Genomic DNA, 72089 nt, shown 5'->3' on the forward strand with positions numbered 1-72089 from the left:
TCTTAGAGGGTGGTCTACATCATTAATTTTTGTTTCACTGTATGAGAGATTCATATCGTCATGGAAAGAATATACGTTTTGCCAAGTAGCTGCATTGCGTCGTAGAGGTGAGCCACACTGTCGTGATCCACTCCGAAACTTTTATCCCGAGCTAAGGAAAGAACTTGCGCACTGCAAAGTACACAGGATTCCCTGCTGGCGCGAGCCACTGGCAGAAGAGACGCCAGATTTCCGGGCTGCATAAAGAACCGCGGCTTCTTACAGTTATTTGCAGACGGGAAGCCGGGACGGAGAGGGTGGAGTTGGCAGAGGCTGCGCCCGTTCCCTCTGGCGATCACCGGGCTACCTCAGGGGAATCCCCCACCGACGCACAGTAGCTCAGTGGTGTGGCAGCACTGGCCCGCCACGTCCCAGGGGGTTTCCCCGAGGGCGCTTCCCGTTCCGACCGCTTGGCGGCGCATCAAACATTCAGCGAGCCCGGGGATTACAGCGCCGCACTGTGTCTCTGCGCTCTTTGAACGTCTCCGACGGGCGGCCAAGAGGTTGTAGCCACTGTGCGCTGTCTGTGCTGACGTCACCGGATACTTGACAGCACTGTGCGTCGCGTGGGCGATAGGGCGGATGCCTTAAGAACTATGGGCGCCTATTTGCCTTCGCCGATGTGAAACACATCTTTTCTACTGAACAAGTACTCATAGCTCTTAACGTTAGCATCTTAGAGTCCATGTTTACTGGACTTCTTTTTTCCGTCCATGTTTTGGTGCATACCACGTCTCAAAATATGGAAAGCAAAGAGGTTGCAGGAGAAGACTTGTTTCACGATATTGAAGATGAAGTAGTTCTGATAGCTGTTACGGTATTTCTTTTAGAGCCCACATCTACTACATCTTTATTTCTTGTTTCGATCGATACTGTGGGGTTCTGGCTACTCATCTAGTATAGGGTGCATAAACGATGCTGCTGTCTCGAAACGCTATACAATAATTCAAGCACATCACGTTAATAGTTTTTATTACAATAAAGATGATTACAATACGTAACTTCGTATTTATAAGAGTGGGTCCCAAGCGGTGGGCGACATGCAAGAAAGTAATCTTATTCTCTATAGACAATGCCCATGTAAGCAATTGATGTAGATCACTAATAACTGCCATCGTAGTGTCGTTCCGCAGCTGTGGTGGTCAGCAAGTCCCAGTCTGGTTCTGTGCCAATACTATGCGGTCGAGGCTCGCAGGAGCGGTGCTTATATTCACTTCTTATAGAGGCCGCTTCTGTAGTGGTGCTGTCCTAGTCACCGGACTGTTGGGTGATGTCGTCTCATCGACTTCTCTGCTCTTGCTTTCTTCGTCTTCGTGTTGGCGCTTGTGGTTACGCCGGAACATATACTGCCATCTCTGAAAGGTTGTCAGTAGCGTTCTGGTGCGCGGTATTACTGGAATGTTTCATTCAGTTTACATTTTTTTATTTACTTTTGAATACACCGTGGGAGCAGACAGTTATCAATGTTATTACTAATAGTTACTATTAAAATCAGTCTCCATCACAAGTTTATTTATACTGGTAACTGGTTTCGACCACGTCTGTGGTCATCTTCAGACCTACAAGTCAAATACAAAGCCCTCTGATCAGACTTTGTATTTGAATTGTAGGTCTGAGGATGACTACAGGCGTGGTCGAAACCGGTTACCAGAATAAACAAATTTGTGGTCAAGACTGATTTTAATAGTAACTATTACATTTGTTTATATTCCTTTTAGACTTTGTTATAGATTACAGAGTTACGTAATTGCCTTCTCAGGCCAAATCATCGGCTGTGTAGCACACCGAGCACCTTAAATAGCCGCCGCATGGAAGATTTACGCTGGAAGCAAACTTTGGAAGTTGTGCATCCATTTGTTTCCTCGGCGCAGTGACTGCTACATTAAACTTCGGGTGTGCAGGCGCATAAATTCCGCTTCTGCTACAACATCTCGGCAGTGTATTGTTCAGCCATCTTCAGAGTAAGCCGCAAGGCTGTTACTCCAGCCCTCGCTCCGCCCTTTTAAACTGGCGGACCGCACAACTGTGCACGTGGCCACAGGTAGCCAGAGACGTCGATCGGCACCAAACCAGTACACTATGCGTATCTGTGGCTGCGCGGTCGATGTATCACTGCTACCTACACAGTGGCGACGCCTATGTAAGTTTACTACCGAAAGCGCCGGATTCCATGAGGTATCCAAGCTAAAGCCGATATCTCTGTTAATATGGTGGCCAGTTTATTCATGGATGGCTTTGTGAGGAAGACGCTTGCATATGCTACCTTAAAGCACACAGTATACTGGAGATACACTGACGACACATTTGCAGTGTGGCCCCTTTTAAACCAGCTGAATTTCATCCATGAACAAATCCAGTTTTCAAAGGAAAATGAAAAGGAGCGAATCCTTCCATTTTTGGATGTTTTGGTTCAGCGCAAAGATGACACTCTGTGACAAACGATGTATGTGAAACCGACGCATAGAGCTTTATATTTAGGAGCAAATAGCTGCCACCATCCTTTCCAGACGAAGAGTGTCCTCATACCTGCTGACGAGAGCTGTCTGAGTGGTGAACTTCTACACTCAAAGAGAGAGTTTTTGAAGCCAACAGAAATTCTCCACAGCACTTGTGTAAGGCGCTATGAACGAAACGAAAGGTGGTCGTAAGGAATGCGGTAGAAAACACAGAAAGGTTCAGATCTGTGGCTTTACTGCTGTAGATGGGAAGCCTACCGTCAGCAAGGACAAAGTAAACATGACGTTTCGAGGTCCACGGAACGCAGCAGCACTCTTGGGTTCCGTTAAAGATAATTTGACGCTCTGGATGGCTGGGGTTTCCAAGATCCACTGGAAATGTGTTCTTTCATACAACGGACAGACAATTCGTACACTCCATCAAACATATATATATATACATATGCATGTATTACACATTACGACCCTCTTCAACTGTCGGCGGTCTCTGTCAGTCAACAGACGAGGTCGGCCTCTACGCTTTTGTGCTGTCCGTGTCCTTCACGTTTCCACTTCACTGCCCTATCGGACACAGTGGACGTGGGGATATTTAGGAGTGTGGAAATCTCCCATACAGATGTTTGACACAAGTGACTCCCAATCACCTGACCACGTGCGAAGTCCGTGAGTTACGCGGAGCGCTCCATTCTGCTCTCTCACGATATCTAATGACTACTGAGGTCGCTGATATGGAGTATCTGGCAGTAGGTGGCAGCACAATGCACCTAATATGAAAACCGTATGTTTCTGGGGGTATCCGGATACTTTTGATCACATAGTGTACATATCTATATGAACTACTTGTTTGATGTTGAGGTACTCCAGTGTCCAACAAGTTCGCCACATCTGTCCGCAGTAGAATATGTGTTTTACTATCTCACCTCTCACTCCCGTCTCAGTTCTGGTATCCAGGATGTCAAGGACCTGTTCCAACAGCTGTGTGTCAGCTGGCGCCAGCAGAGAATTCAATGGCTTCATGACTCTCTTCGCTACCAGATCGGTCTATACATCCAGGCCAGACAGGGTGCAACATCATACTGACATGTGGGGTCAGACTGGGAAGCTTTTTGTATATCTGACTCGCTTTGTAATAACTGCAGTAACATCACATACCCCTTCAATACGTGAGGTTTATTCCCCATTCTTCCTCCAGAGACCGTACTTTAATGGGTTTCAAAGTAAGTTATCGGGACATGCATTTATAAATTACATTTCTGAGGAGTGTTTACCATAGATATAGAAATATTCTGTTATCAAGTACTAAAGAAATACATGGACATAGTGTAAAGACTGGATAAATTTTAAATAAGGAGTACAAAACGGGAAAACCATGTCTTCATTCCGGGCTTTGACTATGATAAGACACTAGGTGTTGTATATTCAACAGAGCCACCAGTCGTTAAATATTTATCAGCCGAGAGAGAGTAGAGGGCTGGTGTTTCCGAGCTCACTCCAGCCTGCTCGTTACCTTCAGTGACACCGGCTGCATTTCCATTTCAGCTCGCTGATAAATGCGAAAGTGAAAATTAGGCAGTCGAGTATTATTGATCGTTGTCGAACATCCACATTCACTAGGTATAGCTACAAAACCAACAGGAGACTGTATAAGGAAAGTACACATCTGGTATATCCAACACCATGTTTCGTCTGTGACTATAATGAAGTTTCATTAATTTCATCTTTAATTACATCCAGTGTATAATCATGATTTCAGTAGTAATAGTAGTAGTAGTAATAGTAGTTTTATTCATCTGTGTATCACTTTTACGACGCTACTGGAAGCATCATGGTTTTACAGTTCAAGAACAACAAAAATAAGGTCAATATATACAAACACATTTGCACACTTACATACGTAGTTTGACGAGTATGGAACAAATAGTCTGCCTTGGTGAACGAGTAGGAACCATTCTGGCATCTGCCTGAAGTAACCCAAGTGAGGGTAGCTTGATGAATATTGGAGCCTCCAACCTCCCGAATACAAGGCTAGCCTGTTTAAAACAGTGCTACTTCATTTGGTTTATACATAGTATAGTATTTTGTAAAGAACATATTTAGTAATCAAAATATCCACGGGTGTGCTGCCGGTCTAGGTGTCCAACGGGCACAATATTTAGGCGATCATACATGTCGCCATCATCCGGTGAACTGACGGACTGAGCTCCTGTGAACGTGCCGGCACGGAGATCCGTACGCTATGGGTGCTCAGAAGGAACTGGGTTCGGTCGCGGCGGCGGCCGATTTAAATACCCTCCGCCCGCGGCGCGCTCCCTCCGCCGTCCGCACCCGCGCCACGGTCGCGCGGTGGAACAGATTGCGACGGCGTCTGAGATGACGTCGGTGTGATGGCTCTGTCCGCCGTGGTCGTCACAACTATACGTTTGCTCGATTTACTCTTGATCAACCCAATCGCTGGTTCCCAAGCCTTGCTAAGATTATAACCACAGTCACGGTTTATGAGGTCGTCATTGGTGCGAATTTCGATGGCCTCTTTAACAACGCTGTCCCAGTATCTCGACGTCTGTACCAGAATCCTCGTGCGGTCATACTCCATGGCGTGATTTTCCGACAAACAATGTTCAGCGACCGCCGACTTGCTCGGATACATCAGTCGAGTATGCCTCTGGTGTTCACGGCATCGATCCTCGTCGGTACGCATCGTCTGACCAATATACGACTTGCCACATTGACACGGAATCTGGTACACGCCGGCCTTCCTCAAACCGAGGTCATCTTTGGCGCTTCCCACCAGTGCACGAGTTTTATTTGGAGGACAAAACACAGTTCCGACCCGGTGTTTCTTCAGAATGCGGGCGATTTTCCCCGAGAGTGCGCCTGTGTATGGAATAAATGCAGTTCCCACCTCCTCCCTCGTGACTTCATCCATCTCAACAGGTTGTGCTGCAGTGGTTGGGCGGAGAGCACGTTGAATCTGCCACTCTGAGTACCCATTTTTTCGAAATACAGTTCTCAGATGTTCTAATTCCTGGGGTAGACTCTCTGCGACAGCGATAGTGCGCGCCCTATGTACTAGAGTTTTAAGTACCCCATTCCTCTGTGAAGGGTGGTGGCAGCTGTCTGCGTGCAAATACAGATCAGTGTGCGTTGTCTTCCGATACACCCCATGACCTAGGGTGCCGTCAGCCCTTCTCTTGACCAAGACGTCAAGGAAAGGTAATTTACCCTCCATTTCAGTCTCCATACTGAATTTGATGTTGGGGTGTATGGAGTTTAGATGTGTAAGGAAGTCAAGGAGTTTATCCATACCATGTAGCCAGATGATGAACGTGTCGTCCACGTAACGGAAAAAGCAAGTAGGTTTCCATACGGATGACGACAGGGCTTCCTCCTCCAAGTTCTCCATGTACAAATTCGCTACCAGCGGCAGCACACCCGTGGATATTTTGATTATCAAATACGCCGGGAGAAACTCAAGAATCACAACATATTTAGTAGTTTACTGAAGAAAAAAAAACTTTTAATGCCTAGACCGAAGTTTTTCTATCCCAATTGAAGTACGATAACTAGGTTCAGTTCCTATCTGCTACCATCTTCAGATTGTTTAAAACGTGAATACCAACCGAAACTAGTCATCGTATTGTCATTATGATACGAAAATAGCTGTCTAGGAATTAAAAATTTTAGGTAGTAGGTAGGTCATAATGTTCTGGTATTGGCAGTTCAGTGTATCACTGCACTCGTCTTTACAAGCTCTTTCGAATGTCGACATTAAGCAGTATATCGTTTCATTAAAGGAGCCGCCCACATATCCTCGCTCACTAATACACCACTTCTGGGATTCTGGGTGTGCACCGGCCCCGGATCGATTGCCCCTGGCGGATTAACGACGAGAACCGGCCTGCCAGCCGAACTGTATGTGGTTTTTAGGATGTTTCCCACATCCCACTAAACGGGCGAATACTAGGCTGGTACCCAGGTCCCACATTAGATACACGATTCACGAATATTTCGAAATCGTTCTCAAACATTCACATGGGACAACACTAGGGATGTGGTGACAGAAAGGACATCCTGTCACCCTCTATCACTAACAGAGACAAATGCAGAACAACATGTCAACTCTGCAATGACACACGATAAAGCAAGGAGAAAGAATCAGTTTCCTTCAGCATATTGGTTAGTATCAGACTAAAGTGTATTAATAGACGAGATACTGGCAGAAGTAAAGCTGTGAGTACCGGGCGTGAGTCGTGCTTCGGTAGCTCAGTGGTAGAGCACTTGCCCGCGAAAGGCAAAGGTCCCGAGTTCGAGTCTCGGTCGGGCACACAGTTTTAATCTGCCAGGAAGTTTCATATCAGCGAACACTCCGCTGCAGAGTGAAAATCTCATTCTGGAAACAATAAAATTAAATGTCAGTATGCATACCATCATTGCCCACCCACTCCGATTATGTAAAGAGTTGAACTTCCATGTATAAAACAGTTTTAAATACCTGATCAATTTACGAATGAGTTAATCTATATGTCTGTAAAGCACAGTGTCCTGACTTACTGACTGACCCGTCATTGCTCAGCCCAAACGGCAAACTTGAAATTTGTTGAGGATGTAGATAGTACGCTGTGGGCAGCGTTTAAGAAGGGATTGTTGGAAATTTTACTCGTAAGGTGTGAAATAGAGGTTGAAATGCGTTTTGAAAATATGTTGCAATTAAGGCAGTTGCGAAGCCAGAACTACGAAAATTACTGTTTGGTTTCTCAGTCAGAAATAAAAAAAGTATGTGTTTCAGCATTGTTGGAAGTTCAACCTCTAAGGGAGTAAAATAGTGGGTGAAACATTTTTTGAAAATAAACCATTTTTAAAAAGTTACTAAAGCATTTTAACGCTACATCGATATCTATGATAACTCTTATTTGACTTCTCAATTAGAAATAAAAAGAGACATGTTTCAGCGTTCTTACAAAATCAGCGCCATAAGAGAAGCTGAAAATTTTTATTAAATTGATTCAGTGTGGAAGTATTTTCAAAACTATATCTTTGAAAACTGGTATTTGGCTTCTCTGTTAGAAATTAAAAAGTACATGTTTCACTGTTTTTGGAAATTCAACTCCCTGGGGGGGGGGGGAGGGGGGGAGGAATAAGCAATGAAACTTTTTAAGAAAATATTTCATTGTACGAAGAAAGTTTTAAGGATAGAGCTATGAAAATACGTATTTCTCTTTCAGTGAAAGATTAAGAAGTATGTGTTAGGTCGACGAAAGTTTCAATGGAAATAACCCCACAAGAACAAAAAGGCATGATTAACAAAAACTTAGGTCTCCGACTACCAGAATCGCTTTTTGGTCAGAAGTACATTCTGAAAAGGCTGTGCTTCTATGGCTTTCATTAGCGTGAAAGGCTTAGAAGGTGATCTACTTCTCTGATGGAATTACATTTTTCCAGAGATACGTGAGCCTCAACTTTATCTTGGGGATTATTACATCTGCCTAGTAAGCAGGAAACCACGACTGGAGTCACGGCTGTGGCACAAATTTAATTAATTGCTTCAGCTTCTATTCTCACCGAAGTTAAGAAGGTGTTGCAATATGCACACAGTATAAAAATGCTATTAAAGAAAAGAAAAAGTCTGTGCAGGCCGTACTCTCTACGCAAGTGAAGCATCGGGCACTAAGTTAGAACGTGTTAAAGATCTGACGCAATATTTCACACATGTAATTGTTCATGGAGTCACATCTTATGAACTATGTATCGTATACTGATACAATTGTGCAGCAACATTCTTTGGTACATGTTCATACTGTCTGGATAGTGTGTCGGGAATAGAGTCACTTGTATAACACTAATAAATTAAAACGCCATGCTTGATGATGAACAGCGTAAATGTAGTAAGTGACGCTTTTTTCTTTCATCTTTTTACGGGTGTTGTGACGGAGGAAAGGCATCGAAGAGGTTTGAAATTAAGTGTAGAGCTTTGCTTCAAGATCTATGTACAATTTCTAATTTCAATAGGTGACTTATTATGTAAGACGTTTAACATAGGATTACACCTCTTAACCCAGTGAGATCTTTCATAAATACTCGTGCCTTACTATGTGCTGTGAAATCAAATTTTATACATATGAGGTGGTATTATTGTTTTACGTATCGGCTACTACGATTGTTTGGTATTGGGGACGTCAAAGCAACCTATGTCTAGAGCAACACCACACATTCTACACTACCAAGCATTTTCACTTGGATTTCCTCTTAAGTGGCATACAACACCTTTTCGGTAACATTTTTTCTTCTCTGTTGGGGGTATGTGCGTCGAGAAACGAGTCCATGATTTTGCGTGAAATCTGGTAGGAATGGTACTCGATGAATGTCGCCTGCGAACAGAGCACTGGGATAGCTGGTGCACTCTCTACAATTGATGTGCGACGCTGGTCCAGCAGATTTTATTCTTTCTACTGACCTTTTGAGACAGGCAATGAAAAGAGCTGAAAATACTCGTATTAAGGAGAGAAAAAGTGCCTTTTTACCATTCCACTAAATGTCACCTGATCGCAAAGAGAGCTGTCATCTGGTCTTCAAATTCTACACCACCCATTCTGATCTGACATTCGAGGGCAGTTTGAAACACTCCTTGCGGTTCTTCAGAATCTGGAACAGTGAAAGACAAACCCTTTACATCATAATCACTGTTGTAAACACTACTAACTAGCTTCTGTAAACCTTCCTCATCACCACCAAGAAGTACACTGTTCGCCATGTTAGTTGTTTACTAATTCCAATTACTACTAGAGTTCTACTCTACCAACACTCTGGTTCGGTAGTTTTGGTAAAGTACATAAATGACATAGCAAGTGGTAGGATTGTAGGTAGAATTGATTGGTAGGGAAAGAAAGATAATTTCTTTTAAGAACTGCACATGATTTACTGTTAGTTCATTGTATATTTTATGTCCTTACAGACTATAATGCATTTTATAAGTAATAAAAATTAGTTTATCCCATAACTTAAGCGCATTCCTGTATCCAGAATATCTGCTTTTCAAACAACTGCAGTTTACATACACAAACGTAAAATGGAAATTATTGTTGCTTTAGAATTTTCTCCATCAAGATTACACGCAAGAGTTTTCTGTTACTATTGATAAACGAGAAAGTTGTGTATGAGTAACAGAAAAGTGTTTTACAGGAATTGGACAAAGTGTTGAAGTTATATTTGAAATAGTTTTGTTTCGCATTTTTTATTTCACCTTTTTGTTGAGAAAATTGCTTTCTCTAGCTCTATATGGTAAATTCGTATAGTTTTCATAATTTTTACAATAAAACCCTTCTGTTTCACGTTACAAATCAAAAATTTGTGAATAAAACCTGAATTAAACACTGACAATTCCAGTTTTGCTATAAATACTGTTTATTTGTGAGTAACACACGAGGATAACTGTGTAGCATAAAAAGATTTCATAGGTTACCCAACCCATTGTATAACATGAATTAGTTTCTATATAGTTCACCGTTTCCAGTTTTTAGGGGAATATAGTAAGACACTGATCGTATTCAAAAAGCAAGAGACAATTATGAGGTAATTCCTGATAGGCATGCAACACGTGTGCAGGTAACGGCAGTACGCCCTTAACTGACCAAAGCTACTTGCAAAACTATTGTAGTTTACACTTGCTTACGGTAGTCTACAGGAGGCTATGCTAGTTTTACAGTGCTGCATACCACATGTCACACATGGTCTCTGTATCGTTTAGAATAGATCTGAGAGCCATCTATCGGCTAATAATTCAGCTCCATGCATTGATACAGTGAAGCGTCCATTTAAGAGCTGAGTTCGTACTGCAATTTAAATGCTACTTCAGTTTGATTCGACTACAGCTTGCACTGGATGTGATTGGGTTGATGATTGAATTATTACTTCATTTTAAATTTTTAAATTCGTTTAATAATCGGACATAATACTGAAAATAAAATTTTTGTTGCCCCTAGGAGCTGTTAGATAGCAACCTGCAACTCTTGCTGTGCGTTGGGTCAACCGTCTAATAGTATAGACGGCGTGTTACCACGTATGAGACTCACGCTAAATACATCACTGACCATTAAAATTGCTACACCAACAAGAAATGCAGATGATAAACGGGTATTCATTGGACAGATATATTGTACTAGAACGGACAGGTGCATTTTCACGCAATTTTGGTGCATAGATCCTGAAAAATCTGTACCCAGAACAACCACCTCTGGCGGTAATAACGGCCTTGATACGCCGGGGCATTGAGTCAAACAGCGCTTGGATGGCGTGTACAGGTACAGCTGCCTTCAACACGATACCACAGTTCATCAAGAGTAGTGACTGGCGTATTGTGACGAGCCAGTTGCACGTCCACCATTGACCAGACGTTTTCACTTGGTGAGAGATCTGGAGAATGTGCTGGCCAGGGCAGCAGTCGAACATTTTCCGTATCCAGAAAGACCCGTACAGGACTTGCAACATGCGGTCGTGCATTACCCTGCTGAAATGTAGGGTTTCGCAGGAATTGAATGAAGGGTAGAGCCACGGGTTGTAACACATCTGAAATGTAACGTCCACTGTTCAAAGTGCCGTCAATGCGAACAAGAGATGACCGAGACATGTAACCAATGGCAACCCCTTACCATTACGCCGGGTGATACGCCAGTATGAGGATGACGACTACACGCTTCCAATGTGCGTTCACCGTGATGTAGCCAAACACGGATGCGACCATCATGACGCTGTAAACAGAACCTGGATTCATCCGAAAAAGTGACTTTTTGCCATTCGTTCACCCAGGTTCGTCGTTGAGTATACCATCGCAGGCGCTCCTGTCTGTGATGCAGCGTCAAGGGTAACCGCAGACATGGTCTCTGAGCTCATAGTCCATGCTGCTGCAAACGTCGTCGAACTGTTCGTGCAGATGATTGTTGTCTTGCAGACGTCCCCATCTGTTGACTCAGGGATCGAGACGTGGATGCCATGCAGATAAGATGCCTGTCATCTCGACCGCTAGTGATACGAGGCAAGCACGGTGTTCCGTATTACCCTCCTGAACCCACCGATTCAATATTCTGCTAACAGTCATTGGATCTCGACCAGCGCGAGCAGCAATGTCGCGATATGATAAACCACGATGTCGATAGGCTACAATCCGACCTTTATCAAAGTCGGAAACGTGATGGTATGCATTTCTCCTCCTTACACGAGGCATCACAACAGCGTTTCACCAGGCAACGGCGGTCAACTGCTGTTTGTGTATGAGAAATCGGTTGGAAACTATCCTCATGTCAGCACGTTGTAGGTGTCGCCACCGGCGCCAACCTTGTGTGAATGCTCTGCAAAGCTAATCATTTGCATATCACAGCATCTTCTCCCTGTCGGTTAAATTTCGCGTCTGTAGCACGTGATCTTCGTGGTGTAGCAAATATAATGGCCAGTAGTGTATTAGTGTGTATGCGTTCCATGTCTAACGCTCCAGCCGTGTGGCGGGACTAAGTGAAGCAAACGGAGTGGCCCGGTTGCTATCACTAGGTGAAACTAGGCCAGTGTCAGAGCGAAGTAGGCAGGCCCGCACTACTTTGCGTCGTGGCGTGTAGCGGCGGAGCAGCCTCCGGCACTACAACAAGACCAGAGGGCGGAAGCACATCCGCGGTGTGCTGCGGTGGGCCCTGCTCCGTGGCACAGGCAGTTAATTAAACAATTAATTAAGCCCGCAGTCCCTCCCCCTCCCTCCCTCCCTCCCTCCATCTGTACGGCTTTACCCCAACGCCCCTCCTGCATGCACACGACCGGCCTGCAGCTCGCGCCGCGCCGCTGCCACCCTGAGCTAACACCCGCTACACACACACTCGCACACAGAGACGAGACACGTCTGCGCCCCAAGGTCTTACAAGTCTTCATTCTCAACACGGCCGCACCCATTCATATTTCACTGTAGTGGAGCGCTTGTTCCCAGTACAGATGCCTGCTGTGCCCCGCTAACACTGGTAGCGCCAGGAGCCAGAACAAGGGAGAGTTGCAAGCAAGCGTACACACACACACACACACACACACACACACACACACACACAACTGTAGCTGTACTTGGTGTTCTTGCTTCAGCATTCACCTTCCTTGTCCGCTGAACATATATTATGTTCTCTTACATAGACATCAGACCCACCTGGAAGGTAGGACCAACCTAATTAAAAATAAAATAATATTATAATGGAAAAATCAGTTAGAAAAATCTTGAGTCCGATTTTTGTTATTTTTTAGACTTATGTACCTCATTCGGTAAAGACGGAGCAAGATCACGTTTTGTCTGTCACTCCAATTGTTAAGACACCTTTTTCACATGAATCGGTAGATGTAACAATTTGATTGTTGTAGTTGTGGTCTTCAGTCCTGAGTCTGGTAGGATGCAGCTCTCCATGCTACTCTATCCTGTACAACCTTCTTCATCTCCCAGTACCTACTGCAGCCTACATCCTTCTGAATCTGCTTGGTGTATTCGTCTCTTGGTCTCCCTCTTCGATTTTTACCCCCACGCTGCCCTCCAATACTAAGTTGGTGATCCCTTGATGCCTCAGAACATGTCCTACCAACCGATCCCTTCTTCTAGTCAAGTTGTGCCACAAGTTCCTATTCTCCCCAATTCTATTCAATACCTCCTCTTTGGGTATGTGATCTACCCATCTAATCTTCAGCATTCTTCTGTAGCACCACATTTCGAAAGCTTCTATTCTCTTCTTGTCCGAACTACTTATCGTCCATGTTTCACTTCCATACATGGCTGCACTTCATACAAATACTTTCAGAAACGACTTCCTGACACTTAAATCTATACTCGATGTTAACAAATTTTTCTTCTTCAGAAACACTTTCCTTGCCATTGCCACTCTACATTTGATATCCTCTCTACTTCGACCATCATCAGTTACTTTGCTCCCCAAATAGCAAAACTCCTTTACTACTTTAAGTGTCTCATTTCCTAATCTAATTCCCTCGGCATCACCCGACTTAATTCGACTACATTCCATTATCCTCGTTTTGCTTTTGTTGATGTTCATCTTATACCCTCCTTTCAAGACACTGTCCATTCCGTTCAACTGCTCTTCCAAGTCCTTTGCTGTCTCTGACCGAATTACAATGTCATCAGCGAACCTCAAAGTTTTTATTTCTTCTCCATGGATTTTAATACCTAATCCGAATTTTTCTTTTGTTTCCTTTACTGCTTTCTCAATATATAGATTGAATAAAATCGGGGAGAGGCTACAACCCGGTCTCACTCCCTTCCCAACTACTGCTTCCCTTTCATGCCCCTCGACTCTTATGATTGCCATCTGGTTTCTGTACAAATTGTAAATAGTCTTTCGCTCCCTGTATTTTACCCCTGCCACCTTCAGAATCTGAAAGAGAGTATTCCAATCAACATTGTCAAAAGATTTCTCTAAGTCTACAAATGCTAGAAACGTAGGTTCGCCTTTTCTTAATCTTTCTTCTAAGATATTTATGTCAGTTTTAGATATTTATGTCAAATCTATGAGGTACGGTCTCTTGTGGGTGTAAGAAATGTAAGCTTCTAATTCAATGCAATCGAAGGTTATGATTGTATGTGTCTCATATTTTGAAATTCGCTAATTCAGGCACATCAAAACGTATTGAGTACTTTACGTTGACCTAGAATCATGAATCTTGGCAAGAAGCAAAGTTTGGCTGTATAGGTAAACGAAAAAAAAAAACGAAAATTATTAATACGCAGTTATATCACGTAAAAAATACTTTATTGCCATTCCTTCTCCGTCTCTCTGTCAACACTCATTTTTCTCAGGAATCGATACAGGCGTCCAATTGAAATTTAAGACAAATACTGAAATCTACGAGCTCTTAACGACTTAAGGAATTTAAGATTCCAAGTGAATGCAGTGAAAATATATGGTTATTTATTTCACAAATTCTGACAGTCGTAAACCTAAATGAACTCCCTATACGCTCGCGTATCATTACGTTTGTACGGAACACTAACACCTCGAGTTTTATTCAACTTTGCCGATTATTCTTTCTATTTAGAAGAACGAATGACTGATCAGCTTCTGCTATTAGGATATTTGTTCCGTATTGTGATGACCGGTCAAGGAATTGTTGCCAGAGGTGAATAAGGGTAGCTTGTATTCTTTTTCAACCATTGGGAACACTTCTCTCTCCACACTCGTGATACCATATCCTACTGTAGGTTCGAGGTCCACATGGAGGGCTTCGCCCTTGACACCGCAGCAGTGCAAACTTCTCATATACAGCTGTCTTCCAACTATGAGTTTCTCCATTTTCCACCGTACACTTCGCATGCTTGATTCCTTCGATAATAATTCATATCCCTTCCTATTCACAATATGTCCTAAGTATCATGTCTTTCATTGTTTATGCATACTGGGTGTGTCTCCGAAGTGTCGCCTGGCGTAGTTTTTCTGCTGTTTCGGTAGATTTTTGCGAAATCGTTTTGCGTTGCGTAGCTGGAGGCAGCCCAAGCATTTACTGCTCATCACATCTTTGACGTGATGCCCAGATCCAACAGAAAGTGTCGGTATGTTTTCAATTATAAATAAAATTATTTTCAAATCGGAATTTTACGTGCCCGTTCGATACAGAGCTCCCAAATTAGGCAAATCGTCCATACGTTTTACCGATGCGTATCAAACGTTCAAATGTGTGTGAAATCTTATGGGACTTAACTGCTAAGGTCATGAGTCCCTAAGCTTGCACACTATTTAACCTAAATTATCGTAAGGACAAACACACACACTCACGCCCGAGGGAGGACTCGAACCTGCGCTGGGACCAGCCGCACAGACCATGACTGCAGCGCCCTTGACCGTTCGGCTAATCCTGCGCGGCGATGCGTATCGACAGGGACAGTAAAACACGACTAATAAACAGCAATCCAGCAGCGACCGAGTAGCGCCGCATGAATGGGGATTACCAGTCAGTGCGTGCCAAGGTGGTGCTATTGCTGCTGGAGTACTGGTTATTCCCCGCGTTTTTCTGTCGCTCTTAATACGTGTCGCCAAACGAATATCGGACCAGACTAATCTGGGACCGCTCCGTCGAATAGGTACATAAAATTCCGCTTTAAAATATTTTTGCTTGTAATGGGAAAGAAACCGACGGTTTCCATCGACAAAGGGCGTCGCATGAAGAGAATGATGAATTTGTTGGAGCTGACTTCAGGTACACAATGCAAAAATGAAACTGCAGATATCTTCCGAAACACCAGAGAAAATGCGGCTATTGGCTCTTGGAGAGAAAAGTCAAATGGCTCTAAGCACTATGGGACTTGACATCTGAGGTCATCAGTACCGTAGACTTAGAACTACTTAAACCTAACTAACCTGAGGACATCACACAGATCCATGCCCGAGGCAGGATTCGAACCTTTGACCGTAGCAGCAGCGCAGTTCCGGACTGAAGCTTTTAGAACCGCTCGGTCACAGCGGCCGGCCCTCTTAGGAGAGAAACCCTGTACATGTACGAGCATAGGGTGTCCCGAGACTATTCGTTGAGATTAGTACCGGAGGTAGAGAAAATCTAAACAAACATACACTGAAGAGCGAAGGAAACTGCTACACCTGCCTAATATCATGTAGAGCAACCGCGATCACGGAGAAGTGCCCCACACGACGTTGCAAGGATTCGACTAATGATTGAAGTAGTGCTGGATGGAGGTGGCACCATGAATCCTGCAGGGCTGTCCGTAAATCCCTGAGAGTACGAGGGGTGGAGATCTCTTCCAAATAGGACGTTGCAAGGCATTCTTAATATGCTCAATAATGTTGAAGGGTGGAGTCCGGTGGCTAGCGGAAGTGTTCAGAAGGTTGTTCCCAGAGGCACTCCGTAGGAATTCTGGGCATTTGGGGTGTCGCATTGTCGTGCTGGAACTGCCCAAGTCCGTCGGAATGCACAATGGACGAGAATGGATGCAGGTGATCAGACAGGATGCTAACGTACGTGTCACCTGTCAGAGTCGTATCTCGACGTATAAGGGGTCCCATATCACTCCAACTACACACGCCCCACACCATTACGGAGCCTCCACCAGCTTGAACAGTCCCCAGCTGACGTGCGGGGTCCATGGATTCATGAGGCTGTCTCCATACCCGTACACATCCATCCACTTGATACAATTTGAAAAGAGACTCGTCCGACCAGGCAACATGTTTCCAGTCATCAACAGTCCAGTGTCGGTGTTGCGGGCCCAGGCGAGACGTAAAGCTTTGTGTAGTGCAGTCATCAAGGATACACGAGCGAGTCTTCGACTTCGAAAGACCATATCGATGATGTATCGTTGAACGGTTCGCAGGCTGACACTCGTTGATGGTCCAGCATTGAAATCTGCAGCAGTTTGCGGAAAGGTTGCAATTCTGCAACATTGAACGATTCTCTTCAGTCGTCGTTCTTGCCGTTTTTGCAGGATCTTCTTCCAGCCGCAGCGATGTCCAAGATTCGATGTTTTACCAGATTCCCGATATTCACGGTGCACAGTACGGCAAAATCCCCACGTCATCGCTATCTCGGAGATGCTGTGTACCATCGCTCGTGCGGCGACTGTAACACCACGTTCAAACGCACTTAAATCTAGATAACCTGCCATTGTAGCACCAGTAACCGATCCAACAATTGCTCCAGACACTTGTTATCTTACATAGGCGTTGCCGATCATAGTGCCGTATTCTGGCCTGTTTACATATATCTGTATTTGAATACGCATGTCTATACCAGTTTCTTTGGCGCTTCAGTGTGTATCTGAAACAAATTATTGAAGCGTTGAAACACAACTGTCTGAAATCCGAATACTTCCTAACGCGATAACCTTCCTACCCGTTACACGCAGCTGCCTCATGTAAGTGATGGTAACCTGAACTTTCTCTCACATTTTACGGCGCTACATAGGAGCCAGGCCACAGTTCAATGTCGTTCAAGTTCCTACCTGCAACTACTGGGGACTCGACAAACAGTATTAGTAGTAGACTATCATTTACATCTTTAGGAGTTGCCCGCTTGGTGCTTAAGCTGTGTCCCATCGCTCGTGCGCCGACTGTAACACCACGTTCAAACGCACTTAAATCTAGATAACCTGCCATTGTAGCAGCAGTAACCGATTTAACAATTGCTCCAGATACTTGTTGTCTTAAATAGGCGTTGCCGACCATAGTACCGTATTCTGGCCTGTTTACGTATATCTGTATTTGAATACGCATGCCTATACCAGTTTTTTTGGCGCTTCAGTGAGTATCTGGAACAAATTATTGAACTATTTAAACACAACTGTCTGAAATCCACAATAGTTTCTAATGCAATAAAAGTCCTCCTCGTTCCACTCACTTGCCCGAAGTAAGTGATGGTAACCTGTACTTCCTCTCACCTTTTACTACGCTGTATAGGAGCCAGGGCACAGTTCACCGTCGTCCAAGTTCCTACCTGCAACTACTGGGAACACGACAAACAGTATTAGCAGTAGGCTATCATTTACATCTTTGGGAGTTGCCCGCTCGGTGATTAAGCTTCGGAGAGATTCGTCGTTCCACAAGCGCAAGTACTTGCGCCGGCTGCGAGAGCCCGGTGGTCCTATGGCGCAGCGGGATGCCTACCCTCGGCGGTAGCGCGACTGGTGAGGCACGACTCCGGCAACTCGGCCGGTCCGCAGCGCCGCAGACTTGCCGGCGATCACCTGCCCGCTGAGGTGAGGCGGTGGGGAGGATGTTGGGGCGAGCGGTTAATTAAACAATAAATTACCGCCGGCGCCAGTCAGGCCCGCCAGAACGGAGCGGAACACCGGCGCAGGGTCTGCGGTCGGCTGCCGCAGTAGCACCATCTATCCTCCCGCCCTGCGCCTTACAGCTAACCGAAGCACACCGGCCTAAGAACCCGGCACTACTTACAGTGTCTTCTGGAACATGTGAACACAGGTTGTAACCCCCAGAAGTGCAGATTTTTTCTATGTGGAGCTTTAATATGCACACCAATTATTGTCTCTCTGTATCAAACAGGCAACCGATAAAAAGGTAACAAACTTTGCAACCTGATGTTTTCTGCATGGTCATACTGCACACTAAATGGACTACACCTGTCGGTATAGATTAATTGATTAACTTTGCATCAAAGCGTCCACGCCACAACTGACCTGCTGTCCATAGGAAAATAAGCATTAATGGCTTTCTCTTGCCACACTTACTTGGAAGTACTTACCAACCTAAAAACATATCACTGCTAATGGCTGTAATTATTAGTCTGCAAACGATGTAAATACTGATGCAATGTTGTTCAGTCTACTCTCATCAGTCAACAACAGAAACATCTGCACTTTTACCCATCTCCTTCTTCACTGTTCATCTGCATGAACCCTTCTCCTTGTTTACCTCTTCTACTCCCACTCTCTCTCTCTCTCTCTCTCTCTCTCTCTCCTTCCTGTCCATCTCTTCCTGTCCCTCTCTCTGTCCATCTCCATTTCACCCTCCAATTCCAACTCTCTACTCAGTCTGTCCATCTCTTCCAAGCTCTCTTCCTGTTCATCTGCTCCCCTTTTCTTCCTGTGTCCATCTCCCCCTCTCCCTGTCCATTTCCCCTCCTCCTACTCCTATTTGTGCTTGTTTCCCCTTTCCCTCCCACTGTCTGTCAATCTCCTCCTCCTCCTCCCTTTTCTCACCACGTTATCACCCTTTCGTGAATAGGAGGCTGTTGGTTCCTATGCTTACAGTATTACCTTCCATATAGTATCTGATATGTTTACCAGATTTGACTGAAATCGTTCAATGGATTTACAAAGAGCTTATCATCCATGCCTTTACACATGTATGCATCCATTATACATATTTCACGTATATTTAACAGATTTCTCATGTATGAGTACACTATTTCACCTCTGCGTCTAAGGAATTCGCTCTCCAGATTCACGTTCACATGGCTCAATGTTTATGATGTATCTCCTGAACTGTGTGCTGTGCAATGATACAGTATTGCAGTTGTATTTAATGTTACGTGGGACTACTACTTGGGAAATGCCTTGTACAGGGAGTCGCCGTTAGTGGGCTACCCTGCTATTTCACCCCCACGCCTCTGATAATCGGATGATTGTTTCCCCCCGCAGCGATTGTTTCCAGGCAGTAAATGATAGGCGTACCAAGTTTGGCTGAAAACGGTCCAGTGGCTTGAAAGATGTGGAACACGCATACATACGTTTCTATAAATTGTATGGATAAACGATCATATGTAATTCTGATGGAGATAGGTGACACCAACCTGTCGCTGGAGTAGATCGAGACCGCTTTGTCTTACTGCTACCTCCTCAGACTGTAGCGACCCCACCTCTCACGACTGCGACGAGATGCTACTCCAAACGCCATTCATATACGGAACAAATACCAACCCTGCCCCTAAGAATTTTCCTGGCATGTGCAGCTTAATCGGTTGACTTAGTAGGTACCTAGCTTTCTTCTCTGAATAGTCGCATGTGAGTAGCCTGGTCGTAGATACTTAGTGTTGCCTACGAAAAACTGGGGTGGGTTTCTAGGCTCAGGCTTTGCTACATGTTATTCTGTCAATAAATCTTTCTCCATTCATCAAATAGACTGATGCACAAACGAGATGAAGTGGTGTGCGAAACCTAAGAGCCAAAGTAACTTTCGCATGATTTGTGACTGCCAAGTAACATAGCTCGATGAAACTTGGACCATACATAGAAGGAACTGCCTCACTATAGTATAGTATAGTACAGAAGGTTAGTGAAAGACACACGCAATGAGACGAACACAAATCACACTTTGGTTGAAAGAGGTCACTGTGAAACGTCTCTGTTAGAACCGTTTCATGGCATTTGATTGTATTTAGTGTTTTTCTCGTTCAATCACACGTCATCTAGTATGTATTTCGTGTCTTTTACGATTGTGTGCTCTACATCTACATGAAAGTATTCATATTCCCATCAAGCACCCATTATATTACGTACATTATATGCCTCCAGATTCTCTCTCTCTCTCTCTCTCTCTCTCTCTCTCTCTCTCTCTCTCTCTCTCTCTGTGTGTGTGTGTGTGTGTGTGTGTGTGTGTGTGTGTGTGTGTGTGTGTGTGTGTGTAACCTGTGCATGAATCGGTGAGTGAAAGTGTAGTCTTAAGGTTTCTCATTTAGATCGTGGCACCTGTAGTAGTAACAGTGCGGCCAACGTAGAGGCAAAGACGTTTGTGCCATCTCGGTAGTCATTTGACAGTAGTTAGGTTTGTGGCGGAAAGGACCCCTCCGGTATTTTCCGGCAAGCTGGGGTGCCCGTTGCTCCGAGAACATACTCCAGCATTCGGGGCTAAACATTTGGTAAGCATACATCCTAGTCTTATGCGGTCTTGCGTATTTAATTCACGTTAGCGTGTGATAGTGTGTCGCCATCCTAACCGCCGAGCGTATATGGCCTTCTCATATAATTGCAATTTTGGTAGTACGGCATCTAAATTTTTCCGAGTAATTTACAATTTTATTTTCTGAATTTAGATATATTTTTCTGGTTCTTGCTTTATGTAACTTGAACTTGCGGTGCAGGAATCCCCTTACCACACCATGTGTTTGACATTCAACTCTATAACTCCATTTAAAATCGGAATGTTTGTGAGACTCGTATCTCATGTGTATGTGTTTTATATCTTACTACTTACTAAATGCGTTTGAATTTAGTTAGTATCATTGTAACTTTCGTTTGTTGATAGCGCGTCGGGGATAATTTCATAGTGAGTACCTTCAGTGCTGTCTTACATAAATTTTGTTTTTGATTCCGCTTGATATTAGTTTTTCTTTGTTTCTGTTTGATTTCAGTGTGTGTTTTGGTAGCTTGCGCGAGACCTGACAATTTCACTTCATTCGTGAGAAGGTTCATGTAATTCACACACAGAGCATTAAGCTTCTTGAATTAGTTCTGTGTGGTTTCACTTTACTGTAATTTACAGTTAGATGCATCATTGTATTTACTACTTGTTCTTAAATAATCACACAATTTACTAAGAAAATTATCCTCAGTCTGCATTTTCTTCAAACGTTTATACACAAAACTCAGATAGCTACCTTTGCCACTTCCTCTTAAAGCTTGCAACAATTCCAGTTTATAGGCCTTGAATGACGGGTGTTTCGACTATACCTTCCGCATTCAATTCCAAGCTGACACGTCTCGTTTATTTACCTGGTCTAAGAATATAAGATCTGTTCAGTAGCTTCGACAGAGACAACTTGCCGACCCTGACACGGCGTCCCTAATGATACACAGCCAGTTGTGGTAAAATGATTTTACGATTTACTAACAGTTTGTCTTCGAGGTGGTGGCTTTCGATATTTAGTCCTGAATTGTCTCTAAACTGTAGTAGCTAATATGGATCCATGGCACCAAAGACAATACTGCGCACGCTCTGCACCGTGCACCGTTATACATCTCCATGGTGACTTTGGTGTAACTTATTCGTGCACACCATCTAGTGGGGACGTTTGGAACTAACAGTAATAGGCGGGAATAAAACTGGAAGATGCACTGCATACGGGGCAGTATCAACAATTTCTGACGTTATTTACCCTCTTCGTAATTAAAGATTACTTTTGTATAACTAATTTATAAACACCTTACTTAAATTCTGATAAAAACATACAATGTACACTGAAGAGACAAAGGAACTGGTACACCTGCCTAATACCGTGTAGGGCCCCCGCGAGCACGCAGAAGTACGGCAACACGATGTGGCATGGACTCGACTAATGTCTGAAGTAGTGTTTGAGGGAACTGACTGCATGAATCCTGCATGGCTGTCCATGAATCGGTAAGAGTGGGGTGGTGGAATCTCTTCTCGACAGCAAGTTGCAGGGCACGCCATGTATTGCTCAATAATGTTCATGTCTGGGAAGTTTGTTGGCCAGCGGAAGTCTTTAAATTCAGGAGAGCGTTCCTGGAGCCACTCTGTAGGAATTCAGGACGTGTGGGGTGTCGCATTGTCGTGCTGGAATTGCCTAAGGTCGTGGGAATACACAATGGATATGAATGAAAGCAAGTGATCAGACAGGATACTTACGCACATGTCATCTGTCAGAGTCGTATCTCGACGTATCAGGGGTCCCATATCACTCCAGTTGCACTAGCCCACACGATTCCAGAGCCTCCACGAGCTTGAACAGTCACCTGCTGACATCCGGGATCCATGGATTCATGAGGTTGTCTCGATACCCGTACACATTCATCCGCTCAATATAATTTGAAATGAGACTCGTCCGACCAGGCAACATGTTTCCAATCATCAACAGTCCAATGTCGGTGTTGACGGGCCCAGGCGAGGCGTGAAGCTTTCGAAAATGGTTCAAATGGCTCTGAGCACTATGGGACTTAACATCTATGGTCATCAGTCCCCTGGAACTTAGAACTACTTAAACCTAACTAACCTAAGGACATCACACAACACCCAGTCATCACGAGGCAGAGAAAATCCCTGACCCCGCGTAAAGCTTTGTGTCGTGCAGTCATCAAGAGGACACGAGTGGGCCTTCGCCTCCGAAAACCCATATCGAAGATGTTTCATTGAATGATTCGCACACTGACACTTGTTGATGGCCCAGCATTGAAATCTGCTCTTCACTCTTCGTTGGTGCCGTTCTTGCAGGATCTTCTTCCGGCCGCAGCGATATTGAAGATTTGATGTTTTACCGGATTCCTGACATTCGCGATACACTTGTGAAATGGTCGTACGGGAAAATCTCCACTTTATCTCTGCCTCGGAGGTGCTGTGACTCACCTCTCGTGCGCCGACTATAATATCACGCACAGACTCATTAAATCTTGATAACCTGCCATTGTAGCAGCAGTCACCATGTAACATCTGCGCCAGTCCCTTGTCTTTTATATACGTCACCAATCGCAGCGCCGTATTCTGTCTGTTTATACACTACTGGCCATTAAAATTGCTACACCACGAAGATGACGTGCTACAGACGCGAAATTGAACCGACAGTAAGAAGATGCTGTCATATGTAAATGATTAGCATTTCAGAGCATTCACACAAGTTTGGCGCCAGTAGCGACACCTGCAACGTGCTGACATGAGGAAAGTTTCCAACCGATTTCTCATACACAAACAGCAGTTGACCGTCGTTGCCTGGTGAAACGTTGTTGTGAGGTCTCGTGTAAGGAGGAGAAATGCGTACCATCACGTTTCCGACTTTGATAAAGGTCGGATTATAGCCTATCGCGATTGCGGTTTATCGTATCGCGACATTGCTGCTCGCGCTGGTCGAGATCCAATGACTGTTAGCAGAATATGGAATCGGTGGGTTCAGGAGGGTAATACGAAACACTTTGCTTGCCTCGTATCACTAGCAGTCGAGATTACAGGCATCTTATCTGCATGGCTGTAACGGATCGTGCATCCACGTCTCGATCCCTGAGTCAACAGATGGGGACGTTTGCAAGACAACAACCATCTGCACGACCAGTTCGACGACGTTTGCAGCAGCATGGACTATCAGCTCGGAGACCACGGTTGCGGTTACCCTTGACGCTGCATCACAGACAGGAGCACATGCATGGTGTACTCAACGACGAACCTGGGTGCACGAATGGCAAAACATCATTTTTTCGGATCAATCCATGTTCTGTTTACAGCATCATGATGGTCCCATCCGTGTTTGGCGACATCGCGGTGAACTCACATTGGAAGCGTGTATTCGTCATCGCCATACTGGCGTACCACCCGGCGTGATGGTATGGGGTGCCATTGGTTACACGTATCGGTCACCTCTTGTTCGCATTGACGGCACTTTGAACAGTGGACGTTACATTTCAGATGTGTTACGACCCTTGGCTCTACCCCACATTCGATCCCTGCAAAAACCTGCATTTCAGCAGGATAATGCACGACTGCATGTTGCAGGTCCTGTACGGGCATTTCTGGATACAGAAAATGTCCGACTGCTGCCCTGGCCAGTACATTCTCCAGATCTCTCACCAGATGAAAACGTCTGGTCAATGGTGGCCGTGCAACTGGCTCGTCACAATACGCCAGTCACTACTCTTGATGAACTGTGGTATCGTGTTGAAGCTGCATGGGCAGCTGTACCTGTACACGCCATCCAAGTTCTGTTCGACTCTATGCCCAGGCGTATCAAGTCCGTTATTACGGTTAGAGGTGGTTGTTCTGGTTACTGATTTCTCAGGATTTATGCTTCCAAATTGCGTGAAAATGTAATCACATGTCAGTTCTAGTATAATATATTTGTCCAATGAATACCCGTTTATCATCTGTATTCCTTTTTGGTGTAGCAATTTTAATGGCCAGTTGTGTATATATCTGTGTTTGAATACGCATGCCTATACCAGTTTCTTTGGCGCTTCAGTGTATGAACGAAGGTTTACGTCGAGGAAGACACGCTACAAATATCACGGAAGAATGTGGTTAGTAATGTTACACACATCAAGATAGTATAAAAAAAAGTTTCTACCGCACTGAATTACAGTCATTTAAATTCTTAATCCATCGCACATCATGACATTTTCATACATCAGGGCCTGGTGGCTGTTGAGTATCATTGTTTGAAGTGTCGTTGACCTTGGAAACGATATACTGACTTCCACATAAAGAGTAGTAAGGAATATTAATTTCGTAGAAATGGATGTACAGGTTCGACTTCCGCAGAATGAAATACATAAAAGATGCGACGAGAGAAGCAATCGGTCGTTGCGCTTTCAAACTATGTGCGCACAGTTGACTAGTACATCTGCCTAAAAGCTATAAGATCAGCATATAAAAATAATCTGGTTGCGTAAAAGATCTCTACAATAACTGTAGACACCACTATTCATGAATAAAATAATTATTCAAAAATGGTTCAAATGGCTCTGAGCACTATGGGACTCAACTGCTGAGGTCATTAGTCCCCTAGAACTTAGAACTAGTTAAACCTAACTAACCTAAGGACATCACAAACATCCATGCCCGAGGCAGGATTCGAACCTGCGGCCGTAGCGGTCTTGCGGTTCCAGACTGCAGCGCCTTTAACCGCACGGCCGCTTCGGCCGGCTAAAATAATTATTATTCGATAATTCTGGTATTACATAGAAATGATAACACGTACCTCATAATCCATAGAGGGACAGAATAAAAATGAGTAATTCAGAATATAAAGTCTCAGGTTTCTCGTTTCTTTCTTAGGCTTCTGTGCAGACTTAACTGTGTGTGTAGACAGTTCATCCATCTTTAGAATCCTGGATCTCTACGGCCTCTTTCTGCGTGTTATCAACACTGAACCAGCAAGATACCGGTCCCAGGGATTCTATGACTACGGAGAATACCTTACTTCCAAATTTGATGTCGGATAAGAAATGACAGAAGAAACATTTTTTGTTTTCAGAGTTTTTCTTCTTTTACATGTACGGTGTAACTCGCTTCTTGCCATATTTCATGACACTGTATCAGCTTCAGGTGCGCTACAGGTTTTAATACGTGAGTATGCAACTATCAAAGTACGATTATCTGACATAAATAGCCTTATCTCGTAATTGCGTTGACTTAGAAGCTTACGTTTATAAGATCGCCAAGACTCTATAGACCTTACTATGTGACACATACTTTATACCCCTATGCACTCATGAGAAAAAAGGGGGCCTAAAATACAGGCAGTCAGATAACAAAAAAATAAGTATGATATAATTGCAAATTCACAATTTTTGGATTTTTTTTTCCTTTACTTCTAATAGTGAAATCTTTCTTCCTGCGAAATTGTAGGTGATCGAAAAGTAGTCTATACGTTTTCAGTGAGTTCGCGGATATTAAAATTTGTAACACAAGTGGCCGTATCTCTTGACTGCAAAGAGAAGCTAACGGTTATTACACCGCCAAGGGATCATTAATCTTAGCATGTGAAATAAATGTCAGTTTAATACGTCTATCTTTTCCTTACATAAAAGGGTTTTAACGCATGAAGGGACAGAGAGGAATGTGCGGTAGATAAACAGACAGACAGAAAGACAGAAAAACGAACAAGAAACTGATCCTGTAGGGGTTCCATTTTTACCGATCATCCTAAAAATGAATACAATACAGAGAGTACTTACTTCGTTGTATGTATAGTGCCTGTGATTTACAATTAACATACGTCCTTTAATCATTGCTATCACATACGTGTTTTGAGATGTAAGATTTTCTTACAGGTTAGTGGTTTCTTCGTAAAAGTAATAAAAAAAATTAAACATCGGTTTATATGATAGGCTTCAAGGGATGCAATGCCCTATCACGAGAACTCGTTACTAAACCTGTGGCCAGCATGGGACCACTTTCGAGGACATCCATTACTGTCCTTGTTTGTCACCTACTGTATTAAGAAACATATCCTGCCTTTTATGATGGCCAGGGTTTCATCATTAATCATAAAAGCTTCAGTGTAATTATTGGCTTTGAATAAAAGTGTGATATGTGTTCATCTCATTGCGTATGTCTTTAAGTTACCTTCCGTACTATACTGTCTCAGTTCTTTCCATGTGTAATCCAAGTTTCGTCGAGCTATATTACCTGACAGTTACATATCATGAGCAGTTCTTTTCGTCCTGAAATTTTGCACGCCAGTGTATTCTATCCTCTAACGCTAACTACTACACCTATTTTTTTATTATAAATTGTGATGCAGTTCATGTTAAAAGTTACGTTACTGTACCTGTTGTCACGTAAGAAGTGCAGTAATCAGATTATTAGTTATAAGTTTGGGTTTTTAACGGCTTAAAACTGACGTTTTATGTGAGATTTACGCAGCTAATGCACCGATTTAGTTTTTTGAATAAAGTATAGAATGTCAGACGGTCATTTCGTCGTGTGTCGGACGTGTGAAGCGCGTTACGTATTCATGGAGGATTAGCGCAGTTTTTAAATCTCCCTCAGTGCCGACGAAATGCAGCTGTGCATTATTAATGAGCGACCTACAGCAGTGATCACACCACCGACGTACAGCACACAAAATACTGCTGTGGGCCACAAGGAGTTGCCCCGGAACTGGTAACAGACTGTTAACCTGTTGTATTTATGGCTTAGCTTTACGAATTTACTCTCTACAATGGGTCAGGGAGGATAGATCTTCATGTGATTGCGGTATCCACATGCGACCTCTGCAGAAGTAGCGTAAAATGAGAAAACGTGTTCTCGGATACCCCCTTCCATCTCTAAACTTTGAAAAACTTCCTGAAAATAAGTCCATTATGATGCCGAAACATAGTCATGCCTGGCGCGAAATACTCTAGGCTCAAATGCACCGGGTGAACAAAAAGTCAGTATAAATTTGAGAACTTAATAAACCACGGAATAGTGTGGATAGAGAGGTAAAAATTGACACACATGCTTGGAATCATATGGGGATGTATTAGAACAAAAAAAAAAAAAAAAAAAAAACAAAGTTCACAAAATGTCCGAGAGAAGACGCTGGACAGCAAAACGTCAGTGACTGCGCATGACAATCCTGTATAAAAGTGTGTGTGTGGTTTGAGGTTTTCGGGCGCTAAACAAATCCTGTATAAAAGGAGCTGTAATGAGAGAGAGAATCAGATGCGCCAGCAGTCGCAGCATGTTGACGTTACCTGGTTCAAATGGCTCTGAGCACTATGGGACTCAACTGCTGAGGCCATTAGTCCCCTAGAACTTAGAACTAGTTAAACCTAACTAACCTAAGGACATCACAAACATCCATGCCCGAGGCAGGATTCGAACCTGCGACTGTAGCGGTCTTGCGGTTCCAGACTGCAGCGCCTTTAACCGCACGGCCACTTCGGCCGGCTGATGTTACCTGAAAAGGCGCTTTTAGTGAAGCTGTATTATCAGAAAGTGGAACGCGCTAGTTCAGCGTTACGATCCTATCACCATAGGAAGGCGTTTCGAACGGGTAAAGCTCCGTTTAAAAAATGCAGCTGTGGCGAGAATAATTTAGAAGTTCGAAGCCGCGGGTTGTTTAGACGATAGACCCCGTAGTGGCCGACAGAGCACAAGCCATAATGTTCCTGAGACAGTTTAGGAAGAAATGGAGACCGTAGCGGGTTCGTCTGTGCACGGGGAAGTCAGCGCTCGTGGAGTCGCACGTCACACCGGCGTTCCATACACTACTGTTTGGTTGGCACTGAGGCGTACCCTCCGATGCTATCCGTACAAAATCCATCGGCATCATGAACTGTTACCTCGCGATTTAGTGAAGCGGAGGGCATTTCCGGTGCGGGCGTTTCAAAATATGGCAGAAGTTGACGATTGGTTGAGTAACGTGTTGTGGACCGACGAAGCTCATTTCATGATTCGAGGGTCTGTCAACGCCCACAACTGCAGAATTTGGGCTACCGAATACCCTAGAACTGTCGTGGAAACTCCATTGCACGACGAGAAAGTCACAGTATGGGTTGGATTTACCACATCTACTGTTATCGGGCCTTTTTTCTTCAACGAAATGCGTGATTCTGGTTTTGTAACTGCTACCGTGACGGGCGAGAGGTACGCCGTTATGTTACAGAATCGTATCATCCCCACCCTGGCTGATAAACACCTGCTGGAACGTACGATGTTTATGCAGGATGGCGCTCCACCCCATATTGCTAGACGCGTGAAAGATCTCTTGCGCGCGTCGTTTGGTGATGATCGTGTGTTCAGCCGCCACTTTCGTCATGATTGGCCTTCCAGATCCCCATACCTTAGTCCGTGCGATTATTGGCTTTGGCGTTACCTGAGTCGCAAGTGTATCCTGATCGACCGACATCTCTAGGGATGCTGAAAGACAACATCCGACGCCAATGCCTCACCATAACTCCGGACCTGCTTTACAGTGCTATTCACAACATTATTCCTCGACTACAGCTATTGTTGAGGAATGATGGTGGACATACTGAGCATTTCCTGTAAAGAACATCATCTTTGCTTTGTCTTACTTTTTATGCTAATTATTGCTATTCTGATCAGATGAAGCGCCATCTGTCGGATATTTTTCGGTTCTAATAAAACCCCATGTCATTCCAAGCACATGTGTCAATTTATACCTCTCTATCTACATTATTCCGTGATTTATTCAGTTTTCAAATTTATACTGACTTTTTGATCACCCGGTAGTTCCCATCCTCGTCCGTTTCCGTTGGGAATTTTTTTATTAATTCTGCTGGGTGATTACCGTGGTTTACTGTATGTACCTTCACGTTTAATCCGAGGAAATTCTGCAGAAAGCGTTACCAGAAGCCTTTTTGGAGTGATCGCAACAAAAATTACAGTTACTAATAGCGTCAGATATTCAATCGACACGGTTATTATAGAAGAAATGGTAACAATAATGCACATTGCAAAAGTGAATAACTATCCACATGACTTCGTAGGTACTATATATAAGAACATTGCTAATAAATACAAATACAGGATGACGCTTTACAATAATATGGCTTCTAGAGAAAATACTATGTTTGTTAGTTTACATTACTACGGAAAAATGAGCACAAGGATTGCAACTATCTTTAGAAAGTACAATGTGATAGTGTCTTTTGGAACCAAAAATAGCTTAGGATGTATTCTGCAACACCCTGCAGATGCAAAGCACATATTTAGTGCTTCTGGAGTACATAAAACTGATAGCCCAGACTGTAAGGCCTGTTATGTTGGCCAAACAGGATGGAGGCTAGAAATTACGTTTCGGGAACACGTCGCGTTGGGAAGAAAAGATACCACGGAGAAACCGAGTATGTCTGCCCATTTGCTTACAACGAAACATAAGGTGCCGACTTTGAGATCTAGTGTGAGGTTGCTGCATAAATGCGAGAAAGGCAGTTTCCTCGACGTACTAGAAAAGCTAGAGATCTTCTGCCATCACAAGAACGCTGAAAAAAACCTGTTTAATGATTAGGTCGTTATGAAAAATGCCCTGCTCTGAGAACTGTTTAAAAAACTGTTGCTTGGAAATAGTGTAAGGTTTGTCCCAGGGGGAACGAAGTAGCTCCTGCCGTCTTGCCAATATGTAGCAGCTGTTAGCATAATACTGTACGAGTTAGTGTGATGGTTATAATATTCAAACCACAGAACTTTCTCCATGGTACGTTAGCTCAGATGTATGTACATTGTTAATAACAGCAATTCAGTGTTTATTGTATTTATAAGTAAAATCGGTTTAAAGTGACAAAGAGACTAATACCCCTTACATCTGTAACGGAACGCCAAGTTACACCAACCATCCATCTGGCTGACATTTGGCGCCATCTATGAACTATTTTGTAAATAAGAGGAACAACGTACCTGTCATGATGTTTAAATAAAGAGGAAATATAAAACAAATAGAAAAACATTTAAAAAAGATGAACTCTAATAGATGCGTGTAGCATGTTCCTTCTTCTGTCTTGTAAATAAATAAAAAAAAAGATTTCACTCATCTGACCTTACTTAGTTGTTTAAAGAATAAAACAACTGACTTACAAGGAGTGAACCTGGAAATTTCTTATATATATTTCTATATTTACTGGCAAATATGAAATAAGTCGGACAGCAACGTAAAGAATTTTAATTACGTTTTATTTTATGTAATTTCCATGCAAATTTGGAGTTCTTTTTATTTCCCTTAAATATTATATACGTAGTTCACATAGAGAGCGCCATACAACCAGCCGATGTGTTCTCCACACAGCCTACCTTCTTTATACAGTAGTATTCAAAGAAACGTGACTGGCGTCCGAACAACAGGCGAGGTGTTTGGTCTCCAGCGCATGATAAACCGCCTGGACTTCAGTGCAGCGAAGAGTTCGTTCCATTAACGCTTCAGAGACCAACAGCATTGTTCTCCACAAGGGGAAATCTAAACAAATATCACAATAAAAGGCAACCCAGTTAAACGGGTGTCTTTCAAGCACCTGGGGCCCACATTCCACCAACAATAAGAGACAAAATCTAGAAATAAGGACGGCAGGAAACACTTACGCAACATGAGAAAATTCTATATGATGTATAGGTTCACTTTGCATGTAAGCACTAGAATGATTCGATGAAATACATCCGCTGTTCTCTTTCACGGTGAGAAATCTGCACCTTCGAACGTGGTACTGGAAAACAAAATGAGGCCTCTGAAACGTATTCGTATCGTCCTGTGCAAAAACATTTAGGTTAAAGTACTTCTGCCATATGAATAATTACTAACTTCACATAGTAGTAAATAAGTTACCATATTCTGCATATTGGCAAGCACTGATATCTTGCGGTATAACACGCACTGAGACAAACCAAGACACTCTACGAAGGAATTACCCGAATGGAGCGGAAATCGGTAGATGCGATACACATGTACAGGCAAACGAATGATTACAATTTTAGAAAAAAAAATGGATAATTTATTCAAAATAAAGAGATTCACAAATGTGCAAGTCAGTGACATTTTGGTGCAGATATGGCCCTTTTGCAAGCAGTTATTCGACTTTGCACTGATTGAAAGAGATGTTGGATGTCGGCCTGAGGGATACCGTGCCTGATTCTGTCCAACAGGCGCGTAACCAATTGTTTGTCCATAGATGTACATTACATTTGCCGATGTACGACTGATTCATATAACTCGTTCATGTTGCGTCGTTTTTCGTCCGCAGCTGGTGGTCGTGCGGTAGCGTTCTCGCTTCCCGCGCCCGGGTTCCCGGGTTCGATTCCCGGCGGGGTCAGGGATTTTCTCTGCCTCGTGATGACTGGGTGTTGTGTGATGTCCTTAGGTTAGATAGGTTTAAGTAGTTCTAAGTTGTAGGGGACTGATGACCACAGCTGTTAAGTCCCATAGTGCTCAGAGCCATTTTTTCGTTTTGTAGTATATAGTAATTACCCTTACAGCCGATTTTTTTCTCTGCAAGGAATTCTCTAGTTAGCATTTCTGTAAAACCCATACTGTTTCGCCATACCTGTCTGTCCTCCATCCTGACGGCTCTCGCACTTCACCTCCTTGTCGGAGCGTTGCACCACTTGACACCGTTATCTAGAATATCATTTCCAAGCAGCCCAGGTTCTGCAACCTTGTTTTGGTATGCTAGTCGCCTCGGCCATATTCCAACGACGTGTGGAAGGTGGTTTCGTTCGGCAGGAAGAGGATAGACTGGATTTTCCCTAATCCACCTAAACCAGTGGTTTCCAACGTTTCTCAGATCATTACCCCTGAGTGTAATTAGACATTACGTAGTAACCGCGCCGTCCCTCCTGCCATCTGTTCTCTCCCCCCCCCCCCCCCCCCCCCCCCACTTTCCCTCACATTATCAACAACTTAAGTGCCTAACTAAACTGTAGAATGAAAGACTTTTCTTGGAACATTTTAATGATGAAAGAGGAATCTACACTCACATAACCTAAATATGAGTAATCTTTCATCATGAAAAATGATTGTGTGTGTGTGTGTGTGTGTGTGTGTGTGTGTGTGTGTGTGTATGTGTGTTTTTGGGCTTACGGGCGCTCAAAGTCGAGGTCATTAGCACCCACATGTAAAATCAAGCAAGTTAAAATGGGTGCACTATTTACTGTTCGAAAATCACTACATTGTTGCACTCCTTACTTCTGAACTGGCAGAAATTGGACGATCTCGGGCTGTTAATGCTTTGTTTCTAACGACTCTATTATTAATAATAATAATAATAATAATAATTAATAATAATAATAATAACTATTGAAACGTTCGCTTGGCAAAAATTAATAAATGACTGTGCTGATAAACCTCTTACGTTATTTGATTTTCAAACAGCTGAGCAAAACTGAACATACTCATACATTTCTGTCTTTACTCACTCTGATCAACACTAAACTGACACACAATATACGACCGTACATTTGAAGCTCTCGTGTTTATTGCAATTCACTTCTTTATACATTGTCAACAGGGAAAAGCTCACCCAAAAACAACACTCTCACATTTGGACAGAAAACAGTGAAACCCGTTGACCAGAACGGACCCTGAATAAGTCCGTCTCGTTCAGTAAAAGCCGTACCTCCCACGTAGCTGCTGGGTCCATGTTCCCTAGGAGGTCTTACCTCATCGAAAATGTCCACATTCATTACTGCCCAACATTCACAGAGACTCTAATTCGCTGTGCAGCTGAGCATTGTATTGTTATTGATTTGAAATTTGGTTTTTGAAGCTTTATTACTGGCTTAGATAATGATCCGTAAGTATGCAAAAACGATCATTGAGGGGGGGAACTCAAACCTCAGATTTGCATGCCAGTTTTTTTTTTCCGATGATAGCCGACGGCCTTGCCGCAGTGGTAACGTCGGTTCCCGTGGGATAAACGAAGTTAAGCGCTTTCGGGCTGGGCTAGCACTTGGATGAGTGACCATCCGGTCTGCCGAGCGCTGTTGGCAAGCGGGTTGCATTCAGCCCTTGCGAGGTAAACTGAGGGGCTACTTGATTGAGTAATAGCGGCTCCGGTCTGGTAAACCGACATGCGGCTGCAAGAGCAGTGTGCTTACCACGTGCCTCTCCATATCTGCATCCAGTGATGCCTGTGGGCTGAGGATGACATGGCGGCCGGTACATACCTTTGCGTCTTCATGGCCTGCTTGGGCGGAGTTTTAGTTTTTTTCCGATGATAACACGTCAAAACGTTACAGCTACGTAATCATGCTCATTCTAAGTATCTTTTTCATGTTTCCTTTTTTAAATTTTCTTTTTATTTGTTATTCTGGCGTCCTTTGTGATGCTTTCATCAGATTTCTCAGCTTCGGTGACACGTTATCTGTAACATCGTAGTGAGAAACTCAAGTAAACTGGTGCAAAGTTTTTCTGTGAATATTTTTGTTCCGTCGTTGGTTGGTTGCTTGGTTGGTTGATCCTGGAATTGCCTGAAACGATTCACGGGACTCACGGAAAAACTAAATGAGAATGGCCGGACGCGGATTTGAGCCGTCATCCTCGCGAATGCTTGTCCCAGTGTGCTAACCACTGCGCCACCTCGCTCGGTTCACCAGATGCGTTTCGGTGTAGACAAGTAAAACATCATCAGTGGTTTGCAATATGGCCACACAAATGAAGAAATGGTTCAAATGGCTCTGAGCACTATGGGACTTAACATCAGAGGTCATCAGTACTTAGAACTTAGAACTACTTAAACCTAACTAACCTAAGGACATCACACACATCCATGCCCGAGGCAGGATTCGAACCTGCGACCGCAGTGGTCGCGCGGTTCCAGACTGTAGCGCCTAGAACCGCTCGGCCACACCGGCTACCTGTAGTGTGACAATTAGGTTTTAACACAATAGGAGGCATCTCAGCTTTGAAAAGGCATTTATATACGAAAATGATGAGGTGATATACATAAAGTACATATTATTAGAATAGGGAACAATCGCAGAATTTTATTAAATGAAAAACCAAATTTACATATTTTTTGAGCCCTCATGACGCCTAGGTCCCCTTAAGACGTTAGTTGATGTCTAATCTGCAACTTTGACTTAGAGCGACGGCGCGGAAGCACAGAGGACTGACGAAAGGAACGTTTCAATTCGTCGCCCGAAGACGACATCCTGGATCGGCACCGAAACGCTTCAGAGCTGCGGCGACCCGGGCCGGGAGCCCCTCAGCCTGCACCAGTAGGCCCGCCGATCGGGTCCCGGCTGTGCGGTTGCCGGGAATCCGGCGAGTGGGGCGCGCAGCGGATTAGCGCGTCAGAGCTGTGTAAGCCGTCAGTCGCGGCGCCGGCTCCGCGTCGGCGTCGGCGTCTGCCCGCGGGCGGCGTGCATGTTGCATGCCGGCAGCTAAGTGCGGCGCCGTGTCCGCATCAAACTTGCAGCCGGCACGCCGGGCCGGCGTCACGCGGCCGACGGCTGCATCATTCAGGCCGCCGCGGCCCATCAGCCGGCGCTAAATGCTGCATGACGACGCCCGCGCGCTCGCACGCCGAAACGTCGCGCGGCTTTGTGCGCGACTCGTCCGCGCTCCCGGCCCGCCGAGCCTACAAATGTTTGCTTTCTTAGCGCACGAGTAAACCGCGATTCTCTAAATAATCGAGCTACCATGTACAAAAGAGCTTTAGACGTCTGATTAGTTTGCAAATAGAGAGGCAATATACACAAAGTATATATTTTTAGAACGAGGGAAAAATCAGTTTTTTATTAAATAAATAAACAAATTTCCATATTATTGAGCACTCATGACGTCCGGGCCCTTTTAAGGCGTTAAATGTTTCACGTTAAGCATGTAAGCAAGAAAAAGACTAGCAAATGTCTGAAATTACGCTTAAAGTGTGCTGGAAGTCGCTAAGTCCTCTGATTATGAAACACTCGATGAATATAGTCTGCAAAATGTCACAGGTTTTTTAAGCAGAAATTAGTATTTCCTGCACCTAAATATTTATGACGTCTTACTTACTCAACTATGTGTCGAACAATGACATAATATTGTAAGTACATTCAGCGATGCACGGGGATACTGTCTGGAAAATGTGTTGCGAATACAGTTGTATGTATGTATTTATGTATGTATCTTAACCGGGGACCTACAAGCGACGGAGAGGCTCCGTCCCCGCTGCAGCCGCAGTGGTCCACAACCCCACGACGTCTACCGCAGTCCACTTCATCCCTCCGCCGCCCCACACCGAACCACTCTTTCAGGATGATTGTGCGGTTCGGCCCCCGGTGGACACCCCCAGGGAACATTTCACACCAGACGAGTGTAACTCCAATGTTTGCGTGGTAGAGTAATAGTGGTGTACGCGTACGTGGAGAACTTGTTTGCGCAGCAATTGCCGACATAGTGTAGCTGAGGCGGAATAAGGGGAACCAGCCCGTATTCGCCGCGGTAGATGGAAAATCGCCTAAAAACCATCCAAAGACTGGCCGGTTCACAGGACCTCGACACAAATCCACCGGGCGGATTCGTGCCAGGGACCAGGCGCTCCTTCCCGTCCGGAAAGCCATGCGTTAGGCCGCACGGCCAACCGGGCAGGCTTTCGAATACAGTTAGTAGCAGAGGAGACATAAGTTAAAACCTCATGCTGGATGCAGCAGGCTTTACTGCATGAAGAGCTAAAATATGGTAAGCGGCAAACTTCTTTCCTTTCATTATTTTATGGGGAATGTAACCGGCAGAGTATTCCGTAAACGGGTGGAAAGATTGCTGTAAGTCGCTGGCGTTGTATGTTCTCGTTCTCAAGTACTCGATGGATAAGTTGGTTGGTTGGTTTTGGGGAAGGAGACCAGACAGCGTGGTCATCGGTCTCATCGGATTAGGGAAGGATGGGGAAGGAAGTCGGCCGTGCCCTTTCAGAGGAACCATCCCGGCATTTGCCTGGAGTGATTTAGGGAAATCACGGAAAACCTAAATCAGGATGGCCGGACGCGGTATTGAACCGTCGTCCTTCCGAACGCGAGTCCAGTGTCTAACCACTGCGCCACCCCGCTCGGTGATGGATAAGCCAATTATTATCCGCAAAGTAGTTTTACAATTTTATTGCAATCAAATAGGAAACTTAGAACATCATTTTTTCATGTAGTCTCCTTGGGTTTCATTGCACTTGGTCCATCGTTGTATAAGCTTCATGATGCCTTCATAAAAGGAGGTTCTCGGTTGAGCTGCGAGCCAGGAATGCACCGCTTCTTTCACTGCTTCGTCAGAGGCAAATCGACGGCCCCTTATTGTCTGTTTGAGTGGACCGAACAAGTGACAGTCAGAAGGGGGAAGATCAGGACTATATGGAGGATGATCCAGTACTTCAAATTTGAGTTTCTGGAGCGTTTCAGCAGTCTGGGCAGCAGTATGCGGACGGGCATTGTCGTGCAACAACACAACTCCTTTTGACAGCAATCCTCGGCGTTTGCTTCGAATTGCAGGCTTTAGCCTGGCAGTAAACAACTCACTGTAACGTACACTGTTTCTTGTTGTGCCCTTTCTCCATAATGTTCCTGTACTGGACCTTGTACGTCCCAAAAAGCCTTAAGCATCAGTTTTACTGCGGATTGTAGGGTCTTGAACTTTTTCTTGCCCGGTGGATTTGGATGTTTCCATTCCATACTCTGCCGTTTACTCTCCGGCTCGTAATGATGGATCCATGTTTCGTCACCAGTAATGATCCTGTCTAAGACGTTGTCCCCCTCGTTACCATAGCGATCCAAATGTTTTTTGCAGATGTGCAAGGGCGTTTCTTTATGCAACTGTGTGAGTTGTTCTGGGACCCATCTTGCACAAACTTTACGAAATCTAAATCTGTTGTTGATGATTTCGTAGGCAGAACCGTGACTAATTTACAGACGATGTGCCACTTCGTCAATAGTTAATAGTCTAAGAGAATCGTTCCACGCGAACGGTCAGTGGTTTCTTCATTTGTGGCGGTAAACTATCGTCCGGGTCCTTTATCGTGCGTAACACTTGTGCTTCCATTTCGGAATTTTTCAATCCATTCGTAGGCACTCCATTGTGGCAAAACACTGTTCCCGTACTGTACTCAAAGTCTTCTATGAACTGTGGCCCCTGATACGCCTTCCGACCACAAAAAAAGCGGATCACTGAACGTTGCTCTCCTTTGGTGCAAATACACAGCGGCGCAGCCATGAATAACAGCGCGGCAGCGATAACGAAACTATCCTAGCGGCTTGAAAATTGAAAAGATATAACCAAGAATGCGCCATCAACGTGAAACGACAGTACTACACAAATAAACAATAGCAGCCGGCTAACACTATTTCGGCAACGTTTGACTGCCCATCACTCAAGTAAATACGCCGCTATTAAAAACTTAACACAAAATGACTATGTCTCTCCTGTAGAAGCATACACCGCAGGTACTCAGGGTAGCACAAGTAGTCCACTTTATGGTGCTAACAGTAAACAAAGACACAAGAAAAATGCACGGTTATTTGTGTGGTAAGAAGGCAAGGTAGAAATGTTACTCGCCTATAGAGAATGTACGTTAGCAGAAAAGTAACCGGAAATTTTTTTCTTATTTATAGTGTGGGTACATGTAGTACAGTACTGTAGTACTTTTAAACGATATGTTATGTTCATTATTGTCCCAGAAACCTTGAAGTGAAGGCGGTTGAGTGAATGGTCGATGTGATTTCCCTTGTGTTACCGTTTATTTACTGTCAGCTGTAGCAAGTGGACGAGTTACATTATCCCAGGTACCTGAACTGTGTATTGTATAGTACTGGAGAGCTAACGTCAGTACTGCGTTACGTTTCTAACAACGGCATGTTTAAGAGAATAGTACGGTATGGTACGTTGTAGGACAGGTCCTGAGGACAATTACCGCACATAAATATAGGGGACTATTAAAAAAACTTATTGCTGTTAGTAGCTTCATAAGGAACAAAGTTATAAGTAAGGCATCATGCTAGTTAATGTGCACCAGGTAACTAAACATTTCCATAACACGTATTTTTTATTTTGCTTGCGGAGAAAAATTTTTTTGCGTGCTCAAGATAAATAGGACATCCTGTATACTACCCTCCGCAAATGTTAAATTATTAGGCACATGGTTCGACATTCGATTTATATGCAAATGAAACAGTCTATCTCGAAGCTGCAACGCCGAGGTTTTCTAGCTGCTTTGAAAGAGACAGTTATTAGTAAATAGTGGATTGCAGAAGTCGTCAGGAAAACGTGTGCTCTTGAGAGGCCCCCAAAAATCCAGTTATTGGACATTTCAATTTTCAGGCACATGATTTGATATAGACCGATTGGGTGATAGACTGAGCTGTACTCACAAAGTATATTTATCATCTTGAAAATAAGCAGGCTGTGACCATTGAACATACTCATGCTGTTAGTCCTTTTTGATGAGACACATTTTTCACAACGATTGACAACTTTATGGAGACCTTCGTTGTGGAAGTGTGCATTTTGCATGCTTAGGAGATGTTCAACCGGGAATGTCACCTCATCGCCATTCTGGAAATTTCTGTCGCGCAACGGCTTCTCCATCAAAGGGAGCTGAAAGTCAGCGGATGTCATGTCACGAGAATGCTGGAACCGAGAAAAAAACTGAAGTAGCTCGAGGAAGCGGCATACAAGACTATGTCACGATTCAAATGACCTGGCAAATAAAATAAAAAATTCCTGAGGCAGCACTCCATGATGTTTTATCCTGACAGCCTCCTGTAGCATCATCAGGAGACTTAGATCACCAAGCGAAGCAAATATCGTTACAGGATTGTAATTAATATTGAGTATACGTTCTCAGTCCTTTGGACAACTTTTTTTTTCACTTTCCGCCTTGATTTTACGACCCACGACCTAACTCCTTAAGGTGGGTCTTCATTGACCACTTAGCCGCTGCGATCGGTATATGGGCGCTGATATGGCTGAACCACCACACCAGTTCCTGCATCCGATCGCACCGTTGCCCGTGTCCCGCCACGTGGAGGCGGGTCATAGTTGATCATCTTAGTTTTTGCCTTTTATTTTTTGTTTTCTCTTATTTTGTTTTCTCTTATTTTGTTTTCTCTTATTTTGTTATCTTCGTTTGCTTTATTTTCTTTCTTTTCTTTTTGGCAGCTTTCCCAAACCGGTTAACAAATATTTACAAGAAATTTGAAATCTGAAATGGAAATACAAAAAAAAAGTTGAGAATGAAGACGAGGAAAGAAGATCGGAAAGGAAGAAGTTCGTAGTTCCTCCACCCTAGGGCACTGAGGATGAAAGCCTTGGAATTTGTTGTCTAGCCATTGATCCTCAGTCTCCAATACCTTTGATTTCTTAAGACTAGGGAGATCTATCCTAAACTATAATTACTAAGCTAATTACTAAAGTTACTACTAAAATAATTACGCTATTGACAGGTTTAAAGTGCCGTGTTTGCTTGTGGCAAGTGCGACGGTGCGCCGACACTGTTTACATCTATCTTCATGTACGTGTCTAGTTGTGTGTTACCTGTTGTAATAGCTGTGGATTGTGTTTAGACTTTGGCATATCTGTCGGGTCTCATTTTCTGTCTTGGTTTTCATCCTCCACACTATGGCGTCTATGTAGGTGCTGCATCTATGTTTGTCGTCTGTGCGGTCTCTCGCGCCTGTACTATTTATGGCATTCAGCAGAAATTTTTTCTGTCAGTACGTTTAGCTCGTCTCATAATTCTGATGTTCTACTTGCATCGTATATGTGTCATTCTGTTTGTAAGCGTTGTATTCCTGGTGTGTTCCTGTGTTGTCTGTTTTTCCCGCAGAATAGGATTTTGTGTTCGGGGGTTCCCAAACCTCCGCATGTACATGTAGATGTGTCTCTTAGAGACACCGACGTCAGCACACTGGATGTTTACATGATGGACAATATACATTATGTGATCAGAAGAATCTGGACACAGCGGTAATGGAAATGCCGTGTGGCTAGGGCCTCCCGTCGGGTAGACCGGTCGCCTGGTGCAAGTCTTTCGAGTTGACGGCACTTCACTCGAAAGTGACCATCAGACGTCATTAGTGGCGGATGCGTAGTATGAAAGTAGGCCGGCAGTATTTTCACTACAAAATCAGTAACAACAGGATGGGTCCGACAGAAGAGCTCAGTGACTTAGGATGAGGACCATTTAAAGTCACCTCAGTAATAAATAAATCTGGGACACCTCAACCGTTCCAAAGCTCTCTGAGTCGACTACTGATTATGTGAACGTGAAGCGAAAACGTGAAGGCACAACCACAACCACAGCTGCACATGTCCAGGAATGCCTCAAGTATTGACGGACAGAGACCGCTGAGCACTGTGAAGGGAGGTGATAAAAATTTGCATGAAATCACCGGAAGAAATCAGTCATCTGTTACAAAGTGCTACTAGAGGTCTAGTTAGCATAATGACTCTGCAGTGGTAACGGTGGTTAAGCTACATACTTCTGTAGTCACTGCCAAGTGATGCTCGAGGTGGTGTAAAAGGTGGCGCCACTGGACAGTGGATGACTGGATGATTGGAATCGAGTGACTGGTAAAGATTGACGACGCTGTACACTGTGGTAATCCTATGGAAGGGTGTGGGTTTCGAAAATCACGAGAACGTTATGTGCCATCATGTGTAGTGCCAAGAGTGAAGTACGAAGGTCGGTTGATTTGGGGGAGGGCCCCAACCCGTGAGGTCGTCGGTCGCATCAGATTCCTTTCAGAGGAGTCTTCCCGGCGTTTGCCTGAAGTTTTTCAAAGAAATCACGGAAAACCTAAATCAGGATGGCCGGACGTGGGTTTGAACTGGCGTCCTCCCGAATGCGAGTCCAGTGTGCTAACCAATGCACCACCTCGCTCGGTAAAGACCAGAGGAAGTGATGTCACAGTATGGGAGTGTTTTACGTGGTTAGGGAGCGCTTAAGAAAAGGCTACTTGCCGAACGATACGAATAGAAACAAATTTTCACTCTGCAGCGGAGTGTGTGCTGATATCAAATTTCCTGGCAGATAAAAGACTGTGTGCCCGACCGAGACTCGAACTAGGGGCCTATTCCCTTTCGCGGGCAAGTACTCTGCCATGTGAGCTACCCAAGCACGAGTCACAACCCGTCCTCACAGCTTCGACTCTGCCAGTACCTCGTCTCCTACCTTCGAAACTTCACAGAAGATCTTCTGCGAACCTAGCAGAAGTAGCACTCCTGGAAGAAAGGATATAGCGGAGACATGGTGCCGGCCGGAGTGTCCGAGCAGTTCTAGGCGCTACAGTCGCAGGTTCGAATCCTGTCTCGGTCATGTATGTGTATGATGTCCTTAGGTTAGTTAGGTTTAAGTAGTTCTGAGTTCTAGGGCACTGATGACCTCAGATGTTAAGTCTCATAGTGCTCAGAGCTTAGCCGAGTTCGAGTCTCGGTCCGGCACACAGTTTCGATCTGCCAGGAGGTTTGGTACGAATAGAATTTGCAGCGTTAAGTGCTGTTTAGAGAAGAGGAACAGTTCGGAGACGGTGACTGTATTAGGGTGACTTTGGACGGTGTCATAAAGCATCATCTATGAGGCAACGGTTTGTGGACAGTAACGTTCCTGAAACGGACTGACCTGTCCAGTGTTCCCATCTGAACCCAACGTGAAAGGTCTCTGTTGGATTCCTTTCATGTTGATTTCTTAAATCTGTTGTCATTTACGGCATAAATTCCTCTTCTAAATTTACTGTGGCGTTTCTGACTATCTGGGAGGAGACTGAGCAGTGTAACGTGTTACTTTTACACATAAACAAGAACGATATGTCACACTACTACACTTTAAAACACAGTTTATATGTAATTCATGTCACACAGACTCATACGGAAGCTACATCCGCTTTCTTTCATATACTGTATATGATAAGATACTGTCATCCCCCTTCCCTTCTGTGTGAAAGAATGAATGAGCAAATGTATTTCTAGTTGCGTGCTGGATGGTAGCAGACAAGCCTGTCTGCTAGAGAACAGTAGGACCAACGTCGGAACAGGTAGCTACGCTTTCTAAAAGCAGAGAGGTTTCTATCCTTAGTATGGTCCTGTCCATCCCTTGTCGTGTTGGTATAGGAAGCTGCCTCTCTGGTCACTTCCGTTTTGTATAGGGAAGCACGCTCGGTAGCGGCCCAGGTCAGTCTGTCCGCGGCGAGCGTCTGAAGTGGTAAGATCTCCAGCTAAGCGCGTGTCTGCTAAGTCCGTAGGACAATGGATTTCTTAAGTTTAGCCTAACTGAAAATTTAATCACCTTTATTTCAGGTTTAGCTCTAAAATATCTAATGTTATCTTAAATTGCAAGGCAGTGTAATTCGAGTGTGAAGTTCAGAATATCTTCCAGTAGTTGCTTTGTCACTACATTGTGAGTAAAGTGGAACCACGTGTTGATCAGTAACTCTAACTAAGATCATCAATCTTAAATGAGAATGTGCGTGAGATTATAACGTCTCGTCTTGACAATATTTTTCAATATAGCAACTTCTCTTTATGTTCAACCCACGTGGGGTGTACTTTGTGAGACCAGTACCACGTGCTTAAACAATTGTTTGACCCATCAGGTTATTAGTAAGACGATAGTAACCAGTTCGAGGTTTTCCTTTTGTAAATTGCTTTTCGATCTAATTTATTTTAATTATCAAAATTATTGTGGAGTTACACTCTTTGTGTAAACCAAGTTGGCCACGTGAAGCATGTGGTGTAATCATCAAAGTAGCCCTCAGCTATTCTTTTTGGGAAGATTTCACAGAGAGTTAGTACGAATTTAGAATATCAGTGTGTGGTAATTACATGACGGACAGGATTGTGCTACGAACGTAACTTCTTTGGGTGAAAATTGAATCGGTTGGTTGTGATTAATTTCCTCTTGCATATGTTTCAACGTTCTTCGTGTGTTATTTTATGAATGCAGTGTTGTATGCAGTCTCCCAATCTTGGCTCCATATTTGATGTGTTCCGTAAGATTACAATCTCACATTTTCACAATTCTAAATAAGGCACCAGCTTAGTTACGACTCAAGTTTAATATGCTGAAATTTCAATGATCAAGGTTAAAATAAATTTCCAAATATAAACTGATTTATTTCTTTTTATTTAAATTCTCTTTTTTATAGATATATATCACCGGTTGTCGTATGACTATTAAAAGATTATAAGTAATGTTAGTCTGGTTGGGAATTTGGTAAGCTAGAGTGTGCCGGCCGCGGTGGTCTAGCGGTTCTAGGCGCGCAGTCCGGAACCGCGCGACTGCTACGGTCGCAGGTTCGAATCCTGCCTCGGGCATGGATGTGTGTGATGTCCTTAGGTTAGTTAGGTTTAAGTAGTTCTAAGTTCTAGGGGACTGATGACCACAGTAGTTAAGTCCCATAGTGCTCAGAGCCATTTGAACCATTTAAGCTAGAGTGGATACCTGGTGAAACAGTAGTGCAGTAATGCAAGGTTAACTTCCTCAGACAGCTCACACCTTCTAACCCGACTTTATTGTCTATCAGCAGCGCTTTCATAGCAAATTAAAGCAACAACGTTACAAATGGAACACCTTTGGGATGAGTTAGACCCCAGCATCGACCATCACTGCCGTGTCTGATTTCGGTTGCTGAGGAAGAATGGATTGCCATTCCGCCACAGAAATTCGAACACGTCATCGAAAGTGCCCGAAGCAGCGTTGAAGCATTCATGAAAGCGAACGGTGGACACACCCCAAATTAATATTAACTAAAATCCGAATACTTTTGATGACATATAGTACTAATAGACGTATTTAGCGCTTGATGTTCGTACCTGATGATACAGACGTATTGTACCTAATGCAGGTTGGTTGGTCGGTTGATTGATTCGAGGGAAGATGCCAAAAAGCGAGGCCATCGGTCCTATCGTTTAGGGAAGGATGAGAAAGGAAGTCGGCTGTGCCGTTTCAAGCGAACCATCGCGGCATTTATCCTAAGCGATTTAAGGAAATCACGTAAAACCTAAATCAGGATGGTCGGACGTCCTCCTGAAAGGGAGTCCTGTATGCCAACCACTGTGCTACCTCGTTCGGTGGTCAATAAGGATATCATGATACCACAGATGTCCGTCCTTACTTTCGTTTTGCAGCATTTTCATTGTTTTGTCGTTAGAACTGTGATATGCATATGAATTAATTGTGGAACCAACTTATTCTGGAGTAGACAACACACTGTCACATTCTATTAACTGTTATATTATCCACCTCGACTGAAATTAAATGGAAGCATTTGCTGTCATTTATTTAGTTAATTGTGTCACTGACAATAAAAATTTCAAATGGCACTTACATCTGTCCCCTAGACTTAGAACTACTTAAACCTAACTAATGTAAGGACATCACACACACCCATGCCCGAGCAGGATTCGAACTTGCGACCGTAGCAGCAGCGCGGTCCGGACTGAAGCACCTAGAACCGCTCGGCCACAGCGGACGGCTCATTCACAACAAATACCTCACTATGAAGGGCAACATCACAACTGACTAAGAAGTGTGGTAATGCGTATTTATTCCTCGTATCCACAGGACATGTGGCCTGTATTTGAAGACGTGTACAAACATGTTCCGGGAAAATCAGAAATACAAGTCGCTGAGGAATGAAATAAATAGGAAGTGCAGGGAAGCTAAGACGAAATGGTTGCAGGAAAAATGTGAAGACATCGAGAAAGATATGATTGTCGGAAGGACAGACTCAGCATACAGGAATGTCAAAACAACCTTTGGTGACATTAAAAGCAACGGTGGCAACATTAAGAGTGCAACGGGAATTCCACTGTTAAATGCAGAGGAGAGAGCAGATAGGGGGAAAGAATACATTGAAAGCCTCTATGAGGGTGAAGATTTGTCTGATGTGATAGAAGAAGAAACAGGAGTCGATTTAGAAGAGATAGGGGATCCAGTATTAGAATCGGAATTTAAAAGAGCTTTGGAGGACTTACGGTCAAATAAGGCAGAAGGGATAGATAACATTCCATCAGAATTTCTAAAATCATTGGGAGAAGTGGCAACAAAACGACTATTCACGTTGGTGTGTAGAATATATGAGTCTGGCGATACACCATCTGACTTTCGGAAAAGCATCATCCACACAATTCCGAAGACGGCAAGAGCTGACAAGTGCGAGAATTATCGCACAATCAGCTTAACAGCTGATGCATCGAAGCTGCTTACAAGAATAATATACAGAAGAATGGAAAAGAAAATTGAGAATGCGCTAGGTGACGATCAGTTTGGCTTTAGGAAAAGAGGAAAAGTAAAGGGACGAGAGAGGCAATTCTGACGTTACGGCTAATAATGGAAGCAAGGCTAAAGAAAAATCAAGACACTTTCATAGGATTTGTCGACCTGGAAAAAGCGTTCGACAATACAAAATGGTGCAAGCTGTTCGAGATTCTGAAAAAAGTAGGGGTAAGCTATAGAGAGAGACGGGTCATATACAATATGTACAACAACCAAGAGGGAATAATAAGAGTGGACCATCAAGAACGAAGTGTTCGTATTAAGAAGGATGTAAGACAAGGCTGTAGCCTTTCGCCCCTACTCTTCTATCTGTACATCGAGGAAGCAAAGATGGAAATAAAAGAAAGGTTCAGGAGTGGAATTAAAATACAAGGTGAAAGGATAACAATGATACGATTCGCTGATGACATTGCTATCCTGAGTGAAAGTGAAGAAGAATTAAATGATCTGCTGAACGTAATGAACAGTCTAATGGGTACACAGTATGGTTTGAAAGTAAATCGGAGAAAGACGAAGGTAATGAGAAGTAGAAGAAATGAGAACAGCGAGAAACTTAACATCAGGATTGATGGTCACGAAGTCAATGAAGTTAAGGAATTCTGCTACCTAGGCAGTAAAATAACCAATGACGGACGGAGCAAGGAGGACATCAAAAGCAGACTCGCTATGGCAAAAAAGGCATTCCTGGCCAAGAGAAGTCTACTAATATCAACTACCGGCCTTAACTTGAGGAAGAAATTTCTGAGGATGTACGTCTGGAGTACAGCATTGTATGGTAGTGAAACATGGACTGTGGGAAAACCGGAACAGAAGAGAATCGAAGCATTTGAGACGTGGTGCTATAGACGAATGTTGAAAATTTGGTGGACTGATAAGGTAAGGAATGAGGAGGTTCTATGCAGAATCGGAGAGTAAAGGAATATGTGGAAAACACTGATAAGGAGAAGGGACAGGATGATAGGACATCTGCTAAGACATGAGGGAATGACTTCCATGGTACTACAGGGAGCTGTAGAGGTCAAAAACTGTAGAGGAAGACAGAGATTGGAATACATGAAGCAAATAATTGAGGACGTAGGTTGCAAGTGCTACTCTGAGATGAAGAGGTTAGCACAGGAAAGGAATTCGGGGCGGGACGCATCAAACCAGTCAGTAGACTGATGACAAAAACAAAAAAAAAAAAACAAAAAAAAAATCGTCCTGACGTCAGCCATATTTGCGTTTTTCTTCTCATATGCGTACTAAGGCAAATTTGGTAAACCTTAAATAAGTAATTTGATATTACCCATTTCATGGAGGTGAGGTAGCGATTGTTAAATATTTGTCAGTAATAAATGGTAGCGTTTAACCCTTTATGTCCTACGCGCAGCTCAACAACGCCTTTTGACAGACAGTCCTCCCATCACTGGGTCGCCAAACTCAGCTCATGAAGTAAAACACTAAAATATCACGCTACCTATATGTGACGTTTATAAAATGAAGCAGAAAACACACATTGGGCTTTGGGTCCTCGTTTTGCATTAAAATCCTCGATTTCCGTCCAAGTTGCACACCCCATATGGTGCCGTGTACAACGTTTCAGGATACCTCCTGATCAGCAGTGTGGCTCTCGAAGAGTGTCACGTTGACGCTTCTTCAGATGTTTTTTATTTTTAATTTTTTTTTATTTGTGGTAAGGCAATACTGACCCTACGACTTATCTTAGAAGCTAGATTAAGGAAAGGCAAACCTATGTTTCTAGCACTTGAAGACATAGAGAAAGCTTTTGACAATGTTGACTGGAATACTCTCTTTCAAATTTTTAAGGTGGCAGGGGTAAAATACAGGGAGCGAAAGGCTATTTACAATTTGTACAGAAACCAGATGGCAGTTATAAGAGTCGAGGGGCATGAAAGGGAAGCAGTGGTTGGGAAGGGAGTGAGACAGCGTTATAGCCCCTCCCCGATGTTATTCAATATGTATATTGAGCAAGCAGTAAAAGGAAACAAAAGAAAAATTCGGTGTAGGTATTAAAATGCATGGAGAAGAAATAAAAACTTTGAGGTTCGCTGATGACCCTGTAATTCTGTCAGAGACAGCAAAGGACTTGGAAGAGCAGTTGAACGGAATGGGCAGTGTCTTGAAAGGACGATATAAGATGAACATCAACAAAAGCAAAACGAGGATAATGGAATGTAGTCGAATTAAATCGGGTCATGCTGAGGGTATCACATTAGGAAATGAGACGCTTAAAGTTGTAAATGAGTTTTGCTATGTGGGGACCAAAGTAACTTATGATGGTCGAAGTAGAGAGGATATAAAACGTAGATTGGCAATGGCAAGGAAAGCGTTTCTGAAGAAAAGAAATTTGTTAACATCGAGTATGGATTTAAGTGTCAGGAAGTCGTTTCTGAAAGTATTTGTATGGAGTGTGGCCAAGTATGGAATTGAAACGTGGACGATAAATAGTTTGGACAAGAAGAGAATAGAAGCTTTCGAAATATGGTGCTACAGAAGAATGCTGAAGATTAGAAAGGTAGATCACATAACTAATGAGGAGGTACTGAACAGAATTAGGGAGGAGCTTGTGACACACCTTGACTAGAATAAGGAATCGGTTGGTAAGAGATGTTATGAGGCATCAAGGGATCACCAATTTAGTGGAGGTTAAAAATCGTAGAGGGAGACCAAGAGATGAATACACTACGGAGTTTCTGAAGGATGTAGGTTGCAGTAGATACTGGGAGACGAAGAAGCTTGCACAGGATAGAGAGCATGGAGAGCTGCATCAAATCAGTCTAAGGTCTGAAGACCACAACAACAACAACAACAACAACAACAACACCACAACAACAAGGTCTTATGGGACCAAACTGCTGAGGTCATCGGTCCCTAAGCTTGCACACTATTTAGTTTAACTTACACTAAGGACGACACACACACACACACACACACACACACACACACACACACACACACACACACCCGTGGAAGGACACGAACCTCCGACGGGGGAAGCCGCGCTGACTGTGACAAGACGCCTCAGACCGGCCGGCTTCAGTTGTGTAGCAGTTGTTGTCATCTGACGTGTTGAAGGTATGATGAATTGTACAACAGTCCACCCGCAAAAAGTTGTAATTCCTAAACTACTGTAGCACCGTGAAAGCAAGTAAATGGAAAATAATTCTCGCATTCAGCTGTAGATTCAGACTTACTTCGCCTTATAATTAAATAAAGCTTGAATTTGTGTTCATTCTTCGTAATTCTGTTACTGAAGAATGAAGTTATTTTAGTGCTGTTTTCATGCGAGCTCTTGTACAGCTTTTAACTTCTTTCCATTTTCTTTGTTGCAGGTAAGCTGAACTGAACCCTAACTTCTTATCACACCTGATTCATTTCTTCTGGTAAGTATAACATAGAATTTTGAGGTCTAGTTCGTTACCAGGAAACAACATTCTTTGACGATTACGGACAGCGCTGGCAGTGTGCCCACTATTACGGTTCAGTATCGGTAGATGGGAAGCGGACGGCGAAGGCAATAGTAAAATAGGCTGACAGAAACCCGCGAAACACCCAGAGAGCAGGAAAGGAATTGTGGCGCCTGCGACTCGCGTTCTTTATAGCCCACACGTAATGTGGAGGAGTGCCTGCCCTAGAAGTGTCGACCTTCACAAGCACGCGAGCTTTGGAATGAGGTCTTGTTGTCGTTAAAATTCCTATGCTCTCACAGAATGTCTGTGACGTCCATTCACTGTAGACCAAATTGTCTTGCATCTGTTGATGTCTGTCCTACACGGGTAAATCTACATAAATACTCTGAAAACCACTGTGAAGGCCATGGGAGAGGTTGAATCCCAGTGTAAGGATTGTTAGCGCTATTACTCGCTGAGATGGGGATGATAGTTATCGCAAAAAAAAACTCATTCGGTTATATCGCTTTTTTTCCACGCCCTTTTAGCCTGACTTTAAAACCGTTCAAAACAAATGGTTTCGCAAAAACCAGTTTTCGGTTTTTATTCCTTTTATTTCCTGTATTACACGTAGAAACCGAGCGAAGATGTAAACATTTTGACTCTCTTAGTTACAGGATACTGTGTGTTCTTTCAAAGAAATGCTTGCCTATTTCCCGTTCCGACCCATTCACGGAGCAGAATGTGAGAAGGCAACTTTTTGTGAAGTTATTGCATAAACGTTAAAGTTATTAGGAATATCACGCAGAGCTAAGACACATGGTTGTTTAATGAACAACTTAGAAGTGGTAAACAGAATTCTCCCCCCCCCCCCCCCCCCACAAAAAAAGCCGTTAACAATAAGGAAGTATTATACTTTCGTTTTCAAAAGTGAACACTTATTTTTAATGGTTAATACTAAGTTACTGATACTCTATCATTTACGCCGCTTGTGAACCTTTCGTAGCTTGTAAATAAGCAACGTGGCATGCCTTGAAATAAATCCCATAACCCAGTCTTCCCCAGCTGGAGACGTTTCTTTGTCAAATCTGTGTGATAAGCCACTTCTGTCTGCTAGTTGGCAGGCCAATGACCTGACAATTAGATGTTTCATTGTGGGACAATAAAGGCTTAATTCCATTGACTTCAGGTACGCTACCAGCTCGTATTTTTTGTTGTAAAATGAACACAATTTTAAATTTCACAACTAATAGGTCAACTCTGTAATTAGGATTATTCTTATCTTTACGAACATATGTTTGCAACGGTGAGTTCGGTACGTCAAAATCTTTAGACGTTTTAAAACTCTCATTTCAAAAGAAGAAATGGCTGAAACTGCCATTGAGATGGCCTTAAAATCCCATTTCTGTCTTTCAGTCTTTCTTATGTAGGTTGACACAATCTGGAACGCCCAGGGAAAAGAAAGAACTGTATCGTTTGAAATCCACTACCATCAAAGAATGACTGGGTAGAACGGGACACTATAACATTCTGACCCGTCCCGTTCTTATTAACAACATAACAACTAAGATATTTAAATGTATTAAGTAACTAACGGATAGATGGTGGCATGCACTTCACTATTTAATGTCATTTAAGGGTGTTCGATTAAGAACTGATGGCTTACATTGCGTTTAAATGTACCACAAGTTATAAAAACACGGCTGGAAACGTGTACGACAATCATTCACTTACATTTGCACTCACACAAAATCAAAATGGCTGCCTTGTCTTCTCGTCTCTTTAGAGTCATGATTACATGCCACTAGAATAGGTTGCATCACTCTCCAGTTTGGAAAAAGGCACAGTCCTACGGTATACGAGCTCCCCTACGTCTCCTGATTAAAATTATGTTTTATATAGTTTGACGTTACATGGATGGCAAATTGTATACATAATTCAGTGTATCTGAATGACATTTTGAGTCCCTCAAAAACTGCTGGTTCTGTTCGCATTCAAATCGTGTGGCAAACATAGGGCTTCTACACTGAAGCTCCAAAGAAACTGGTACGGGCATGTGTATTCAACAGGCACAATACGGCACTGCGGTCGGCAACGCCTATATAAGAGCACAAGTGTTTCCTGTATATCGATTACTGTTGCTGCAGTGGCAATCATCAAGATTCAATGAGTTTGAACTTGGTGTTACAGTCGATGGGACACAGCATCTCCAAGTTACCGATGAAGAGCAGACTTACTCGTACGACCACTTCATAAGTGTACCGTGAATAACAAGTATCCGGTAAAATATCGAATCTCCGATATCGCTCCGGCCGGAAAAAGATCATGCTAGAACGGGCCAACGACTACTGAAGAGAATCGTTCAACGTGACAGAAGTGAAAGGGTTCCGCAAATTGCTGCGGATTTCAGTGCTGGGCCATCAACAAGTGTCTGCGTGTAAACCATTCAACGAAACATCATCGATATGGGCTTTCGGCGCCGAAGGCTCATTCGTGTACCCTTGATGACTGCACGACACAAAGCCTTTCGCCTCGCCCCGGCCCGCAGCACCGACATTGGGCTGTTGATGACTGGAATAATGTTGTCTGTTCGGACGAGTCTCGTTTCAAATTGCTTCGAGCGGGTGGAGAGAACCTCATGAATCCTTGTACCTTGCACGGCAGCAGGGGCGGTTCAGGCTGGTAAAAAGTGTAAATGTCGTGTGACTAGGGCCTCCCATCGGCAGACCGTTCGCCGGGTGCAAGTCTTTCGATTTGACGCCATTTCGGCGACTTGCGTGTCGATGGGGATAAAATGATGATGATTAAGACAACACAACACCCAGTCCCTGAGCGGAGAAAATCTCCGATCCAGCCGGAAATCGAACCCGGGCCCTTAGGATTCACATTCTATCGCGTGGTGGAGTCTCATAATGGTGCGCAGCGTGTTCAGTTCGAGTGATATGGGACCCCTCATAGGTACGACTCTGACAGGTGACCCGTACCTAAGCATCCTGTCTGATCATCTGCATCCATTCTCGTCCATTATGCATTCCGACGGACTTGGGTAATTCCAGCAGGACAATGCGACACCCCACACGTCCAGAATTGCTACAGCCGAGTTCCAGGAATACTCTTCCGAGCTTCAACACTTCCGCTGACCCCCAAACTCCACAAACATGAACATTATTGAGCATATCTGGGATGTCTTCCAAACTGCTGTTCAGAAGAGATCTCTATCCCCTCGTACTCTCACGGGTTTATGGAGAGCCCTGCTCGATTCATGGCGTCAAGAACCTCCACCACTACTTCAGACATTAGTCCAGTCCATGTCACGACGTGCTGCGGCATTTCTGCGACCTCGCGGGGGTACTAGACGATATTAGCCAGGTGTACAAGTCTCTTTGGTTCTTCAGTATATAAATGATTCATTCGTATTCAAAGCTCTGTATTTTCCAAAGTATTACATGTAAAAATATGGCTGATACCGTAAACTCACCGAGTGTGGTACTTTGCACCCTACAAACGTTCTATGAGTATTCGTCTGGTCTCACGACAGATGTCCAAATGGTAGTGAAATGTGTTTCTCATTTCGTGTAGCATCATCCTGTCGATTGTCATCACAGCAGTACTGATGTCTTCCGTGAACCGGTCCAGTGTTCTTGACAGAGGGGGTTCGTAAACACTGTTGTTTACGTATCCCCAAACAGGAGAGTCACTATGCGTTTCCTGGCGACCAAGGAAACAAATTTCCGTATGTCGTGCATGCTCGCTAATTTTAGATTCCCACAGGAAGTCGAACGTGTGTGCATCCACACTAAAGGTTGTTGATTAATTGCCCACCAAGACGAATCAATTATAAGAATGTATGGTGTCCGTTCTTCCGGAAATGTCAAATAAAAGAACATTAACCTACGGCGAATCTCGTGAGCCAGAATTCTTGCATTGTGGTGACGAACATTTCCAGACAAATGGAAGGACTCGTGTATTCCAACATACAAAAAATTCTTTTCTTGCTTCGTCGACATTTTGTGAAGGCACTGACTCTTTACGCCTAATGCCCTCAACAGTTTATAGTGGAACGGCAGAACTAAAACCAGATGCAATATTGTCTGATGTATATCAAGTGGATCTAATGGCTCTGAGCACTATGGGACTTAACTGCTGTGGTCATCAGTCCCCTAGAACTTAGAACTACTTAAACCTAACTAACCTAAGGACATCACACACATCCATGTCCGAGGCAGGATTCGAACCTGCGACCGTAGAGGTCGCGCGGCTCGTGATTGTAGCGCCTAGAACCGCTCGGCCACTCCGGCCGGCTCTGATGTATATCATAAGATTTCGTTTGCTCAGAGGATTCGCTAACTGAAGTTGGATTTCTTCTAGCTAAAGTATTACGTCAGTTGTTGATTTATCGTTATAGATTTTTAAGTAAGTAATAATACTAAAATATCGTCTTTTAAGTAGAAATAGTAATCAGAAACGCGTATCTGGACGTCGTGCTTCAACTGAATTGCTTCAGTTGCTTCAGAGCGCTTCTCTCTAAATATAGTGGAACCTAAGGTGAGCATTCCTCTCGAGTCAAGCTCCGCAAGGTTATTTGATGGGAGCTATAGGCCCCACTCCTCCAACTGCACTACAAATAAACAAGTGATTGTCATTTCCAATACTTATTAGTAAAGCTGGGGGTGATTTCTAAAAAGACAAACAAAATCGAAACTTTGAAATACGCAGTGTGAAATGATATAGTAACTATTTGAATCTGGTTTTACTATGTAAGGATTTAGATTTAGCTACACATTCTAATTTTCATCTGAAGCAAACAATTAGATACAGGCCGGGAGCTTGCAGTGTATCTCTGGCCGACAAAAAGATAACAATGTAAGAGAATTATGCCATACTTTTCCGTTTGTGTATGAAGTAACCATTGGAAAACCGACTGGTTGTAGTTGACACCGGTCGTTATTTTAGTTCCCTACAACCGGTATTTTTCAGTATATGTTTCGTCTTGGTTATTACAGATATTTTTTTATTTATCAGTAATAAGCGAGTAAAAAACCGAAATATCGATTAGCCATGGCAACAGGGCTGAATTGTTTCGTTTTTAAATAAATCTTACTCTAAAAAGGAATCATTTTTATACATAAGATTTTCATTATTTTCAAATGTTGTGTTATTACAAAAAATGGCAAAAGCGATCAGTCCCATTCTAGTAGCAATACCGACACAAACTAGCTGCAAACACACGGCACAAGAGCTGGTACAGCACTGCTGAGACTACCATGTCTCTGTTTGAGTGTGCCGTGGCTTAAGGTACCTGGTCTACACCGTAGTTTCCCGATGTCGTCGCCGGACATCCGTTGTCCTGCAGAATGGCACCAGCCCATGTCTGGAGATATTTTTACGAAGTGACGTAACAATAAAATACAATCCTTAATTTTCTTTAAAAGATGAAAGATTTTTCTGCCATTTCTATGAAATAACAACAGTGGAAAGGAATTATGGTAATATTAAAAAATTAAGAAGAATTCATTTATAACACACAGTACAAGTAGTGAGTAGCTGATCAGCTACCAGTGTCTATGAAACATACAAATGTTACTACGCACAGTATTTTATGCGAGCAATGCTCTCGCCATCAAAGATCCGCTGACGAACTGACCTTCGACTATCGTCTCTTCCCCCTGCACTACCCCACACGTTCCATTTTGTAAGGTACTTGCAGAGTATTACAACCAAGCAACTGACAAATGGTATCCCACGAATGCCGAGAGTACATTAGTCAGACAAGTATCGCTGTTAGAGAAGCCATATGGCCGGCTTCAGTCGTACGAGCCGTATGGTGGGCGACGGTCAGGACGTTATCCCACTGTTGCCTCGGGCGGCTCGTCATGGGGGCTCAGTTCGAAGCGGAACTCATGACTGAAGACAGTTTTACTCCAGGGAATGAGATTCCAGGCCAAAGACGTGCCTGGAGACGCCACGTACAGCGGTGGGGTACCAACCTGCCTGTTGCCCTGCATAGGGCCCGACAACCACAAGTGGTGTCTGGGGTGGCAGTTCTTTTCGTAGCAGAAACCCTTTGGTTGTCATCGACGGCGCCCTTACAGCAAGAAATCCTGGGCTTACGTTTCAGTAAGACAACACCCGCCCGCACACGTAGAGAATTTCTATTATGAGTCTTCGTGCTTGTCAAACCGTACCTCCACAGTAAGGTCACCGGGTCGCCCGGTAATTGAGAACATTTGGTGCAGTATGAGCAGTATATTCAAGAAGAATATAATAATTCCAATCCCAAAGAAAGCAGGTGTCGACAGATGTGAAAATTACCGAACTATCAGTTTAATAAGTCACAGCTGCAAAATACTAACGCTAATTCTTTACAGACGAATGGAAAAACTGGTAGAAGCGGACCTCGGGGAAGATCAGTTTGGATTCCGTAGAAATGTTGGAACACGTGAGGCAATACTAACCTTACGAATTATCTTAGAAGAAAGATTAAGAAAAGGCAAACCTACGGTTCCAGCATTTGTAAACTTAGAGAAAGCTTTTGACAATGTTAACTGGAATACTCTCTTTCAAATTCTGAAGGTGGCAGGGGTAAAATACAGGGAGCGAAAGGCTATTTACAATTTGTACAGAAATCAGATGGCAGTTATAAGAGTCGAGGGGCATGAATGGGAAGCAGTGGTTGGGAAAGGAGTGAGACAGGGCTGTAGCCTCTCCCCGATGTTATTCAATCTGTATATTGAGCAAGCAGTAAAGGAAACAAAAGAAAAATTCGGTGTAGGTATTAAAATTCATGGAGAAGAAGTAAAAACTTTGAGGTTCGCCGATGACATTGTAATTCTGTCAGAGACAGCAAAGGACCCGGAAGAGCAGTTGAACGGAATGGACAGTGTCTTGAAAGGAGGATGTAAGATGAACATCAACAAAAGCAAAACGAGGATAATGGAATGTAGTCAAATTAAATCGGGTGATGCTGAGGGGATTACATTAGGAAATGAGACACTTAAAGTAGTAAAGGTGTTTTGCTATTTGGGGAGCAAAGTAACTGATGATGGTCGAAGTAGAGAGGATATAAAATGTAGACTGGCAATGGCAAGGAAATTGTTTCTGAAGAAGAGAAATTTGTTAACATCGAGTATAGATTTAAGTGTAAGGAAGTCGTTTCTGAAAGTATTTGTATGGAGTGTAGCCATGTATGGAAGTGAAACATGGACGATAACCAGTTTGGACAAGAAGAGAATAGAAGCTTTTGAAATGTGGTGCTACAGAAGAATGCTGAAGATAAGGTGGGTAGATCACGTAACTAATGAGGAGGTATTGAATAGGATTGGGGAGAAGAGAAGTTTGTGGCACAACTTGACTAGAAGAAGGGATCGGTTGGTAGGACATGTTTTGAGGCATCAAGGGATCACATATTTAGCATTGGAGGGCAGCGTGGAGGGTAAAAATCGTAGAGGGAGACCATGAGATCAATACACTAAGCAGATTCAGAAGGATGTAGATTGCAGTAGGTACTGGGAGATGAAGAAGCTTGCACAGGATAGAGTAGCATGGAGAGCTGCATCAAACCAGTCTCAGGACTGAAGACCACAACAACAACAACAACAACACAATGAGCAGTATCCCAAAGAAAGCAGGTGTTGACAGGTGTGAAAATTACCGAACTATCAGTTTAATAAGCCACGGCTGCAAAATTCTAACATGAATTCTTTACAGACGAATGGAAAAACTGGTAGAAGCCGACCTCTGGGAAGATCAGTTTGGATTCTTTAGAAATGTTGGAACACGTGAGGCAATACTGACCCTACGACTTAGCATACAAAATGAAAACAGATTTATTTAACCTCAATTTTCACCACTTAGCACTGACTTCTCGCAGTGCCTAAATACTGGTATAATCCCTGATTACAACATGGTTTTTGAGCAGAGTTTCAAAAAATTAGAATCAGTATAAGAATACTGACGTTCTTTTCTAGTATTTAGCCACTTACCACTTTTCTAGAATAGCAACCACGGTGGATGAACGAAGTTTTCTTTTATTTGTCTATTTAATTTTATATTTCGATACTACTTATTTTGAAACAGAGTTAAAAATTTTTCAATCTTTTTTCGATTTCTACATCTAGAAAGAACGTGATAGGAACAAATTACCCAAAATCCGTTGTCTGAGAAACCTGTCGTTTTGAACGATTTCAACAATCAGTCAAAGTGACGTGGATAAAAACGGATATAACCGAAAATCGGTTATTTCAGCTATAACGGCCATCCTTGTGTTGGGACGAAACATTAGCGGAAAAATAGTGGCAATTCAAATTCAAATATCGGTATCAGATTGAACCCGTCGATTTTTCCCATTTCTAGAGGACGTTGAGACTAGAGTGAGTGCACCCTGCCGGCTACTCCGTGACGTCACAGGGTGGCAGTTAGCCTCGACGGAGGCGGCCGGCTAATCCAGGCGAGCCGATGGCTCAGGGGCGAGCAGGGGGAGGGGTGACGCAACGGTAGGGTGGGGGGCGGCGGCCGGAGCGCCTCGCCCGGCCCCTTTAATCGAGGGGACGGAAACGCAGAACACAGAGCGCCAGGACCGCGGGACCTGTGAGTGCTGGGAGCTGGAGGCTAGAGGCCGGGGGCGTCGAGCTGTGGGTTGGGGACCGGGAGCTAGGGGCTGGGGGCGGGGTGCTGTGAACTGGGTGCAAGGAGCGGGGGGCGGGGGGCTGGCAAAGGGTTGGGGGCCGTGTGGTGGTAGCTTCCCCACCCGACGCCGAGTGGCCGCGCGGCTTAAGGGCGCACCCGTTATTGGATTAACTCGTCCCGCGCCGCGCGCCGCCGAACGGCTCAAGTGATATTCGCCGCCGCTCTTTCTGACTGCCGGGAGACGCAGCAGCCGCGCGTGCGGGCTCCTCCCGCGTAGATGGAGGCGGAACTGTCCCTCCAAACGTAACCGTCTCTGCGGGACGACGCTCGCTCGAACGTTTTCGAATTATTTTCAGTGCTGCGGGTTCCAGAGTCAAAATAAATCTTTTGAGAAAATCATGCAGCGGACAGTAAAAACAACATGAAGCACCAGAAGCGGAAAAGGAAACGAAGTGAATCTTCATGGTTGAGAATTTTGTTGTTCTTAATGCAGTGATTGCAATTTCATAACAAATTTGTGAAGAACTTGGTAGTATGAGCCAACTTAATACTGCGACATTACACCCCTTCTGGCCTTCATGCATTCACTAATTCTATCGCGAAGGCTGTCATAAGCGCCCACATTTGCTGCAAAGAGACTCTGATCGTATGTAAAGTACACCAGTGGCCGAAACCGGTCAGTAGCGTCACTGCGCGATAGCGATGGATATGTTACCGATGATGGTGCCACAAAACTGGAGTTACTAAATACAGTTTTCCGTAATTCCTTCACGAAATAAGGCGAAGTAAATATTCCAGACACCATATCCATATAAGTATGTAGTTCTGGCAATACCGGCCATGACCTCTTTCTGTGCGGATGCACACACATTCCCCGAACTCTTACGGGACTTGGTAAGAATGTCTTCCACGAGTAATGAGTGTGTTGGGTAGGGACACCTTGAATGTAGTGTGTGGACATACAAGGTGAGAATGTGGGTCTCGCGGGAGGCGTGCGCGAGATAGTCTCTGCAGTCACTTTATCCTCCGTTTCCTCGGTGGCTCAGATGGATAGAGCGTCTGCCATGTCAGCAGGAGATCCCGGGTTCGGGTCCCGGTGGGGGCTCATATTTTCACCTGTCCCCATTGACATATATCAACGCCCGTCAGCTGTTGCAGGTATTAAATTAATTCTAATTTCGAAGTGATATCCGGCGTTCCGCAAGGTAGTGTCATAGGCCCTCTGTTGTTCCTGATTTACATAAATGATTTAGGTGATAATTTGAGCAGCCACCTTAGATTGTTAGCAGATGACGCTGCAATTTACCGTCTAGTAAAATTAGACGATAAGTTCCAAGTACAAAACGATCTAGACAGAATTTCTGGTGCAAAAAGTGGCAATTAGCACTAAACAAAGAAAAGTGCAGCGTCATCCACATGGGTACTAAAAGAAACCCGATAAATTTTGGGTATACGATAAATCGCACAAATCTAAGGGCTGTCTATTCGACTAAATACCTAGGAATTACAATTACGAACAACATGAATTGGAAAGACTACACAGATAATATTGTGGACAAGACGAAACAAAGACTCTGCTTTGGTGGCAGAACACTTAGAAGATGCGACAAACTCACTAAAGGCACAATCTACATTACACTTGTCCTTTGCTGGAGTATTGCTGTAGACTTGACAGAGGACATCGAAAAAGTACAAAGAAGTGCAGCTCGTTTCGTGTTATTGCACAATAGGGGTGAGAGTGTCACTGTCACGAAACGCGAGTTGGGGCAGTCACTGAAACAAAGTCGGGTTTCTTTGCGGCGAGATCTATTTACGAAATTTCTATCACCAACTTTCTCTTCCGAATTTGAAAATATTTTGTTGACTCCCACCTACGTAGGGAGAAATGATCATCATAATAAAATAATAGGAATCAGAGCTCGAACCGAAAGATTTAGGTGTTCCTTCTTCCCACGCGCCATTCGAGAGTGGAATGGTAGAGAAGTAGTATGAAAATGGTCCGATGAACCCTCTGCCAGGCACTTAAGTGTAAATTCCAGAGTAACCATGTAGATGTCGATGAAGTGGTCCCTGACAAGCTGGGTATTGTCAGTGTGACAATTTCCGTCCCAGCCCCTCCCACTCATGTTCTACTCGGGACGAATCAGGGGATCCTGATGCCCACGGCAGTGAGTGAACATCAAGCAGCAGGCAGTTCAAACACGCCGATGCTACTTGATGAAAGAGCATTGTACTGTTGAAACATGCACTACGATGCTGTCGCGTGAGATCTAACACTTGAGGATCCAGAATGTCTATGATGTACTGTTGTGCAGTTAGTCTTCCCACAATATATGTGACCTAAAGACATACCTGATGGCTCCCCACACCTTGACTCCAAGAATAACACTGCTCCAAAACGTTGGAAGAATGGGGTCTGTCACTTGATCGGTCCTATACTCACCGACAATATCATCTGGGGTAGTGCAGGGCTGTGATTCATTGGTGAACTCAGTGCAACGCCATTCTTCAGCAGTCCATGCTTTATGATCACAACACCACTCTAAAGGACAACCGTTCCAGTTATGGTGTTAACAGCAGCCTACGCATATTACGATAATTTCCTAGCACGTCTGCTGCTAGTCTCCTACGAATGATGCCAGAAGGCACACAGTGTTGGAGAGAGTCCATTACTTCTTATCAGACAGCATAGATGTGAATGGCTTACGAAGTGCTCGGTGCTCAATACTGCGATCCTCCGTTGTGGTGGTCAGGCGTAGTAGACGGTAACCTTGACTACGAATTTTCCCGCTCTCACATCCCCAAACAGTTACACATAGAGCCTGTGGCACATGTGAATGCCCACTAATCTGGATACTGCACGATCCGTCCAGACGGCCATATGGAGACCCGCAATGAGACGTCTATCAAACTCTGTCATGCACGGATAACGCCGACTCACACGAGTATGTTTCATATCCGTGTCCTTTGCACCCATCACTCAACATCTGACGCTGTACACGAACTCTGGTGGCCGATCTATATCTCACACAGAATTCAAACTCCAATAATTTGCATATTCTCCATTGATACGGTACAAGTACCAAATTGCATTGCCATCCGACCATTTCTTCTGCGGGCTTCACTTTTCTTGTCAGGCGTTGTATTTCACGGAAAACTAACAGAAACAAACTCCGTGAACATTTTTATATCCTGACGACATAGTTTTAATACCAGAACCTCTGCCATATATTCAAGACGACCTTAATCCTTGGTACGCGGCGTTAGAGCGTACAGCTCGAATCTTCCACAGTGTGATTTTCACATCTTTGGTGACGACGTGAAAAAAGACATACGGCCGGCCGGTGTAGCCGAGCGGTTCTAGGCGCTGCAGTGTGAAACCGCACAACTGCTACGGTCGCAGGTTCGAATCCTGCCTCGGGCATGGATGTGTGTGCTGTCCTTAGGTTTAAGTAGTTCTAAGTCTAGGGGATTGATGACCTCAGATGTTAAGTCCCATAGTGCTTAGAGCCATTTAACCATTTTTGAAAGACATACGTGTACGTCGACTCATTTGGACGAGTAAGTGCAAGAGTTGCTGTGTTTGTTGATCCGACAGCAGCTGACCGCTTTCTACAAAACAGGAATTAATCATCTAGTTTCGCAGCGGAATTAAGCACCTGTGGTGATTATTTTTGAATGGAACCATCCCACGCTCCCGTTGTGGCAGGTGTTCGGGTTTCATTTGAGTGGCCCTCATAGCTATGAGCATTTCAGTTGTAATATCGTTATTAAATTTTCTGTTGTTCAGGTGTATACGGTACTTCTAGGACATAGGAGCTGCGTGATTTTTGTGTAGCCGCAAGAACATTCAGCCGCTTTAAGACTCAGTTTTGGTGCTCACTGCACACCCGTTCTCCGGAGTCTGGCATCGCGACCATAATGGGCGTAACAGGCGGCGGGTCCGGAGCGCTCTCTGTGGTGTGGTGCGTGGCGGAGCGTCGACATTTCACGCAGGCGTTCCGGCCGCTCCGCCCACGACGTAAATAGTGTTAACCCCGCGGCGGGCATTTTGCATGAGGACGGGCGCTGTGCGCCGAAACGCACGGCTGCGGCGGTCCGCCTGCGGTCCGCTGGCCTGCGTTTAATCTTTCAGCCGGCGAGCGGTCTGCCCGAAAAACAGCTGGAGGATGCGGCGGGCCGCGCCCGTCCGGAACACGCGAGGGTGCCCGGCCCATTCCGCAGCCGATTCTGCATCTGCATCTGCATCTACATCTGCACCTACATCTGCATCATACTCCGCACGCCACCTGACACTGTGTGGCGTAGGGCACATCTTGACTGGCCCCCACAACCATGTTCCACTCGCGAAAGGCGCTTGAGAAGAATGATTGTCAGTAACCCTCTCTAACTTCCCGATTTTTCCGTCTTGATCATTACGCAATATGTCCGCCCCCCTGTAGCTGAGTGGTCACCGCGACAGAATGTCGGTCCTAAGGACCCCTTGTTCCATTCCCGGCTGGGTCCGAGATTTTCTCCGCTCAGGGACTGGGTGTTGTGTCGTCCTAATCACCGTCATTTCATCCCCATCGACACGAACGTCGTCAAATCGAGAGACTTGCACCCGTCGAACGGTCTACCCGACTTGGGGCCACATTTACATTTTACATAACGCAAGATGTATGTGCGAACAAGTAACATCTTGTCCGACCCTTCCAGGAAACTATTATCTCGAAATTTTAATAGTAAACCGTTCCATGTAGCAGATCGACTCTCTTGTCAACATTCACCACTTAGAGTTTGTTGAGCATCGCTAAAACGCTCACGCGTCGGCCTATCGATCCTGCGACAAAATTCGCCGTTCGATCTTCTCTCTCGTATCAGTCCTACCTAGAAGGGATCCCATATTGTTGAGCACCACTCAACAAGCGGTCGGACAAAAGGCTTACAAACCACTTCTTTCGTGGATGAGTTACATATCCTCAAGATTTTGGTCAAGAATCTCCGTCTGCCGTCTACTTTCCCTACTATTTCGTTTATGTGGTCGTTCCGATTAAGGTCGCTATGGATATTACTCCTCGATATTTTGCGTTTGCAGCAGTTTACCGTCAGTAATGTAATTGCTTTCTTCTTCCTTTGTATGCGCAATATGTTACATCTATTTACTTTCAGGGTCAACTGCCAGAGCCTGCATCACTAATCAGTACTCTGGAAGTAATTCCTGCAAATCGTTACTGTCTTCTTGTGTTGCTACTTTCTTATAAACAGCGGCATCATCTGCGAACAGTCTTAAAGAGCATCCGTCGCTTTCTACTACGTCATTTATGCAAATTGTAAACAGTAAGGGTCCTACAAGACTTCCTAGGGAACTCAAAATATTACCTTTACCTCTGTCGATTCTGTTACGTTAACAACAACGTGTGAACTTCTATCCCCAAAAAGTCTTGATTGTACTCCCAAATCTGGCCCGATACTCGATAAGGTCATTTTTTTCTCACTAAACGGCAGTGAGGAGCGATGTTGAATGCCTTCCTGGAGTCAAGGAACAGGCATCACCCTGTGTGCCGTTGTCTACGCCGTTATGGACCTCATGGGGGAACAGAGCGAGTGGAGTTTCGCAGGATCTATTTACGGAATCCATGTTGATTTTTATAAAGGAGATTTTAGTTCTCCGAAAAGTCATAATTCTTGAGCATAAAACATGTTTCATAGCAACAGATCGACGTTAACGGTGTATGTCTATAATTATGTACAAAAAAATGGTCCAAATTTCTCTGAGCACTATGGGACTTAACTTTTGAGGCCATCAATCCCGTAGAACTTAGAAATACTTATACCTAATTAACCTAAGGACATCACACACATCAATGCCCGAGGCAGGATTCGAACCTGCGATCGTAGCGGACGCGCGGTTCCACACTGTAGTGGCTAGAACCGTTCGGCCACCCCGGCCGGCTAATTGTGTGCATCTGTCCTACGGCCCTTCTTGGAACGGGAATGACCTGCTCCTTTTTTCCAGTCGCTAGGTAACCTTCGTCGCATAGCTTAAACTGCAGCTAGAAGAGGAGCAAGTTTATTCACATAATCTTCGTAAAATTCACAGGTTTCTGATCTGGTCCTGACGGCTTTTCACTACTAAGCGATTGTAGCTGCTTTTCTCTTGCGGAATCAGTTATTTAAATATCTGCCATTTAGATGTTAGTACGATGACTGAAAAGAGGGATCGTGTTACGATCTTCCGCTGTGAAACGATTTCGGAAGACCAAATACAGTATTTCGAACTTCCCTCTGTTTTATTCCGGTTCGATACCAGTATGGTCTCTGAGTGGATGAACAGATGATTTCGAACCGCTTACTGATGTTATTTAAGACCAAAATACTCTTAGGGGACGTCCATTAACTACGTGAGACGTTTTCTTTAAAATTTGCACGCCCTCCGTCAATCCTTGGTGAGATTTGCTGAGATATGGTCCGAACCCCCACCCCCTCCCCGCCCTCGTCTCGTCCCACGTGAGGTTTACTCTGTAGGCGGGTAAAAATACGTACATATGAGATTTTTAAAATTTGTTTTAAACACTGCCAACCCACAAATTGCTACTTGGATATAACTCGTATGTTGTCATGCACGTAGTGGTAAATATATTTCAGTCGAAACTTCAGATTACGCATTTTGTATTTATTTCCATGACACACAACTTCCCCCGAACTCAGTTGCATTGCACTTTGCCCTGACGCATCTATCGACGCTGGTCCGGTGAGCGGAGGCCGTGGGCGGGGATTCACGGGCGAATTTTCCGGCAGCCACGGGGAATCCCCGGCGCACGGCTGCCGCTTCCCCTGGGAATCCCCTTATCAATTCAATGAGCCCGGGCTCTCCGCCGCTCGGTTTGTTTTACGCTGCGTGGAGGACGGTGGGGGGTGGTGGAGGAATAAAGGAAAAAAAAAACGTGACGCACAGTGGGGGGAGGGGAGGGGATGAGGATGAGACTGAGGATCACACACACACACACACACACACACACACAAGGCAGAGAGTTCGTGCAGTAGATAAGGCACGAAATATCGTAGTCCCCTTTAAACGTTACTGCGCCAACTATCTCACAGATAACGCCGGACCCCCTCTGATAGAGGTTGGTCGCTAGTGGCGAAGTGAGCAGATACAAAATCTTGGCAAGAAATTCCCAGCCTTTTCTGTTGTAATTTATATCCTAATTGTTCTCGGCGGTGAAAACAATAACTGTATTATGCCGTAAATTGCGAGACCTGAAATGAGTCCCTAGTTTTCCACATTGCTGGCTGGTTAGAGACGTTGCTGGCGCTAATTGCTGAACCTAATCTTTTCTTTACCTCGACCTACTTCGTACGATAATTTATGTCATCTCTCCTCCCCAGGAAACCGTTTTTCTTTTACTTACAAACTCAGAAAGTTCTCAACCATCATCATCATCATCATCATCATCATCATCACCACCACCACCACCACCACCACCACCACCATCATAAGCTGATCTGCTTATTGACACCTTCCTGACACCTGTGCTGTTATATGCGATTGCAGTCTTCCTCGGCGTCTTCCAATGATCGATTCTTCTCGGGTTATCAGCCGAGTGGTGGCGTCGTCTTGTCGCAACATTTCGATGAGCTTCTGACCAGAAGATGATGGGTACGAAACTCATCGTAACGTTGCAACAAGACGATACCACTACTCTCACCTGTGCTGTTTCCTCTCCCTCCCCCCCCCCCCCCATATACTGTACCAGGTGAACCGCTTCGTAGTCCTGTGTCTTTCTGTTTTCTCCTGTCCTCACACTGTACCTTCGATAGCTGTTGTTAGTATTCCTTTTCTCTCGCTGTATTCTTTCCACCCAGTGTACTTTACTTATCTTAACTAGACTCAGAAGAGTTATTTATTCCTTTCCCTCTTCCATGAGTTAACTGTTCTTCATTTTATCCACCAGAATTTTTTCTCAATTATGTTCCAAATTCACATCTCATACGTCTCTCTCCCTGCTTTTCAAAACCCACCTTTCGCAGCCATGCGGAAAACACGAGTATTTAGCCAACCCCACATTGCTACAAGATAAAAATTTCTTTTCTCGAATGTTTTCTTCGCCATTGCAATTCTTGTTGTTTGATATTCTTCGCCCATAAAATACTGTTCTGTCCAACGTGTTCAGTAAGACAGTGGGTTGTTTTCACTTTCATATCTCGCTCTGCATATACTCTAAGAGCCTTAGATTTCCCTGTGTTAATTTTTTTTATACCCTTGCAGTCCGCCATCAAGTCAGCACAGTGTTTTTTTTTTTTTTTTTGTAGAGATATTGTTTTATCTCTTAACAGTGCCATGCCGTCATTAAATGTGACGCAGTGGATCTTCCGACCTCCTACTTCTCTACTTCTAGTGTTTTCACTTTCAGATCTACGATATGTATGGTAAACAACGCTGGCGAAAGACGTCATGTCTTACCTCTCCCTTCCGATTTGAAGGCAACCTGTCGTAATGAATGTAATGTCAGGATTTCCAAAAGTTTTCGATTGTTCAAGAATTAATTTCTAATAATTTTTCACATGTGAACTGAAAAGCCACAAGGGGTAGATGCGGATGCACACATTTATCTTAAGGTCGTAATGAATCGTGGTGTCTAGTGTCAGAATTTATCACGTTGTTGATTAGAGATCACGGATATGTGGGATCTACAGGATCCTGCAGCTGGTTGGTGCTTCACTTCAGAGAGCAACATTTTCTGTCCGCTCTACCTGCGCCACCACACGCCGTCGCCTATGGTTGATACAGACCCTCTAGCACGTCCACTGTCTTGCTCTCCTTAGCAGCAGAAAATGTTCTCTACTCATGCGGCATAATTTCCCTTGCTGAAAATTGGTCACTTCTCGCTCTCCTCACTTTGCATAATAGGCCACTATACTCACACTTAACAAGCTCTTTCGGCCAGTTATATGAGTAACGCCCCTAGTCAGCGTCCCACGACAAGATCTTGAACAGCCATATCGCCCCGTGCTGCAAATGTGATAAGAATTACGTCGCCAAGGGCACTGTTGCGGAGCTTGTCAGTCACCGTGTGACGCTGCAGAGCTGGCCACTCTTGACCTGTTAGGATATCATCTCGCGTGAGTTACGCTCATTAAGAACTGGGTTTCGCGATATATCTTAAGCGGCATGTCAATATTAAAGTCAATTGTGCCTCTATGTTGTATAATCTGAAAACAGATACGTTAATAAAGTGAGTGTTCTTGACGATTTGTTAAGAACTGTCCTGACTGAAACGACGATGGGTAAAATTCAGAGTTGGCTGCCTTTAGTGGAAAGGAAAGAAGATTAGATTATATGATGAAAAGATGTAACATACGTGTAATTTTGTATAGTCTGCTCTGAATTAGCAAAGTACATCGAAGGAAAATGCTTAGTGACGAGAGAATAAATTACCATCACAAATGCAGCTGAAGCTGAAACTACATGAAATGGCACAGAGGGATTCAAAAAAATATAGAAATACTAAAAACACAACAAATTGCCATGCTTAATACGGTGTAGGGAAACAGTTGCCGTCTCGGAATCGTCGAAACTTATGGCATTATCTCCAGAATGAGATTTTCACTCTGCAGCGGAGTGTGCGCTGATATGAAACTTCCTGGCAGATTAAAACTGTGTGCCGGACCGAGACTCCCTGCTTACGGGAGTGTTGTTTTGGTGTTGAAAGGAATCAAATTTACAGTGACTTTCGTAACAGACTCTTGGCCGCGTTGTGTCTTAGCGGAGAATGTTTTCCCGCTTTCCCTGTATGCTATATGAATCTTCGATACGGTGCCTCTTGAAACATCAAACGCTTCGGCTCCTTTGGTTACCGACCACAACAGCATGAACAGTTCACCCAAGTACAAATTCACTTAGCTTCGACTTAAAGCATTCACAACTACAGAGAACACTATTGTGACCACGACTGCAACATACTGGGAGCACTGTGGAGGTACCATTCGTTGTCAAATACAAAAGCCTTGTGTAGCATCCTCTTTTACGTTCAATCATGCGTTTCTCGTGCTTTTTCTACGATATGTATATTTTCAATGAATACAAGTGAAAAAAATTTGCAGTATCATACGTGATAGAGGACTGCAACACAGGCCTCATAATTTAGCGAAATTTTAAAAACCGAATCGGAATGTGAAATTTAAAACTTACTTCACGTGCAGGTAGTTACATGAAATTTCGGGTGTGCTGCAGGATGTCAGTAACTTCCTGCCACGATATTTCAGTGAAGAGTCTTCTGGACATCCTTAAGTGCACGTACACCTGCAGAGTCTGCGCTGAAATATCGAGGCAGTAAAATACTGACATAAGCCAGTTGACTCAGAATTCTATGGAACAAAGATGTAGTACTTAATCTCATAGTGTCTGAGCTGGACTTTCATCGAGGAGGAATGGTATGCATATACTGATCAGGCCATCCCAATCGAGGGTTAATATGGTTTCTATAAATTACTTCATAATGATTGTGGACTGATGACAGACAAAGAGGTCAACTACTAAAAGAGCAGGTGATACTGGAAAATACAAAGAACAATAAGAGCAAACAAAAGCACGGAAACGGCTGGTAGGAAGAATGGCAGAGAAAGGATTGAATGTGAATAGAAAGGCAAAAGAGAAATGGAGAGAAAAAGAGGGAAAGAAAAGAGTTCTGGAGGTAAAGGATAAAATCAGACGTAGGACAAAGAGGAGGAGAAGAAAGATGACCAAAGTAATACATGGAGGAGGTGCAGAGTATAGGGGGAAAGACGAGGTGCAGGAGGAGAAGGATGAGAGGCAACTGAAGCAAAAAGCAGAGGAGGAAGAGTGGGAGGAGGAGGAGGAGGAGGAGGAGGAGGAGGAGAGTAGGATGGTAGGATGGTAGGAAGGTAAGAGGGTAGGAGGAGGAGGTAGAGAGGAAGGGGAAAAGGTGAAGAAAGATAAGGAGAAGGAGAAAGATGAGAATCAGTGAGAGCGAAATGCAAAAGGAAAGGGAATGAATCAATAGGATCAGAGCAGGAGGAGGAGGAGGAAACGGATTGAAAGACAGAGGAGAAGCAAAGATATTCATTAAAGACGAGAAATTAAAGGATTAGACAGTAGTTATCAAGTTACTGAGGAGATGAAGGAGACTGAACCAAACGAGAAAGAGAATAATACCAAAAGTGCAGCAAGGCAGGAACGCGATTTAGAGGCGAAAGCAGAGAAAAGTACGGAAAGATGAAAACTGCGAAGGTGTGATGAACGACAGGACGAGGAAGGAGTAGGAATCTGGTGAGAAGAGATGTAGCCGCGGTACAAGGAAGAGCAACAGTAAGTTTTAATAACAATAACTACTACTAAAAACAGAAATAAAGGCTCTGCATTAGACAGAATGTCGACCAACAGTGATAGAAGTTCTCTCCACAACAGTCCCTCCTCGCCCACTCCCCCTTGTGTGGTTTCAGCAATCAAGTACAAAGCGAAAGTCTCCCTGCAGCAACCAACTGGCCCTGGCCAGTTCCGTGAGTACAACGGATACGAGACACATCCGGCTCGCCTGCTGCCTGATGAGAAGGGCTTTATAGTCAGGTCCTCTGGCGTTTATGGTCTCCCAGCTGACGTGGAGCCGCTGCCGCCAGAACACATGTGGCCCACTCTCCACACACACACACACACACACACACACACACACACACACACACACACACACCTCCCCCTCCCACACCCCCACTCCAGGAAGGCACTCTACGCCTGTCGCATTTCCGACATGCTCCGTAAAATATTTACTTCCTCTTGATTCGATTTCATATATCTTACGGAGGCCTGCTTCCGCTCGCGCTTCGGGGCGGTAAAAAAAAGGGAGAAACTGGTTACGAGTGTTTGGGAGGCAAGTGCTGCGCATTTTTACTGCCAGTATCTTCGCGAGAGTTACGGCCGGCCCTTCTGATGTATTGGGTCCCGCCTAACAAAAAGGGCCGGGTTCCGTGATGGAAGCTCTCCAGTACGCCATGTCGGCCTAGCAGCGCGGGCGTAATCATAAGGATGACCGGGATCTGCAGTGGCAGGCGCTGATCGTAACGCCGTGTCGTGAACGGAAATCATGAATAAATTTCCTGTTACGTCCCTCTGTGACGCCAGAGAGATGGCGAATGGGCCAAACAGTGACGGAGCAGATTTTTGAAGAAATCGACCAGATCTGGCGTTTCACCGGCGCTGACTTGTTCTGCACTGCTGCCCATTAAAACTGCAGTCACGGTAAGGATAGAAAAAACGAAGTTTTAGTTAGCGTGCTTGTACAGCAGAGCAGGAAGAATACGGGAATAAACTGTCGGTAGAGCTACCTACTACCAAATCTGCGGTTTGGTAGTACAGGTAACCTACAAAAATGACGTAATAAATGATAGGATTACCGGTAATATTGGTAGCATTGGTAGGGAAGGAAACGAAGCGAATGTGCGAGAGAGATGTTGGGGTCCGACGACATCTCTTTGTTATTTATTTGTTTGTTTGTTTTGCGCGTAATTAAAACCGCATATCGTTTGACGTTACTCCGTTGAGTATTTTATATTTTACAAAATATGAATTGCATTTTATGAGTGGTAAAAGATAATCGATCGCCTAACTTCTGCCCTTTTACTTTTGATCCAAGTACAGCTTACATGAACAAACATAAAAATATCTACATAATTATTGTTGTTAATTTATACTCAATAGAACGTCCATTATGATGGCTGAAGGCAAGAGTTTCCTGTTACTATTGATAAGTGTGAAAGTTAATTCTGAATAACAGAAACGTATTTTATACGAAATCGACGAAGTATTGATGCGATGTTTGGTATGTTATTCCCTTGTGTTTTTTCTTTATTTTAGCTCTTCTTGAGTAAATAGCGTTTTATAGCGGTATATGGTAAACCTGTATTGTTTTTTTTTTAATTTATACTACAACATCCGTCTGTTTCACGTTACATATCAACAATTTTCAGATAAAAACAGAATAAACGTTGACAGTTTCAGTTTTGCTGTAAATACTGCTTACGTGTAAGTAAGAGACAGAAGGATAACTGTGTAAAATAAAAATGTTCCGTAGGTTATGCGGCCCTTAATACATCCTCACTCAATTTTTAGCTGTTTCACGTCTTCTGGATTCGAGGGGAACCCAGTAAGATGCTGATAGCATATGCAAACGAAACGCTCGAAATGAGGTATACCGACAGGTATGCAACACGCGTAACGTACAGGTAACGCAGTTAGCATGTTAACAGATCAAAGTTACGAGGAAAACCTCCGTAGTCCACGCTTGCTTACCACGTCTATAGTAGCGTACGGTAGTTCTACAATTCTGGTTGTAGATGATTTGAGGCCATACAGAGAGCGCAGTTTGGTACAAGGTGACTTTCATCACTGGTTTTCATATTAATTAACGGTAATGTATAAATACCACAGGTGATGCAACTTCCTGGCTGATTAAAACTGTGAGCCAGACCGATACTCGAACTCAATCGGTGGAGCACTTGCAACCGAAAGGCAAAGATCCCTGCTTCGAGTCTCTGTCCGGCACGTAGTTTTAATCTGCTAGGGAGTTTTACATCAGCGTATATTACGATGCAGAGTGACAGTTTAATTCTGGCCTACAGATAAGGTGTTTTACTATGACTTTATGCCTTGTGCAGGGAATGTACAGCGTGTGCATACTTATTTCATTTATGAATCATCGTCCATTTTCACTATTTCACGTATTGACCAGCATCCATTTTCCCCTTATCTCCAGTCCCACAGTTAAGTTCTGATTATTTAATGTCTGTGAGCTTGTGTGTCAGAGATAAACTGGCGAGCTACTGTCAGTGATGTAGTACCGATTCTGTGAAGTTTTCCAGAGGAATCTCCCAGTTTCGTTGTTATCAGAGAACCCGAGAATCAGGGCGTTTCCCGCTTTCTGAGACTGGTGGTTTTCCCTAGAACATTTGCGCGAGTTCATTCCTTGACGAATCGCAGCCCTTCCCCCTTTTGTAGCA

Source organism: Schistocerca serialis, chromosome 12 (genome assembly GCF_023864345.2).
Source record: "Schistocerca serialis cubense isolate TAMUIC-IGC-003099 chromosome 12, iqSchSeri2.2, whole genome shotgun sequence".
Classification (NCBI taxonomy): Eukaryota; Metazoa; Arthropoda; class Insecta; order Orthoptera; family Acrididae; genus Schistocerca; species Schistocerca serialis.